General features: G+C 42.6%; 2 protein-coding genes and 3 non-coding genes across 5 annotated transcripts; 3 read left to right on the top strand and 2 right to left on the bottom strand.

Annotated features, from left to right (window-relative positions):
• Window positions 1-21,763: 21,763 nt before the first annotated feature.
• Window positions 21,764-22,543, bottom strand: LOC147938091 (uncharacterized). The gene has a single exon (XM_087465465.1). It carries the CDS (start codon window positions 22,541-22,543, stop codon window positions 21,764-21,766), a length of 780 nt encoding a protein of 259 aa, XP_087321591.1.
• Window positions 22,544-22,561: 18 nt separating this feature from the next.
• Window positions 22,562-26,719, bottom strand: LOC147938092 (uncharacterized). The gene is made up of 12 exons (XM_087465466.1): window positions 26,537-26,719; window positions 26,260-26,453; window positions 26,042-26,168; window positions 25,790-25,906; window positions 25,533-25,679; window positions 25,220-25,317; window positions 25,040-25,136; window positions 24,773-24,940; window positions 23,974-24,676; window positions 23,472-23,887; window positions 23,258-23,366; window positions 22,562-22,950 (listed from the first exon to the last, which is right to left on the bottom strand). Exons 1-12 carry the CDS (start codon window positions 26,717-26,719, stop codon window positions 22,562-22,564), a joined length of 2,748 nt encoding a protein of 915 aa, XP_087321592.1.
• A 396-nt stretch (window positions 26,720-27,115) lies between these two features.
• On the top strand, window positions 27,116-27,222 carry LOC147938093 (small nucleolar RNA R71). The gene has a single exon (XR_015567476.1). It is a non-coding gene; the product is annotated as a small nucleolar RNA R71 (small nucleolar RNA).
• Window positions 27,223-38,190: 10,968 nt separating this feature from the next.
• Window positions 38,191-38,297, top strand: LOC147938094 (small nucleolar RNA R71). Its single transcript, XR_015567528.1, has one exon. It is a non-coding gene; the product is annotated as a small nucleolar RNA R71 (small nucleolar RNA).
• A 6,027-nt stretch (window positions 38,298-44,324) lies between these two features.
• On the top strand, window positions 44,325-44,431 carry LOC147938095 (small nucleolar RNA R71). The gene has a single exon (XR_015567504.1). It is a non-coding gene; the product is annotated as a small nucleolar RNA R71 (small nucleolar RNA).
• The last annotated feature ends 27,658 nt before the right edge of the window (window positions 44,432-72,089 follow it).

Raw genomic sequence — 72,089 nt, forward strand, 5'->3', positions numbered from 1 at the left:
TTGCAAAAAGAGTGTGAGGGAGAACTTTGTGAGCATATGTCACTGTAGGATACATGATGCTTGTGTTCTTCACTTGACCAGCTGTTTAATTTCCCACACCAATACCTTGAAAAAAAGAATCATACTTCTTTGGGTTAGTGTTGTATTCTAGGCTTGTTCCTGATTGAAAACCATAGATAGCTCCAAAATATCCTAAGGTCATCTTGTAGTGCTTCCCTTGAACTTTAAACTCAAAATGCCCAAGATCATTAGTCTCCTCCACACCCTCATCTTCATAATAAGTCACTGTCAAGGATGCAAGGAACTCTCTTGTTAGGTGGGAAAAGCCATATTAGAGAACTGTCCTAACCCCAAAGTTGTGAAGATAGTTTGCATGTCTTCAAGTTGGCCAGCATTCTGAAGGAATTCATGATCTGGGTATCTAGTTGGAGCAAACTTGATCTTCTTAAAGCGCTGCATCAGTTGGGAGTAGGTAGGCTTCTTCTTGAGTGGCTTAATCTGCTTTTCCTTAGCAGCTGGAGGTGGTGGAGATTCAGACTCACTCTCACTCATATCCCTTTCCTCTGAGTCATTATCCTCAATCACAAGCTCCTTAATTTTCTTCTTGCTTGCTGGAGCTTTTTGTTTACCAAGTGAAGACTTAGACTGAGTTGCCTTCTTCTTCTTCTTCTTCTTCTCAACAACCCTTTCTACGACCTCTTTTGCCTTAGTTTTTTTTTCTCCAGGTCTCAAGTTGGTTCTAGCCATTGTTCCTATCAAAAATACAAAAACACTTGAAAAATATTAGTAATGCTCACTAGGAAACACAACTTGAATCCACAAATAGCAAGTGCTAAGTACCTAAGAGATAAATCAACAAAATTAAACCAAGGAACAATGTGAATCAACTTGAGTACAAACTTCACAATCAAAGTCAAAATTACTTCTTCTTAAAAATTTAAGAACTCAATAAACCACCAATCATGATCAATTGGTCTCCAAATCTGCTGGTCTCTTCCAGATTTTTTCATTGAACAATAGACAAGGTAAAGAAATAATAAAACTTAAATTTCCCCAAAATTTCGAAATTGAACAACAAGCCCAGCAATTCTAACAAAATTGGAACCAGCTAGCATCAATATCAAGCTAAACAACCTAAAATCAATGTATAAATAACTGGCAAGTCGAATCTAGCACATAATGGGTTCAAACCTATACATGAGAGAAAAAATAGTGAAGTTTCTTACCTTGTTTGCGACGAGGAGTAATGCAGAACTAATGGGGTTATAAGTAATTAAAAGAGCTTGCAAAACCCAAACCAACACACCAAAAATCTTTGAAAACGATTGAGAGATGAAGGAGATACAAAGATTTTAGTGTTCTTAGGCTTTAGAAATCGACAAAGAGAGAAAAGAGATGAGAGATTTTGGGTTTTAGGGTGTTGAGAGAAAGAGTAAACCAGCCAAAATTAATTTGAAAAGTTGAAAAATTAATCTGGTTTACTAAGATTGAACCGAATAAAACCATATGGGATTAGAGGAACTTACCTGGATGGACCCAATCGGTTGGGAACTGGCCGATGGTCGTAGCCGAAGCGTCCACAGGGCCAAGGTTAGGCCTATGCTCCTACCCAATGATACTCCCTGACCATAAACCATGATAGTACTTGGGAACCTTCAATCGGTCCTTGTTTGGCCGATGGATCAAACTGTTTACCTCAATCGGGCGGCTACAGACCGATTCACTTGAACGCGTGTTGTCCCTGATCAAAATTTGTTGTTCCTCAATCGGCGTCCATTAGGCCGATTCACGTGCACGATGACCATAGACGGGCAAGGTTTGGCAGTAGTCTCGTCCCGCTTATCGTCTCTGATCAAAAACTCATTGACACTCGTAAGTCTTCAATCGGCCCTCCTTTGGACAATTGGTCAGGCCGATAATCTCACTCGGCTCTCACTTGGCCGATGGTCGAGACCGCGCATATCTACTGATAAAAAACGCATTGCCTCACATGGACACGGTTTGGCCGAATGCTTGAACCGATGGCATCACGTGGGCACCACCCAACCGATTCACTTGACTGCTTACTCCATCTGTGTAACTACATCTTTTGTGTGGTGTGATGACGATGAATGAAGATAGTGATGATGAATGAACAGGTGGATGCAAGGTGTTTCAATTACCCTTATTTTGTTGTAGCATAAAGGATGTCAAACCATAATGAGTGTGATGCAAGAAATCAGGATGTGAACACTTATCTAAGTCAAGCCAAATATGATGATTATTTAATACTAGCAACCTAATGACAATATTGATATGCAGAATGTAAAACTATCTAGATGAAAGACAAAACGCAAAGTGAACAATGTAAACAAAGCAGTAATGATACTAACAAGAACAAGAACTACACTAATGCAAGGCAATAAAAGCAACATGATCAAACAGAAATGAAATGAATGCAACAGGAATGAAACAAGAATGAAACAAGAAATGAAATAGAAAGTTGCAGGACATAAACAAGAATACTGGATGGTGCTCAAGCAAGCACTCGATCAGATGCTCGATCGAGTACTAGGTCGAGTGGGTTGAATATGCAGAACAGAGCTAGAAACAACAATCAAACATAGCAAAACACAAGTAAATCAAACAAGCGATTAACAATATTCAAACAGAGAAATCAATAGACAAAGAAGGTCCTAAGGATGGATTCATGGGTTGGACTCAAGCTATGGTTATCTAAACGGATCAACAAACCTCAATCAACAATGAGCTATCTCTAAACAATGCTCTTCTAATACTTGCTAATACATTCTCATGACAATAGCAATCAAGTTTAGATACTCTTAAACCTAGTTCTCACTAGCTAAGACATACCAAAACAGGCATTAAACAGCCAGATCATTACATGTCAAAAATCACTTTAAACAACCAATCTCTTGGGCTAAGCATGATAATCTCTAGCATTAGCTTTATCTAACAACTTAAACATTGGTATGATGTTAAGAAGCTTAAGATCTATCCTTACCTTCTCAGTATAAGAACAGCATAGAGCACATCTAATCTAGAAGAAATATATAAACAAGCAAGCTTGACCAATCTAAACAACCATAAACCCTTATCCAGTCTAATCCATCCTTAAGATCCTAACACACTACTCAAATTGACTAAACATGATGAACAAAATCATAAAACCAGAAATCAATGAAACTTGCATGATTAGATAGATGAGATGAAGATCTACAATATTGAAGAAGATATCAAACTGAAATTCTTAATACTTAGAAAGTTATGGAACCAACAAGTATCAAAGATTTATGAGAAAATATAAAAGGTGGCTAATGATCTAAGCAAAAAGTAAACATTTCCCAAAAGGGTAAAATCTAGGTTTCTTAGATATTTTTCTCTCAAAAGTGTCTTATTTGCGGCTATAGAGTACAAGGGATTTATATAAGAGAGAGGGGAAGCCCTAAAATGGCTAGAAGACAAAATAGGAAGGCAGCTCGGTCAACTCGACCATGTGCTCGGTCGAGTGCTTGGTCGAGTGACCTCTTCTTCTGCTTCTTCCAGCCGGTCGAGTCCCTCTCCGCACACGGTCGAGTGTCTGGTCAAGTGGACTTCCGGACTTGGTTCTTCCTGCTCTAGCTCCTTTGTCTTCTTCACTTGATGGCTCCAATCCTCCTTAGCATCCTTCCATGCTCTTTAGGATCCAAAATCACATGCTTATGCTAAAAACTACCCAAATGCAATGCAATCCTACTCTAATGCATAAACAGTCCTAAAGCTACTCAATAATGGCCAAACATGCTAGAAAATCATGCAAAAGATGTGAATATACTAAGGTAAAACAAGGTGAAATATATGAACATCAACACCCCTAAACTTAGTCTTTGCTTGCCCTCAAGCAAATAAACAAGACATAAGTTGGTAGGTGAGGTTTGAAAGTGGGATCTCAGCTCCTAAAGCTTGACAATAAACTAGCTAGAATCAATGTCCAAGTTACTAGTACTATGATGCAAGTTGAATTAGCTGTACTTAAAGATTTTAGACAAGCCTATCACAACCTTAACTGATTCAAGCCTTAGACATCCACATGCATTCAGATCAACCATTTCCTTTAACATTCATTAATCAAGAACATGAATCAACTTATGCAATGCTTAAACTCATTTGGCTTGGTAATAAAATGTTTAGAGACAATGATGGTCTCTCTTTAGAGTGGGGCTTATCAATATCAAGGTTCCTTCATAAAATATGGATTGAGCTTTAGAAGAAGGCTAAAGTTAAGAACACTTACACAGATACAAGAACAAAACCTTGTCTACCCAAAGGTACCCAAAGTGTTTGATCCTAACATTCTAATCCCAAACTGTCCTAGTTCTACCCTTATCTTCATCTCTTCTCAAATACCCTTTTCTCTTTTATTTAAGCCTTAGGAGAGGTTTCTTATTTGAATTCTCTAGAGGAATGGGGTTTCTTTCTTATTTGCTATGGTTCCCTTTTCTTCTTATTCTTTAAGACATAAAAGTATTTTGCTAGACTCTTCTTTTTTTTTCTTTTTTTTTCTTTGATTAGAACCATCTTCAACAATTTCACATTTCCCATTCTTTCACTAGACCTTAAATTTACTTAAACACATTCTCCTCCTAAAGACTCTAACCTTTTCTTTCTCTTTTTCTTCTTTTTTTTTTTTTTCTTTTTTCAAAACAACCAAGTCCCAAACCCAACAATTAAACCACCTAGTCCTATCTAGTTTGAAAATTACAAACTAGAACTACACAAGGCTTTACTCTTGTCAGCTCAAACCTAACACTTTCTACCAAGCTCAATCCCAAAAAGGCCTTGCACACACAAGAATAATATGGCTTGAAAGAAGGGTTGGTTATGGGTAGGGGAAACTGATCTTAATGATTAAATCAGCTACTTGGATCAACAAGAGTGGTAAAAAGGAGAAAGTTGATCCAATATGATATTCATGAGTTTAAAGCAATGCACAAATTGATAATTAAAAATCAATATTAGGTTCTTATAAGTAGGAAATGACATCAAATCACAACATGCTTCAACTTAGACCAGAATGCAATATAGGAATTCAAGACTTGGTTCAATCTTATGTTTCTAGCTACTCAACTAGCATCAAAGTACTATTAACTTGGGCATTGATCCTAGTTTAGTGAATTTAAACAAGCTAACAAGGCAAAATTCATCATAGATCCCTAATGCAAAAATATGAACAGTCCTACATGAAACATGCTAATATGCAATACAAACTACATGAACACTCTTTTTTTATAAAGATTTTTGCACAAATTTTCAATTTTTTTTTGTTTTTTCTATGCCTTAGATGAAATGCAAATATAAACATGATCATGCTAAAATTTGAGATAAGAAAACAAAAAACAATATCAAATACTATCTCAAACCCTCCCCCAAACTTAAATTACACAGTCCACTGTGTAAGAGAAATTTGAAAGAGGATTCAAGACTTAAAAAAAAATAAAACAAGATATGCAATGGTATTTACAATGGAAAGGTGATGTTGGTACCTTATGGGTTGTAGAAGAACTTGTCTACAATATCACTCATGCTGTCATAGGTGTAGTTGGGGTCTTGATGCTGGCTTGGAGATGGAGAAACAGGGAGCTCGACTATGGCTATCGACTGGCACTCGGTCGAGTGCTTGGTCGAGTGGGTCGATCGAGTGGGCTTCTGATCCTTATTTTCCTTCTCCTAATCAAATCCTCCACTTTCCTGACTTATGAAAACACCAAAGCAAAAATCAAAATACCAAAACTATAATAATATAGACAAAGATACCTTAGGGACTTCCTCCCTAGTGAGCTTGTTTAAAGTCTCTAAGCTTGACTCTCCTTATCTTTTCAAGCTTGAGGGGCAGCCTTGAGAAACATTGTAAACTTCTCTTGTTTCTCCTTTTCTCCCCAGTACTTCTTAACTCTCTGGCCATTAACTGTGAAGTCACTACCATCCTTGTTGAGAAGTGTGACAGCTCCTAATGGTAAAACCTCTTTTATTTCAAAAGGACCTCCCCATCTACTTTTCAACTTCCCAGGAAATAGCTTGAGCTTTGAATTGAAAAGCAAAGCTTGATCTCCAACCTTTAGGTCCTTAATGAGAATCTTCTTATCATGGAAGACTTTTGTCCATTCCTTATAGATTTTGGAGCTCTCATAAGCTTCCAATCTGATCTCCTCAAGCTCATGCAAATCAAGGCTTCTCTTAGCTTGTGCTGTCTCTAGATCCAAGTTCAAAAGTTTGATTGCCCGTAAAGCTTTATACTCAACCTCAACTGGGAGATGTCAAGACTTTCCATAGACAAGTTGCAATGGGGATCTTCCTATTGATGCCTTGAAAGCTGTTCTATAAGCCCAAAGTGTTTCATCAAGTTTACTAGACCAATCTTTTCTTGTTGCTCCTACTATTCTTGATAAAATGGCCTTGATTTGCTTATTTGACACTTCAACTTGCCCACTTGTTTGAGGATGATAAGCTGTAGACATGTTGTGTTTAAATCCATACTTCCTTAGCATTCCTTCAAAGATCTTGTTGATGAAGTGTGTCCCTCCATCACTAATCACAACTCTTGGAATTCCATACTCTTGGGAAGATTATGGTCTTGAAAACCTTTAGAACCACCTTATGATCATTAATAGGGCTGGCAATGGCCTCTACCCACTTGGAGACATAGTCTACTGCTACCAATATGTATACATTCCCATTTTAAGGAGGATTAAAAAGGTCCCATGAAATCAATTCCCCAAACATCAAAAACCTCAACCTCTAGAATTGGATTTTGGGGCATTTCATTCCTTCTTGTGATATTTTCCATTCTTTGGGAGGCATCACACTTAGTAATGAACTTGTGAGTATCTTTGAACAATGTAGGCCACCATAAACCAGCTTGTAGAACATTTTGGGCAGTTTTGAAGGTTGCAAAATGACCTCCATCAGCAGAACCATGACAATGTCCCAACACTCATTGAACTTCATTCTCTGATATACACCTCCTAAACAGTCCATCTGATCCCTTTTTGTATAAGTAAAGTTCATCCCAATAGTAACCATTGATGTCCTTGAGCAGTTTCTTCTTCTTGTAAGGATCCATGTCTGCTGGGATTTCTTCACATACTTTGTAATTGACTATATCAGCATACCATGACAGATCTTCACTGTCAAGTGCCTTCCACTCCTTCATTTGATCTTGCTCGACCGAGTGGCCAAACACACTCAGTCGAGTGCTTGTCCGAGCAGTAGATCGAGTTGCTTCAATTTGCATCAGTTTCTCCTCAGGCATTGAATCATCGATTGGAATTTCCTCCTCTATCCTCATCCTGGACAAATGATCAACCACTCCATTCTCTATACCCTTCTTATCAACTATTTCCATGTCAAACTCTTGGAGAAGCAAAATCCATCTTAACAACCTTGGTTTAATATCCTTCTTTGAGTAGATGTGCCTCAAAGCAGCATGATCAGTATATACAATTACCTTGGATCCTACTAAGTAGCTCCTGAATTTTTTAAAGGCAAATACCACTGCAAGAAGCTCCTTCTCTGTTGTTGAATATCTCCCTTGAGTCTCATCTAAGGTTCTACTAGCATAGTGAATAACATGCAGCTTCTTATATTTTTTCTGACCCATAACTGCTCCTACTGCAAAGTCTGATGCATCACACATAATCTCAAATGGGAGATCCCAGTTTGGGGCTTGGACTATTGGAGCTAATATCAAGGCAGCTTTGTTCTCCTTGAAAGCCTTCAAGCAATCTTCATCAAATTTGAATTCAGTCTCCTTACAAAGCAACCTTGTCAATGGCCTAGCTATCTTTGAAAAGTCTTTGATGAATCTTCTGTAGAACCCAGCATGACCAAGAAAGCTTCTTATGTCCTTGACTGTCTTTGGTGGTTGAAGCTGGACCATGACTTCAATCTTTGCTTTATCAACCTCAATACCCTTCTCTGAAATCTTGTGGCCAAGAACTATTCCTTCTTCAACCATGACGTGACACTTCTCCCAGTTCAAAACCAGATTTGTCTCTTCACATCTCTTTAAAACCCTGCATAGATTAGCAAGACAAGAAGAAAAAGAATCTCCATAGAAAGAGAAGTCATCCATAAAAACTTCAACAACATCCTCAATAAGATCAGAGAAGATAGAGATCATGCATCTTTGAAATTTGTTGAAGCATTACATAATCCAAATGGCATCCTCCTATAGGCAAAGGTACCATATGGACATGTGAATGTTGTCTTCTCTTGATCATTAGGATGAATAGGAATTTGGAAAAATCCAGAGTATCCATCCAAGAAACAGTAATGGGTATGATTGGCTAGTCTTTCCAACATTTGATCAATAAATGGAAGAGGAAAATGGTCTTTTCTATTGCAGAATTAATCTTCCTATAATCAATGCACATTTTATGTCCTGTTATAGTTCTAGTAGGAATTAACTCATCATGATCATTCTTTATTACAGTAATTCCTTCTTTCTTAGGGACACAATGTATTGGTGAGACCCAAATACTATTAGAGATAGGATAGATCAAACCAGCACCAAGCAACTTAAGAATCTCCTTTTTCACTACTTCTTTTAGGTTAGGGTTAAGCCTTCTTTTAGGTTCAATGCTTGAGTAGGATTCATTTTCAAGGTGGATTCTATAAATGCATAGGCTAGGTGAAATTCCTTTAATATCATCCAAAGAATAATCAATAGCCTTCCTATACTTCCTTAACTCAACAACTAGCAAATCAAGTTCTTCTCTACTCAATTTAGCATTCACTATTACAGGATAAGTAGAGTTCATACCTAGAAAAACGTACCTTAGCCCAGATGGGAGAGGTTTTAGTTCTACCTTTGGTGCTTTTAGCTCATATCAGTCATCTTTGAGAGTTTCGGCAGGGCGCTCGGTCGAGTGGTGTTGGTGCTCGGTCGAGTGCATGCTCGAGTAGGTGGTCGAGCTCTCTGTATCTACTATCTGAACTGACCAGACTTCCTCTCTTAATGCTGGTAGCCCCTCAAAAGTTTCTGGATTGTCAGATTTTCTACGGGAGTCCAATATCTCTTCATAAGCTTTGGTTTCTTTGTAGATGAACCCTTCTTCTCCACTTTTGGTCAAAACAGTCTTAAGGTGCTCTTGATCTGCTAGCTCTTCCATCAATTCTCCTGCTAATTTTTCCAATTCTTCAACCCAAAAGACTTGTCCTCCAATTGTTGGTTTCTTCATAGCCTCTACAATGTCAAATGTCATTCTGAGGTCCTCTCCCAAGTTGAGATCAATCTTCCCCTTTCTCACATCAATTATTGCTCCTGCTGTGGCTAGGAAATGTCTTCCCAAGATCAAAGGATCTTTTGGTTCTTCATCCATTTCCGAGACTACAAAGTCTGTTGGGACTTCCACTGTTCCAACTCTAACTGGCAAATTTGGATCTTGTTTGCATTAACTGACTCGATCACTAACTCGCGGTCAAGCACTGGCTCGAGTTGAAGACTGAACCGACTGAGACGAGAAGACTTGACTGAATTTGGGTTGGTGGCTCGATCAGGTACTCGATCGTGCAGACGGTCGAGTACTGGGTCGAGTTGGTACCTGAGACTCAAAACAACCAAGCAGATGAAGATTATTAATCAGTAGTGATCAAAGGAACAATAGAACTTAATCTTAGACTTGATTAAATCCTAAATGTCACAAACAAACACTCAAATGGCAATGTCGCCAAATTGAAACTAGGTCTTTTGTGTGGTGTGATGATGATGAATGAACATGTGGATGCAAAGTGTTTCAATTACCCTTATGTTGTTGTAGCATAAAGGATGTCTAACCATAATGAGTGTGATGCAAGCAATCAGGATGTGAACACTTATCTAAGTCAAGGCAAATATGATGATGATTTTATACTAGCAACCTAATGACAATAATGAAATGCAGAATGTAAAACTATCTAGATGAAAGACAAAATGCAAAGTGAACAATGTAAACAAAGCAGTAATGATACTAACAAGAACAAGAACTACACTAATGCAAGGCAATGAAAGCAACATGATCAGACAAAAATAAAATGAATGCAACAGGCATAAAACAAGAATGAAACAAGAAATGAAACAAAAAGTTGCAGGACATAAACCAAAACACTGGATGGTGCTCGAGCAAGCACTCGATCGAGTACTAGGTCGAGTGAGTTGAATACGCAGAACCGAGCCAGAAACAACAATCAAACAGAGCAAAACACAAGTAAATCAAACAAGCGATTAACTATATTCAAACAGAGAAATCAATAGACAAAGAAGGTCCTAAGGATGGATTCATGGGTTGGACTCAAGCTATGGTTATCTAAACGGACCAACAAACCTCAATCAACAATGAGCTATCTCTAAACAATGATATTCTAATACTTGCTAATACATTCTCATGACAATAGCAATCAAGTTTAGATACTCTTAGACCTAGTTCTCACTAGCTAAGACATACAAAAACAGGCATTAAACAGCCAGATCATTACATGTCAAAAATCACTTTAAACAACCAATCTCCTGGGCTAAGCATGATAATCTCTAGCATTAGCTTTATCTAACAACCTAAACATTGGTATGATGTTAAGAAGCTTAAGATCTATCCTTACCTTCTCAGTATAGGAACAGCATAGACCACATCTAATCTAGAAGAGATATATAAACAAGCAAGCTAGACCAATCTAAACAACCATAACCCTTATCCAGCCTAATCCATCCTTAAGATCCTAACACACTCCTCAAATTGACTAAACATGATGAACAAAATCATAAACTCAGAAATCAATGAAACTTGCATGATTAGATAGATGACATGAAGATCTACAATATTGAAGAAGAAATCAAACTCAAATTCTTAATACTTAGAAAGTTATTGAACCAACAAGTATCAAAGATTTATGAGAAAATACAAAAGGTGGCTAATGATCTAAGAAAAAAGTAAACATTTCCCAAAAGGGTAAAATCTAGGTTTCTTAGATATTTTTTCTCTCAAAAGTGGCTTATTTGCGGCCATAGAGTACAAGGGGTTTATATAGGAGAGAGGGGAAGCCCTAAAATGGCTCGAAGATAAAATAGGAAGGCGGCTCGGTCAACTCGACCATGTGCTCGGTCGAGTGCTTGGTCGAGTGACCTCTTCTTCTGCTTCTTCCAGCCGGTCGAGTCCCTCTCCGCACACATTCGAGTGTCTGGTCGAGTGTGGTGGTCGAGTGGACTTCCGGACTTGGGTTCTTTCTGCTCTAGCTCCTTTGTCTTCTTCACTTGATGGCTGCAATCCTCCTCAGCATTCTTCCATGCTCCTTAGGATCCAAAATCACCTCCTTATGCTAAAAACTATGCAAATGCAATGCAATTCTAATCTAATTCATAAACAGTCCTAAAGCTACTCAATAATGGCCAAACATGCTAGAAAATCATGCAAAAGATGTGAATATACTAAGGTAAAACAAGGTGAAATAGATGAACATCAGTCTCCAAACTTTCCAATGCTCAATACTCAAAAACAAAAAACTTCAAACAAGCATACTAAAAGAAATGTAGAAGATATTTACATAAGAAACCATTGGAATGCCTCCCAAGTGTACTTGTTTTACGTCTCTAAGCTTGATGTTACCGCGCCGCTTAGGCGTCTTGAGGTTCTGAGAGAGAAACAATTGTTCCCTCCTCAATGAAATCATTGGCCAAGTAGTGTTTCAACCTCTGACCATTAACCACAAACTCTTTTCCATCCTTGTTCAGCAACACCAAGGCTCCATAAGTGTTGGTACCACGATCGGTCACCTCGGATTATGGGCCAGGGCCCAGAATGAACAAGTAATATGGGCCGAGGCCGCAACCGGGACTGGTCCATTAAGCCCAGCCAAGAGAAGCGAAGTGGAGGGAAACAGCAAAGCAAACCACTTCGGAGCTCGGGAAAGCGGTCAAAGATCCCTTAATTTAATTGTATTGAATAAGATTGCGAGAATTACAGAGTAAATTGATATGACATTAACTGTAATCTAGCAGTATAAGTATGAGAAGGGGGGAGATTGTAATGGGGATCTAAAAACTTTCTATCTGACAATAATAATCATTTTTACCTCACAAAAGTTACTGTTTTTCATGATTCAGTTCGGAACTAGAACGGTGGTAAACACCCCCACTCAGAAAACACTCCTAGAAGAGAGAATCATTCTCAGTTCTCACATTTGGCGCTAGAAGGAGGGGGTTATAATCTATACTCCCACTAGTTTCGACGCTTCACTCAGATCTACGCCGTACGACTTCACTATGGCCAACAAACCTTCCAATCAGGTAACTTTGGAGTCAATCCAAAAACTTTTGAAGGATTTGGCGGAGAAATCTGACCGTCAGCAAGCAGCTACCACCGCCCTGTCCGAACGCTTTGACAGTTTGGAAGGACAAGTATCTGCTCGCCTAGAGACTGTCACCAGCTTGGTCGCCGATGTTTCTGCTTCTCACCGCGCTTATGCTGATCGGGTTGATCTCTTTTCTTCTAAGCAAAACTCGCGATGACATGGTCTAGACTTCATTGGTGTCATTCCACCGTTCATTCCGCAGCAGGTAATGGCAGCAACGACTCCAGGGAATACCTTCCCATCTTAGACAACTTCCCAGGTGGCACCACCGCCAGCCAGGGACAACCGCACTCTGGTACATATCAAATCTGCCGGTTCTTCAGCAGTTCCAGTTCGGATCCCTTCCCCTGTGGGAGAAAATATCCTTCAAGAAAGCCTTGCTCCGAGTTATGCTTCTAATCTTGAGTTCCACCGGATGCAGGATGAGATCCGAGATATGCGATCTAGGGTGCACAGTGCAACAACTTTGGCACCAGACATCTCTCGAGTGATCGAAGAGTCGAAGCGAACTCCTTTCTCCGCTCAAATAGCTAGAGTCTATGTTAAGGACACCGGGAAAGTAAAATTTACGAGCTACGAAGGAAAAGGAGATCTGACTACACACCTCAAAACCTTTCTGCTCACAGCAAGTCGAGTGGACCTCGAGCCTCACAAAGCTGACGCCGGTTATTGTAAGCTATTTACAGAAACCTTCTGCCGACCCGCACTGCTTTGGTTCGCATCCTTAGCGACTGGATCCGTTAACAATTTTACGGAACTATCAACTTCTTTTATCAAGCAATACTCATGGAGGAAGAGAAAGCGGGTGCAGCCCAAAAGCATAAAGCCGCAATAGACTTAGTTCAAGGTACCTGCTAAGAAGACACCCCCACCAACTCCAAAGTCCAGACTAGGCAACTTCGCAGTAGATAAGTCTCCACAGAAAGGCTCCCCTAGGAATTCACCGTCTAAACCACCATTCTCACCACGCTCTAAGAGCGGAGTACTCCCAAGTAACAAGTGGATTTGAGATGAGAACGCATACTACAAGCTGCACAAAACTAACGGGCACTCAACCGGGACTGTAAGAAGTTGATGCACCTTCTCACGGAGAAGTTTGTGTCCGACGAGATGCCAATTTGTGACTATCAGCGAGCTCGATCAAAAAGCAGCATCTGAGGCTGATGAGGATGCCCCACCATTAAAGAAACCAAAGCAAGCAGACGGTGGTGCAGGTCCCAAGAACATCACCAACAGAAGCTCACAAATCCATAGCCCAAGCGAATTAAAATTACTACGAGTGACCTACCCGAAGTCACCTTTATGGAGAAAAAAACCAAGGATATGAATTCTCTGCATGACGACGCACTAGTCACATCACTCGACGACGCGAACCATAGAGTATGCCGGATTCTGATAGATACTGGGAGTTCGGTGGAACTAATTTTCTTGGAGACACTCACTAGAATGGGCATCGGAAGAGAACATATTGCGGGTCCCCCTTCACCTCTGGTTTCGTTCACGAGCGAAACATCAATGTCATTGGGGACAATAACTCTTTCTGTCTCCACTCAAGGCGTGGTCAAAATGGCGAGAAGCTGCTATCTCGCTAGTCATAAGATGTTGAGCCAATAGCAACCATAGCTCGAGGTCGCAAAGAACCCAGTTCGGAAGCAGCACAAAGGCGACCTCACTGAATCCATTTTCATTAACACGAAGTTTCCAGACCAGGAAATCAAGATCGGAGCGGGATTTGAGAGCGAGCGCCGAGCCAATTGATCTCCTTCCTCAAGGAAAACAGAGCAACCTTCACATGGTCAGTAGACGAGATGCCCGAAGTTTGTCCTGAAATCATTTCACACGGATTGAATATAGATCCAACATTAAGGCCAGTAAAATAAAAGCGAAGGAAGCTCGTCCATGAGTGAGCCGAGATCGTTAATAAAAAGGTGGATCATCTACTCAGTGCCGGTCAGATCCGAGAAATGAAGTATCAAGAATGGCTTGCGAACAACGTGGTTGTAAAAAAGAAAAACGGGAAGTCACGAGTCTGTGTCGAGTTCACCGACCTGAATAAGGCTTGCCCTAAGGACAATTTTCCACTTCCACACATCGACAGACTAGTCGAATCAACCTCGGGGCACAAACTGATGTCTTTTATGGACGCTTTCTCCGGGTACCACCAAATCCTCATGAGTCCGGAGGATCAGGAAAAGACTGCATTCATCACGGACCGCAGAACTTACTGTTACAAGGTGATGCCATTCGGACTAAAAAATGCTGGAGCAAATTACAAACGCTTGGTAAACTGGATGTTCGAGCAGCAGCTCGGAAAGACCATGGAAGTCTATATTGATGACATGCTGGTGAAGTCCATGGAAGCGACATCCTGAACCAGTTTGGAATGAAGCTGAACCCCACGAAGTGTACTTTTGCAGTTCCATCAGGGGAATTTTTAGGCTACATCGAAACAGAGCAGGGGATCGAAGCGAACCGGAAGCAAATTAACGCCTTCTTTTCCATGAGTTCCCCGAGGGAATTAAAAGAAGTACAACGTCTCAACAAACGGATCGCAGCTCACAATCTTTTCATTTCCCGATCAACGGATAAATGTCTCCCATTCTACCAGCTACTGAAGAAGGGAGGAAAACACTTCACGTGGGATGCGAAGTGCAAAGAAACATTTGCTCAGCTCAAGGCATACTTATCCGAACCACCGGTCTTGGCAAAACCTGAGTTAGGAGAATCACTCTTTCTCTATGTAGCTGTCTCGGGGAGTGTAGTAAGTGGAGTCTTAGTTCGCGAAGAAAGGGGGAGCAGAGGCCGATCTTTTACGTCAGTAAGTTGTTCACGGGAGTAGAATCTGGGTTCCTGATGATGGAGAGATTGGCTTTGGCAGTAGTTACCTCGGCAAGGAAGCTACGGCCCTACTTTCAGTCTCACTCAATTGTCATCCTAACAACACAACCACTTCGAGCAGTGCTACACTGTCCGAGCCAGTCTGGCAGGCTGGCAAAGTGGTCAGTTGAGCTTAGTGAGTATGACATCGAGTTCCGAACTCGAACTTGTGCTAAAGCGCATGTACTAGCAGATTTCCTTATAGAGCTCCCACTCGCCAGTTCAGTTGAAGATAATATTGAGGTCCCATGGACTCTACACGTGGATGGTGCATCTTCTAAGATGGGCACAAGAATTGGGGTTCGCCTCGCCTCTCCTACCGGTGAAGTGATCGAGTAGTCGTTTCGCCTAGCCTATAATGCGTCAAACAATGATGATGAATATGAATCCTTTTTGGTCGGACTCTGTCTCGCCGTGGGAATTGGTGTGCGAAAGCTCCAAGCTTTTTTTGATTCACAGTTGGTCACAAACCATTTTCTAGGAGAATATGAGACCAAGGACGGGCACATGGAAGCCTACCTAGCAGCAGCCCGAGAATTAGGAGCTAGGTTTGATGATTTCGAAATCACTAAGATCCCGCAGGGTGAGAACTCCGCTGCAGATGCCTTAGCATCGTTAGCTTCAACCTCAGACCCCACAACTACAAGAATTATCCCAGTTGAGGTCATTGAGTATCCGATCATATGTTTAGAAAGCTCGCATGTGGTAACTCGGGCGAAGAAGAAAAAAGATAGCTTCTGAAGAAGTAGTTCGCACAGCGACTTCCGACCTCCCACCTGAGGTAGCTTCATCACCCAACGCGGCAACGCTGGAAGTTACTCACCTACCTGCGGCCAAATAAGAACCCATCCGAGCACTGGAGATACCTGGTTCACCAAATCTAGACCGAACTGTTCTCCCGCACAAACCTCCGAGCAATACGAACACCGACAATTGGGGGGCAGGAGACTGGCGGAGATCGATCTGGGCTTACCTGGATAAGGGCGACCTCCCAGCTGACAAATGGGCAGCCAGGAAAATAAAAATCGTCAGTGCACGATATTGTATATATAACAGAGTACTCCTGCACCGAGGTGTAGCTGGTCCTTATTTAACATGTGTTGTTCGAGAAGAGCTCGCGGCATTAATGCGAGCTGTTCAGAACGGCCCCAATGGCAATCACTCTGGAGGTCGGACTCTTGCTTTCAAGATTAAAAGACAAGAGTACTTCTGGCCTACTATGCTCGCTGACTGCGAGGAATACTCCCGAACCTGCAAAAAATGTAAAAAACATGCCCCGTCGATCCACCAGCCTACCGAGCTCTTGTCCTCTGTGTCTGCACCTTACCCGTTCATGAGATTGTCTATGGACATCATTGGACCCTTACATCGGGGACCGGGTGGAGTTCAGTACTTAATAGTCCTTACCGATTATTTCTCAAAATGGGTGGAAGCAACAGCTTATGCAGTCGTGACAAGTGAGCAAGTGAGCAGTTCGTGTTAAAAAGCATAATCTACCGGTATGGCATTCTGTACGAGATCGTTACAGACAACGGTCCGCAATTCATCTTCTCGCAGTTCGAAGGTTTTTGTGCGAAATGGAAAATACGGCTTAGCAAGTCGACTCCTCATTATCCACAAGGAAATGGGCAGGCTGAAGTAATGAACAAGGTTATACTGGCGATGGGCAGGCTAAAACGCCTCGATTCTGGCAAAGGACGTTGACCAGACGAGCTGCAAGGTGTACTCTGTGCAATCCGAACCATGCCTCGCCGAGCTACCAACGAAACACCTTTTTCTTGGTTTATGGAGTCGATGTTGTAGTCCCAGCTAGTCCCAGCTAACATATAAGTACCCGGAGTCCGCACAACATTGAATCCACTTCGAGCCTCAGAGAATGAGGAATTTCTGCGAGACACCTTTGACGTCATAAATGAACGCTGGGACCAAGCTTTGGTTCAGATGCAGAATTATCAGAACGCTATAGCCCGCTATTATAACTCCAAGATCCAAGGTAGGCCTTTATCAGTCGGCGACCTAGTCCTTCGAAAGGTCCATGAAAACACCAAAGAGGATAATGCGGGAAAGTTGGGAATCAATTGGGAAGGACCGTACAAAATCACTTGCAAAGTGCAAAATGGCGTCTACCGGCTAGAAGATTCAGACAGGAAACCAGTTTCAAGATCTTGGAACTACGATTTGCTTGATCCCAAAAAGGGTACGTAGGCAGCCCACTTTGGGTCCAGCTATCCATGTTTAATAAAATCAAAGTTTTCTTAAACTTTTTATGGCCAATCACCATTCCAACCCTTCCCATATTGTGGAACCGTAGTGTTACTTCGCACAAATACCAAACCGAAGTCTTACTTCGTAAAATTCATTAAAACCGAAGTCCTACTTCGTAATTCATTTAAACCAAAGTCTTATTTCGTAAAATTCATTAAACCGAAGCTTTACTTTGTAAATTTGTCAAACTGAAGTTCGAGCCAAGTTTTACTTAAACGGAAGTCGTACTTCTTAAATCTGTTCGAGTCAAAGTTTTACTTCGCACTATTTAAGTCTTGCTTTAAGAACTCGTCTATTGATATCTTACCTCGATTAAAATCCGTCTTTGCCAAATCTGTGAGGTTGGAATCTTAGTTTTTGAATCTTAGTTGGAATCTGTGAGGTTGGAATCTTACCACACGACCCTCTAATCTCCGTCACGTCACTCTTAGAAAGAATAGACGGCGGGTGAGGACCGAAAGCGTCGGGGATGAGAAGTTTTGTGATTCTATTCGGGGTAGATTTCAGAGGAGACATGACTTTCAAACGGAAGTAGAGAAAAATCAATCTAGGAGAGTCGGTAGATTTTTCCGGCGATCGACGAAGAACAAGGGATACGAGAGTAAAAAAAAAAAAACAAGCAAAGAACTGATTATGGAAATATAGAGGAAGAAGGGGAGGCTACCTTTATATGCCGGGTTGAGGAGAAGCAATGATTGCCTTGAAAAACGAAAAGTCCCGGTTCACTTCTCTCTCTCTTATAGCGTTTTAAGTCTCGTGGTGGGCCCATGTGCTTGTTCGGCAAGATAAATCCCATCATTACCACGATAAAATCATGAGATATGGGGTATATTCTGTTTTCCGAAAGAATCAACTGAAGATCAAAAGTCCCCCGAACTAATCAGCTCGAAGGACTTGGGGAGCAACTGTTGGTACCACGATCAGTCACCTCGGATTATGGGTCAGGGCCCAGAATGAACAAGTAATATGGGCCGAGGCCGCAACCGGGACCGGTCCATTAAGCTCGACCAGGAGAAGCGAAGTGGAGGGAAATGGTAAAGCAAACCACTTTGGTGCTCGGGGAAGGGGTCAAAGATTCCTTTCATTAATTGTATTGAATAAGAGTGCGAGAATTATGGAGTAAATTGATATGGCATTAATTGTAATCTAGCAGTATAAGTATGAGAAGGGGGAGATTGTAATGGTGATCGAAAAACTTTATATCTGACAATAATACTCATTTTTACCTCCCATAAGTTACTGCTTTTCCTGATTCAGTTCGGAACTAGAACGGTGATAAACACCCCCGCTCAGAAAACACTCCGAGAAGAGAGAATCATTCTCAGTTCTCACAATAAGGTCGAGCTTCCTTGATCTTAAAAGGTCCTGACCAGCGGGACTTGAGCTTTCCCGGGAATAGCTTCAAGCGGGAATTAAATGAACATTCTATAGAACCCAGCATGGCCCAAAAAGCTTATTATTCCCTTGACTGAATTTGGTGGTGCTAAATTGGTCATCACATCAATCTTAGCTCTATCAACTTCAATGCCTTTCTCTGAAATCTTATGCCCCAACACAATTCCTTCTTTCACCATGAAGTGATACTTCTCCCAATTTAAGACCAAATTTGTTTCCTCACACCTCTTTAAAACCCTTCACAAATTAGAAAGACAACCAGAAAAAGAATCTCCATAGACGGAGAAGTCATCCATGAAAACCTCCACAACATCTTCAATTAGATCAGAGAAAATTGACATCATGCAACTTTGGAAAGTAGCTGGAGCATTACATAATCCAAATGGCATCCTTCTATAAGCAAAAGTACCATAGGGACATGTGAAAGTAGTATTTTCCTGATCATTGGGATGTATGGGGATTTGAAAGAAACCAGAATAACCATCAAGAAAGCAATAATGCGTGTGCCTAGCAAGCCTCTCTAACACATCTGATCAATAAATGGTAAAGAAAAGTGATCGTTTCTAGATGCAGCATTAAGTCTCCTATAATCAATACACATGCGATGTCCAGTTATAGTTCTAGTAGGAATTAACTCATCTTTATCATTCTTGACAACAGTAACTCCTCCTTTCTTTGGCACCATATGTACAGGTGAAACCCATGTACTATCCGATATAGGATATATGATACCAGCATCAGGGAGTTTAAGAATCTCTTTCCTCACCACATCTATTAGGTTAGGGTTTAACCTTCCGTGTGGTTCAATGGAAGTCATTGATTCATCATCTAATAATTCTATGCATGCAAAGAATTTCAGAAATTCCTTTAATATCATCAAGTGAATAACCAATAGCTCTCTTATACTGTTTTTGTTCACCTATAAGAGTAACAGTTTCTTATTCACTAAGTTCTTCATTTATAATGACAGGATAAGTTGAGTTTGTACCAAGAAAAGCATACCTTAGCCCCTTAGGGAGTGGTTTAAGTTCAATCTTGGGTGCTTTAAGCTCACTCAAATCTTCATTTGAGTTTACTGCAACTGAACACACCACTTGCTCATTTAACTCAAGGAAGCCTCTATGTTCATTAATTGGCTTTTGAGAGTCAAGAATCTTTTCATACCCTTCACTATCTTCCTTTAGTAAACCAAACTCTCCTTGTTTAACTGTCAAAGTGCTTTGGAGCTCATCTTCTATGGCCAATTCCTCCAAAAGCTCATCAGCTAAAACTTACATCTTCTCAATGTAGAAAACTTGACCATCAATTGTAGGCTTCCTCAGCACTTGGTTGATGTCAAAAGTCAAAGCTTCCTTTCCCAAATTCAATTGAATCTTCCCACTCTTCACATCAATCATTGTTCCTGCAGTTCTTAAAAATGGGCGCCCCAAAATGAGTGGATCCTTTGGTTCTTCATCCATTTCAAGCACAACAAAGTCGGTTGGGATTTCAAAATGGCCAATCATCACTAGTAAGTCTTCAAGCACTTCTACTGGTGTTCTAGCTAACCTATCTACAAGAACAAGGGTGATCATACACTTCTTGTAGTGGGTGAAACCTAGTCTTTTGGCAACTGAGAGAGGCATCAAGCTCACACTAGACCCAAGATCACATAAACAATGGCTAAAAGATAGAGGTCCCAATGTGCAAGGGAGAGTAAAGCTACCAGGATCTTCAAGCTTCTTTGCTACTACCTTGTTTTGAATAATAGCACTACACTCATGAGTTAAGATGACCATTCCTTGTAGAGCTTTCTTCCTCTCCATAACTGCATCCTTGAGGAACTTGTTGTATGATGGGTTCAGCAAGAATGCATCAATGATAGACATTGTAATAACAACATCCTTCATTTTTGCATCAAACATAGCTCTATACTTGTCCACTTGTTGCTTCTTAAACCTACCAGAAAATGGCAATCTTGGTTCATAGGGTGGATGCACAAATAGTGTTTCTTTAGTAACACCTTTACTTTTCTTGAAAACTTCATCAAGGGTCTTATCTTGCTTTGGTTCCTCAACCACTTTATTCTTCCCTTTGTCAACCCCAACTTCTTCAGCTTCTTTGTCTTTAACCAAATCTTTCACTATCAACTCATCCTCATCCTCAATCTCAACCACTACCTCCCTTCATTTAGGCTCAATGTCCCTATTGAGCTCATTAGTAGGTAGTTTCTTACCACTTCTCAGCATTATGGCATTGATGAACTCCTTTGGGTTTTGTTCAGGTTTCCCTCGTCAAGAACCCATTTTTCTTGCTGAAGAGGAAGAAGCTTGTCCCTGGACCTGTGTTTGCAACCTCTCAATCTTAGCTTTTAACTCACCATAGACATTCTCAACCTTGTTCTGCATCTTTCATTTGTGTGGCAAGTTCAATGGCACCTCTTCCTTGTCCCTCTAGGAGTTGTCTAAGTAGAGCATTTGTGTCATCTACTTGACCTTGAGAGTGTGGTGCATTCATTTATTTCTGAGGTTGGGAACAGGTTTGAGGTTTGTCTTGGTAGTTCTCTTGAGGTTTAGGCTGATAGTTGGGTTGGGAAGGAAAACAAAGAGGTTTTTGTGGTGGATAAGTCTAATCTTGTGGGTTCTCCACATTGGTGCTGCGGTAAGAGAGGTTAGGGTGGTTGCGGTAATTAGGATTGAACTTGTTATACCCTTGGCTACCTACATAGTTGACTTCCTCCTGACCCTCAACACAAGCTTCCATACCTTCTTTTTTTTTTAATCTAATGTTAAATAATATTCAAAAGAAAAATAAAACTTTTTTGCAACTTGTGCAACTTTGTTTGAGAATACAAATTATTGAAAAGCGATTAAACCTTCACCCTTCACCCTTAACAACGAGATTGTAACCAAGTCGGGAACACCTCATCATACCGCCGATCGCCTAACTGTCCAATAGCTAGAAGTTGATCTTTAACTTGCCGATCAAGCCACTCTATCAATGCTGATACAGGCTTTGGCGCTTCACCATGGCGACGCCCATTCCTTTCCCTCCAAATTGTGTATGTGGCAGCTTGAAAATCATACCGAATAAGGAACCCCTCCACCAGTGGAATGTAAAGATTTGATATATATTCAATTAGAATAGACCAGTCGGTAGTGTATTGTGTCTTTAGCAGACCTTTAGCAAGACCTGACCAGACTACAGAGGCATAGTGACACTCAAAAAACAAGTGATCCCTTGTTTCGATGGCTTGTTGACAGAAGGTATAAGAACCAGCAGACACCCCATTCCATGTGACCATACGCGCCCCTGTCGAGAGACGATCATGAGCAGCCAACCATACACAGAAAGAGAATTTTGGAGTTGCATGACCAAACCAGACCCCCCGATGCCACGCTACCGCATTAGTCGTCATACGTATGTGGTTCCATGTATCCCAAGTGATAAATTTGGGCCGGAAAACATCATTTCTCCTGCGCCAGAGTACTCTGTCGTCTCCCTGCTGCCTGTTGTGACTAGACTGAAGTAATGCAGCTTCAATCTCTTGTAGGTGATCTGCACGGTGACGTCTGCGGTGATGAGCCCATGCCTCTGCTAGAGAACTCTGCCACGGTATCCCAAACTCCACAACTCCTCTGTCTCCCACAACCTCCGAGAGCATCCCCATACCAGACCAATTATCAAATCAAAAAGAAATACGTTCGCCATTACCAACATTGACCTTACAAAATGTTTTAGCCACGTCGCTGTATTTCAGGAGTTTTGTCCAAATCCAAGAACCAATAGATGAATTACTCTTCACTGACCAAAAAGAAGCACCCTTTAACAAATTCGCATGCGACCAATTTACCCATAAAGAGTCTCCATGAGATACTAGTCTCCATATCAGTTTCAGACAGCAAACCTTGTTTGCCTCATAAAGAGATCTTAGTCCAAGCCCACCTTCCCTTCGAGGTTTACAGACCACCTCCCAAGCCACCTTTGCCTTACGTGTGTTCATCTCCGCTCCATACCACAGAAAAGCTGAACACATAGAGTTAATCTCCGCAATACACGCACTCGGCAAACGATATGCTGCCATCCAGAAGTTGTAGACACTCTAAAGAACTGAAGAAATCAAATTAAACCGACCCGCAAAAGAGAGATAGGATGCTGTCCATGAACCAATTCGTTTCCTAAGCTGCTCCACCAACGGTAAGCAGTCAGCAGAGGTGAGCGGTTTGGTGACTAGGGGGAGTCCCAAATAGCAAACTGGGAGAGCACAAACCTGAAATGGGAAACGCTCCGAATCAAGGGGTTCTGCACTACCAGCCATATAGAGTGTTGATTTCTCCAAACTGAGTAAAAACAGTGACAATGCCCTCTATTGACCGTACTTTACCATCATATAGCACCATGAGGTCATCTGCACAGCTTAAATGAGTGAGACCAAGGTTCTTACACCGTGGGTGGAAACCAAACACACGTTCACCAGCAGCCTTGTCAAGGAGCTTAGATAAGACATCCATACATATTACAAATAAATACGGTGAGAGAGAGCAGCCTTGACGAAGACCCCTAGAGCTTCGAAAAAAACCAGCTAACTCACCATTTACTTGCACTGAGAACAAAGCTGTTGTTACACACAACATTATCCAGTGAATGAACAAAGGAGGAAACTGTATCGCAGTTAGAACCTTGGACAAAAAAGACCATTGCACAGAATCAAAGGCTTTGGAAATATCAATCTTTATAGCACAGCGACCAGATAGAGTCTCCTTATGATAATTGTTGATTAGCTCAATAGCAAGAAGGACGTTCTCAATCAACAGACGATCCTTGACAAAAGCAGACTGATTCGCAGACACAAACTTAGGTAACACCCTCTTGAGTCTGTTAGCGATGAACTTCGAAATAACTTTATATAGCACGTTGCAGCATGAGATGGGTCGATAATCTCGCATTTCCACAGCAGAGACCTTCTTGGGAATCAGGGCTAGTATTGTGGAGTTTGTACCTTTAGGCAAGAAACCTTTGGCAAAGAAAGATTGCACAGCTAAGACGAATTCAGTTCCCAACACATCCCAGGTTTTTTTTTTTTAAATTCTGAAGTGAAGCCATCTGGCCCCGACGACTTGTCATTCGGCATTGAGAAGAGAACCTTCTTCACTTCCTCACCAGTTACTTCTCGTGTTAGGATTTGTTGATCAACGCTAGAGCAGCGAAAAGGCAACAGAAGTTCAAGATCCTCAACCGTGGATCCCTCAAAATCACTAGGTATGAAATGCAGGAACTCTGTAAAGTGTCGCTCTGCATCATCCTTGATTTCATCAGCATTTATAACCACTCTACCATCAGAACAATGGATCTCTTTAATAGAATTCTGTGCAACCCGAGTTGCAGCTGCTCTATGAAAGGCTTTGTTGATCTTGTCGCCTACCTTTAACCAGTGCAACTTTGATCTTTGCTTAAGGAACTTCTCCTCCAGCCCTGATAAATGATCCCAATGAAGATAGGCTGCATTCTCCTCCTCCATCGTTAGAAGTGATGGGTTAGTCGAATTGGCTTGCTGTTTTTGACACAAATTTTCATACGCTTCCCTCGTCTTCAAGACCATATTACCTAGACGGCGTTTGGCTAGAGAACATAGAGCTGGTTTGAGAGCCTTTAGTTTCTTGGAAAATCGAAACAAAGTTGACGTGGACAGGAACAAAGGGGATGTGCCCCGCCAATGATCGCTAACAAGTGGTATAAACTCCTCCATCTCAGTCATGACATTAACAAACTTGAAGGGTTTGCGCCTACGACCCTGATTTTCTCTCTACATCATGATCCTGCACCTTAAATGATCAGAGCAACCCCCTGCTGCAAAAACGTTATAAGACTGCGGATACATCCTAACCTAAGTGGCATTCACCATCACACGATCCAGCTTCTTTAGTATTAAACCATCTTCCCGCTTGTTACACCATGTAAAAAGCGGACCCTGCCAAGCCATATCAGAGAGAGAACAATGGTTAACAACTGACTGGAAATCCCTCATTCTTCCAGTGACAATCGGACTGTCATCAACTCTAGAGTGTTTCTGCATATCCAATATTTCATTAAAGTCCCCGAATAAGATCTAAGGCTTATTGTGAAAGATAGGTGAATCATGATGAGCTTGTATCTCCCGCCATAACACTTTACGAGCCTCCACTGTATTCAAACCATATATGAAAGAACAGAAAAATTCCTCTGCTTGCTCATCCAGTTTCACTGAGCACGTTATCATCTGCTCACTTTTATAAAAAGGATCTATCCTCACATCATCCTTCCATAACATCAATCCTCAAATCATCATTCATAGTTAGTTAAAACAGACCATCCAGGAAATAAACAACTCCCCAACCGCTGAGCCTTCATCTCCCAAACCCGAGTTTCCAGCAAACACCCAAACTTGAAATTATTACCCTCCACCCACTGCTTTATAACAGAATGCTTAGAGGTTTTATTCAAACCACGCACATTCCAGCAGAATCCTGACATTAATGTTTGGTTGGAGGCTTCTTACTCTGATCTCTAGGAGGATCCCTAGCAGAATGAGTAGGAAGATTTGAAGTCTGTTTATTTACTGATTTTGTTCCTCGATGTAAATAAGTCCTCAAGGTCACATCCAATTGTTGACCGCGCTTTACCGCAACTGCTGCAGCCCCGGTTTGGCGTATTGTGACATTAGAGTCATCAGAATAACTTGCAGTAGCTACCTCACCTGCAGTCGTAGCTTTATCCGGTTCAATGTTCTCTAACAGCTCTGTTTCATCCCCCAAAACAGAGTAAGAATTCTTCAAAATGGAAACAACATCAGGTTAGCAGCCGCTGGCTGTTTTCCCGGACTGAGACGACTTGTTTTCGGCGTGATCCATTCCTCCACCGAAGGACACTCTCTTGGGACCTCCGGCAAAGAAGCAGTTGGAATCTTTGGAATCTTAACTACAGCAAGTGAGGGGCGAACCTCATCACTTACAGTCTGGACTTGCTTGTCAGGAACAGAAACCTCAACTCCGACATCCTTTAAGGGAGACTATGTCGAAACTTGCGTATCATGCACCAAAGCCTCAGGGGATAAACAAGTTGCAACAAGATGACCCCATTTCCTACATCGAGTACACCTTGGCGGGAGCGTAGGATAGCTATAATGTATCACTGAGTCCAATTCCCCTTCCTCTTGGCCCGTGAAAACATACTCCCGAGGGAGCTCTTTAGTCAAGTCTGCGTGCACCATAATTTGAGCCTCATCAAAGGAAACACACGCCTCTGTTTTTGGATGCAACCTAATAAGACACAACAATAGGGAGATCCATAATGTTCCACATTCCACGATTCAGCACCCGGTGCCTTATGCCCTCATGTCTGATATGAAACTTAATCGTAGATTCATTGACTGCAAAAACGTCAATCAATGATGTCCGATCCCCAAGCCGCAATATCTTATTCACTATCATGTGAATCTTTCCACATGTGGGGCTTTTGAGTTGAGAAACTTGCCAATCACAAAATCCTCCCATAAGGGTTTTGCACCCGAAAACACTTCCTTTGGTACCACCACCGTCTCTTTCCTATCAACTTCCAATACTTCAAACTTTTGTTTAGTGAAAACTCTCTTCTAAGCCACCTGTAGGAACGAACGTTTACCATTTACCGCAGGTGGAACCTTCGACGAGACCACCCGTGAACCCTCCTGAGCATGACTATTCCCTGAGGAATTCTCCCCCAGATCCTCCACAACCACTGTATCTCCTCCACCCTCAATCCCCCTCACCTCCGAACCCTTCTCCTGCGGTAGATCTGCCGTAAGCCGTCCCGGAGATGCCTCCGACGGCATCAAACTTGATGAGAACGCAAAAACCCTAGTCGCACTTTTTTCGCCCTTGCCACGTCAGCACTTTTTTTTGCTCCTCAACTTTTCCATACCTTCTTGATAAAGCTCACATTCATTGACAAAGTGAACTTGCTTTTGATTTGCCATAATCATCTAATCCATCTTGTCATTCAAAGCTTTATCTGCTTGCGGTGCTGCTCATTCATATCAGTATAGTCCCTTGGAGTTCTATCATAATCCTCTTCATAGTTCCCATCACTTTGAGCAAGATTCTCAACCAACAAAATTTCTTGTTCTGCATTTTGACCCAAGAAGTTTCCATTGCTTGTTGTATCAAAAAGCATTATATACTTAAGCAAGACTCTTCTATAGAGTGTACTTAATTGTGATTCCTTGGAGAAACCATGATGTGGACATTGAGAGATATACCCCTTGAATCTTTCCCATGCTTCACAAAAACTCTCATTCCCCTTTTGAGCAAAACTTGATATTTCATTCCTTAGTCTTCTTGTTCTTGTAGTAGAGAAGAATTTGGATAACAAAGCCGTCTTACATTGATCCCAGGAGGTAATGGTGTTGTGAGACAGATTTTTTTCCCAAATGTGAGCCTTGTCACCAAGAGAGAACCGGAAGAGGCGTAGCTTGAAGGCATCTTTAGAGATACCATTGATCTTAACAGTCCCACAAAACTTATCAAATTGATCAAGTTGATCAAGTGGGTCTTCCATTGCCAAACCATGAAATTTTGATCCTTGCACCATGTTGATAAGACTGGCTTTGATCTCAAAGTGATTGTTCTCAACTGGTGGAGCTCTAATACCAGTGCGGTGTCCATTGACATTTGGTGCATCATAAGCTCCAATGAGAGGGGCTTGTCTTGGTACATGGTTTGGAAATCTATCATCATTGGGCTGGTAATTTCATTTCTGACCAGCAACAGGAGGAGGGTTGTTGTCCATAGCTTGTCTTGCTAACCGGCGATTCTCTCGCTCAAAACGGTAGATGTCGTCAACACGCTCAATCAAGTCTGCTTGGCCTTGACTTCTCAAATTAATACACCTTGCAAAAGAGAATTCAAAAAACCAAAGCAAACAAACTACGTAACAATTTAAAGTAAATGAATAGGCTCAAGCAAAGTTGAAATCCTAATGGTTAAATTTGAGAAGTCTGTTTGGCCTTGACTTCTCAAATTCATACACCTTGCAAAAGAGAATTCAAAACACCAAAGCAAACAAACTACGTAACAATTTAAAGTAAATGAATAGGCTCAAGCAAAGTTGAAATCCTAATGGTCAAATTGAATGCAAACGGGCAACAACGCCAAATTGATTAGTACGTTTACTTCAATCAAATTATCAATCCATAATTTGCATTAATCAACTCACTAAGAATGCACAAAGATGCTTAATCTACACTTAAACAGGAATATGTTCTTTTGTAACAATCTTAACTAACAAAATGATTCAAAGAAAGAAAACTAGACAACTCAAAGCAATGTAAACTCAAAGAAACAAGACACAACTAAAAACAGATTTTAAATCAAGATTAAACAAGTGAACCTTGGTCAAGGTAATTGACTTGGGAGATAGCTAACCAATTCTAGATGTCTAAGCAACAATCAAGAACAATCCTATGGCTAAGAACACTTATGCAAATCAATCTATTTCCATGATAGAGATCCTACGCTAATCAAGTGATAATCAACAATTTCCAAAGGTAATCACAAGGTAAGCATGCATTATAAACAAGTCTAAATACCACTAAACACCCTAATCATCAATATCCATTTGCTAGGAATGCAAAGCTCTTGAATAGTTTGGTTCAAGAATTTCATCAAACACCTTTTGGGCATGGAAATCCTAATGTCTAGATTCAAGCTTGATCAAGGCTATCTAGCATTATTAACACTAAACAAGATAGGAAACACATAAATAAAGCCTTATACATCAAAGATCAATCATCTATCTCCCTAGTCTACCTAGCCCAAAGTTATATTGATCTACTCACTCATCATCATGATCACATAAATGAAAGAGTTTGATCTTTGTGAAATCATAATAAGAGACTATAGATTAAGGGATTTGAAGAAAAAATTGCTATTAAAAACTTAAAAGTACTCAATCATTCAACAAACCAAGAGTAAACAAGTTTAAGAACCCTAAAAAGCTGCTAAACAAAAGATAAGTCTCCCCTTAATAGGGTTAGAGTATTTATAGGAAAGTAGAAGGGAACCCGGGTCAACCCAACTGGGTCAAACCCGAATCTAAAGTAAAACAAGTGTGGACTTAGGCGGCTACGGGGACGGCTTGACCGATTGACATGTCCGATGGTGTCAATCGGTCACCTTCTGGCCGATGGGGGTGGCTGATGATGGCTCCTAATACGTCATCCGATCGAGTGAACCAGGCAGCTCTTGGCCGATTGGGAGTGATCGATTGGGACAGCCAGGCAGCTCTTGGCCGATTGGGGTGGCCGATGATGGCTCATGATCGTGTGCGTCTCCAGTTCCATCGGTTGTCACTTGGTGGATGGGGTGGCCGATTGAAATCACACGGCCATGGTTTGGCTGATTGGTCTGGCCGCTCATATCTCCTGATTCTTTGTCACTTCTTCAACTTCACTCTTCTTTGCTTCTTTGCTACAAAACAAATCCAGATGCTCCAAATGTGATGAAATTATTCCAAGAACCTAAGAGATAACACACTAGATGCATATGCTCCTACAACAATCTAGAAAGACAAGATTATGCAACAAAACTATGCAAAAACAAGGCTTAAAACCCAACAAAAACACAAGATATCAGCAACGTTGCGTTGGTCGTTGCAAGGTACTCCTTTGTGGGACAACCTAAGTCAAAATGCTCATTTTGGTTGCGTATAGGGTTTGGAAGCCCTAGGGATTGATATAAAAGGCTTATTGTCAACGCTCTTGACTTGTTATAGCCGTTTTCCCCTTTTGCAAAAGAGAGAAAACTTCCAGAGAATACATGGAGATGTTCTATGCATAATCTGGAGAGATTTGTTTCTGTGGTTGGAGATCTGAGGCCGTGAACGTGTTAAGAGGGTGTTGTGGTGCTTTCTCTGGTCGTGTGTGGTCTATTTCTCTATGTTTTGCAAAGGTGAGTGCGGGACCATGGCTTATCTAAGTGATTAGATGTGTGTTTTGTGTGATTTTTTGGGTGTTTAATTTCTTGTGTGCTTGTTTGTGAGTGTTTTTCCTGGTGTTTGTGGCCTGTGAAGGGTAGATTTAGAATCACGGACATTGTGGCGACAGTTGGAGCTGAGAGCAGTCGGAAGAGATTGTGTTCGATGATGCTTTGGCGATTGCATCGATCGACACAAGGAGTGCATCGGTCAACATAGATAGAGATTTGATGGAGACGCGAGGTTGCATCGGTCAATGTAAGGAGTTCATCGGTCGACAAAAAGGCGTTGCATCGGTCGATGCAAAGGCGTTGCATCGGTTGATGCAAGGAGTGCATCGGTTTATGAAAGGAGTGCATCGGTTGATGCAAGGAGTGCATCGATCGTAATTGATGCAAGGAATGTGTTGGTCGACACAAGGGCGCAGTGTCGATGCATGTGTTCAGAGATGTCTGATTTGTTTGCTTTTGTGTATTATTTATGTTTGTCTTTTCGCTTGTGTGTATAGCCCAGTATATGGGAGGATCTCTGATATATTGTGTTTTTGTTGAATTTTAAAACTTGTTTTTGCATAGTTTTGTTGCATAATCATGTCATTCTAGGTTGTTGTAGGAGCATTTGCATCTAGTTGGTTATTTTTCAGGATTTTGGTGTGACTTCATCACATCTGGAGCATTGGGACTTGATTTGGGGGAAAAGAAACAAAGAAGAGTGAAGTGGAAAAGTGGCAAAGGACCAGGAGCCATGATCGGCCATGTCCTTGAAACACATTATGTTGGTGGTATGGATTGATGGATGTATGCAATGGTGAGATATGAAATGAATGAATGGCAGGGTGTTTCAATTTCCCTTATGCAATTGTAGTACAAGAGGTGTCAATCCAATCTGAGGGTTGTGAACAATCAGGATGTGTATATGAGCCTAAGTTAAGCCAAATATGCAAAGGATGTTTGTCACTAACAATCCTATTAATGAAATGTAATGAGCAGAAAGTAAAACTACTAGGACTAGATGATGAATGTAAATGGAACAGAATGATTATCACTACAATGAAGCTAGAACAGAAATAGAAACTATGCTAATGAGCTAATGCAAGACAATAATGAACAGAAAAATAAGCAAATGCAACAGGAATGCAAATAGAATGAGACTAGAGATAAGACAGGACAACTACTAATCATAAACAAGAGTTCTGGGGATGAACTCGAGCAGGCACTCGATCGAGTGCAGGGTCGAGCTGGATAAATCCGTGAAACAGAGCAATGCAAGAAAAACAGAGCAACACAAGAACGAATCGAACAACAATCAAACAGCAGGATTAAGACTTAAAAATCAATAAACAAGGAAGGCCTTGAGGAGGGATTCATGGGCTGGACTAATGATTGAGGTTATCTAACTTGGTCAACAAATCTCAAGCAAAGCTTTGAGCTAATCTCTAGACATATAAATCTAAGACAAGTTTAATCCACTCTCATGGCAAGAAACAATCAAACTCATGCATCTCTAGACTTGTTCTCACAAAGAAAAGAATCTACACAAGCAGGCATTAAGCAATATGTCTCATACCAAACAAGACCTCTAATCTCTTAGCAAGCCTAATGGTAAGCTCTAGATCTAGCCTTATCTATGCTCCTTAAACATTGGTGTGATGCTAAGATGCTTGAAATCAAACCCTAACTTCTCAGTTCAGGATTAGCATTAAGAACATCTACCCTAGAAGAGATTCTACCAAAATCAATCTTGACCAAAACAAACAAACCTCAAACACAACCCAGCCTAACCCATCCTCAAGATCCTAAGCACTACTTACAAGAACACATGATGAACATCAAAATCATAAACCCAGAAAAATTCGAAACTTGCATCAAATGAAAGATAAGACAAAGATCTACAATAATGAAAAAGGAATCAAACTCAAATTCTCAATATATTGAAAGTTATGGAACCAACAATTTTGAGAGATTCTTTGTTCTTCCTCTAAAACAAGTACAAGATCTAAGAAAAATAAAAGTGCAAAACGAATAATTCCCAAAAGGGTAAAAAACTAGGTTTCTGACTATTCTAAAAAGCTGCCCTCCTTGGTGGCTGCAGGTACAAGGCTTTATATAGGAGAGGAGGTGGAAGCCCTAAAAATACTAAAAGACAAAATAGTCAACGGCTCGGTCAACTCGACCATGTGCTCGGTCGAGTGGCTGGTCGAATTGACTTTTCTTCTGCTTCCTCCACTCGGTCGAGTCCTCCTCTGCACACGGTCAAGTGTCTGGTCGAGTGTGGGGTCGAGTTGGACTCTGGACCTTGGTTCTTCAGCCTTAACTTTCTTGCTTTTCCTTCATGATTGCCTCACTTTTCCTCAGCATTGCTTCCATGCTCCTTAAGCTCCATAATCATCTGATTATGCATGAAAAGATGCAAATGCAATGCAACTAAACTCTAATGCATGATTAGTCCTTAAGCTATGCAATAATGGTAAAAATGGATAGCAAAAGATGCAAAAGATGTGAATAAACTAAGGGAAAACATGGTAAAATATATGAACATCAACACCCCCAAACTTAGTCTTTGCTTGCCCTCAAGCAAATAAATAAGACATAAGAAGGTAGGTGAGGTTTGAAAGTGGGATCTCAGCTCCTAAAGCTTGCAAATAGACCATCTAGAATCAATGTCCAAGTTACTAGTACTATGATGCAAGTTGAATGAGCTGTACCTAAAGATTTTAGACAAGCATATCACAACCTTTACTGATTTGAGCCTTAGATATCCACATGCATTCAAATCAACCATTTCCTTTAACATTCATTAATCAAGAACATGAATCAATTATATGCAATGCTTAAACTCATTTGGCTTGGAGATAAAGGTTTAGAGACAATGATGGTCTCTTTTTAGAGTGCGGCTTATCAATATCAAGGTTCTCTCATAAAAAATGGATTGAGCTTTAGAAGAATGCTAAAGGTAAGAACACTTAGACACATACAAGAACAAAACCTTGTCTACCCAAAGGCACCCAAAGTGTTTATCCTATCAATCTAAACCCAAATGATCCTAGTGCTACCCTTCAACTTCTTCTTTTCTCTTTCACCCTTTTCTCTTTTGGTTTTCAAGTCTTAAGAGAGGTTTCTTATTTGATCTTTCTAGTGGGATGGGGGATTCTTACTTATTTGCTATGGTTCTTTTCTCTTCTTATTCTTAAAACATACAAGCTTTTTGCTAGACTTTTTTTTTCTTTCTTTTCTTTTCTTTAACTAGAACCATCTTAATAAAATTTTTCTTCCCATCCTTTCACTAGACCTTGCTTAAACACATTCTCCTCTTAAAGACTCTACCCTTTTTCTTTCTCTTTTTCCTCTTTTCTTTTCAAAACAGCCAAGTCCCAAACCCAACAAGTGAACCACCTAGTCCTATCTAGTTTGAAAAATGTAAACTAGAACTACACAAGGTTTTACTCTTGTCAGTTCAAACCTAACACTTTCTACCAAGCTCAATCCCAAAATAGGCCTCACACACACAAGAATAAACATGGCTTGAAAGAAGGGTTGGTTAAGGGGTAGGGGAACTGATTCTTAATGAGGAAATCAGCTACTTGGATCAACAAGAGTGGTAAAAAGGAGAAAGATGATCCAAATATGTATATGGTATCCATAAGTTTAAAGCAATGCACACATTGATAATTGAAATTCAATATTAGGTTCTTATAAATAGGAATGGTGTCAAATCACAACATGCTTCAATTTAGACCAAATGCAATGCAGGAATTCAAGGCTTGGTTCAATCTTATGCTTCTAACTACTCAACTAGCATCAAAGTACTATTAACTTGGACATTGATCCTAGTCTAGTGAATAAGCAAGCTAACAAGGAAATACTCATCATAGATCCCTAATGCAAATATTATACAATCCTACATGAAACATGCTATACAAGATCCTAATATGCAATGCAAACTACATGAACACTCTTTTTTTTATAAAGATTTTTGCTAAAATTTTTCAAATTTTTAGGGTTTTTCTATGCCTTAGATGCTTATGCAAATACTAATATGAAGATGCTAAAATTTTGAAATATGAACACAAAACACAACATCAAATGCTATCTCAAACCCTCCCCCAAACTTAAATCACACAGTCTCTGTGTGAAAGAAATTTGTAAGAGGATTCAAGATTAAAAACAAAACACAACTATGAAATGCAATGATATTTACAAGTGAAGGTGATGGTGGTACCTTAGGGATTGTGGAAAAAGTTGTCCACATCCATCTACATGCTGTCATAGGAGTAGTTGGGGTCTTGTTGGTGACTTGGAGATGGACTTTGGGGCAGCTCGACGATGGCGATTGACCGCGACTCGGTCGAGTGCGTGTCCGAGTGGGGGGGTCGAGCTGGACCGCGTATGTCAAAATGTTGACCTTTCTGCTGGCAAAACTGCTGGTAGAGAGCTGGATCCATGTAGTATTGAGGTGGGATGGGAGGGTAACTTGGATAACCTGGATAAGCAGCTGGAGGTGGGAAGCCATAGGGTTATCTGGGAAGGTGCTCGGTCGAGTATGTCGGGGGTGCTTGGTCGAGTGGGCGCTCGAGTGATCCGGTCGAGTGCCTTGAAAACTGTTGTTCGCGGGTACTTGAACTCCTCTTCCTCTGATTTGGCTCATACAATGAAGCCCTAGCTGGTTCTTGAAAGTGCTCTAGTTGAGCTACTTCTTCTCAAAGGGCTTGAATGGCTTGGAGATGAGTTTCCACTCTTTAGCTCAGCAATTTCATTCTTTAAGCCCTTGATGGACTTAGCCATGTTGCCCACCTTCTTCTTAAGTTTATCAAACCTCTTCCCATTCCACTTGCTACATCTTTGCAAAAGTGTCAACCTCTTGCTATTCTCCCTCACTCCTCTACTATCTCTTGGGTTGGGCTCATAATCTTCAAAGTAGAATTGCTCCTCCCCATCAGCCATTTGTGCATTCCTAGCTTCTTCAACTCTAGGTTGAACTATCCCATCAAACAAATGCTCCTCAGCTGGCCAAAAGTCAATGTTGGCTCCTTCTTGAATGGTGGTGAGCTCCTTGTTAGGCAAGATGAGTTGCTTCTTCCCAAGTGTTGGAAGCTCAAAATTGAAGATGTGATTTCCTTGATGCATCTCCTTGGCTAAGATGAGAGTAGAGGTGAGGTAGCTTGAGTCAATCCATCTTGGTGAGACCCTTTCTCCTCTAAGTGGGACCTTGGCAGCTTGTAAGATTGGAGTAATGATGCCTCCAATGGTTAGTGCTCCTCTTGTGAAAGTACCTTAGGACTGGGCTCCTTATTCTTGAGCTCTTGGAATTTGAAGATGAGTAGAATTTATTGTCCCCAATGGTTTCCCACACAGCAAAGAGTTCTTCTCTTGGGATCATCAAATTTCTATTGCTCCCAACTTCAAAACCAAACACATTGGCTATCTTTTTCATTGAAAGCTCATGCCTCTTCCCCTTGATTGTGAAGGAAATGTGACCAGCTCCAACCTCAGGATCTTTCCTTGCATATGTATGCAGCTTGACAGTGGCTAGAAACTCACAACTTTCTTCTTTGTAGCCTTCCATGCAAAGCCCCATGAACTTGGTAAGGTTGCTCTTCTCAAAGAGATACTCCACATCTCCATCAATTGCTAGCTTCTCCATGGTTTCCTTGTGTGGATATCTAGTCCCCAGGAACTCCATTCTCATGAAAGCATCATAGAGCTGCCTCTTTGACCACCCACAAGATTCTGCTTCACCATCATCCTCTAACTCTTCTTCTTCACATGCTTCCTCACTCTCATTTTCACTCTCCTCTTGTTCAACCTCAACAGCTGGCCTCTTCCCTTTGGCCTTGTGTCTCCTCATAAACTCATTGAGAGTTGGCTCCCTTTCCTCCTCACTTTCATTCCTCTCAGGATCTTCCTCAACTGACTCTCTCCTTGGACACGGCATCTGGCTCGACCGCCTGCTCGAACCACCACTCGGTCGAGTGCATGATCGAGTGGGGCATCGAGTTGTCCTTCTAGCTTCTCCTCTTGATTCAAGGTCAGCATCACAACGTTCCATGGAGCTTGCAGCAGTTTGTTGAGACTTCCTGGTGATCTTAGAAGACATTTTCAAAAGGAACTGAAAGGAATAGACTCAAAGCTCAAAGTTAATAGGTTAGTGACCCAAAAACTTGAAAGAACAAAGCTTGAGCAAAAGATGAACTTTGAGAGAGATTTTAAAACTTGAATTTAGTTGATTTGAGCAAATGAGAGAGTGTGAGAGATATAGGATCGTGCAAGGTCTATATAAAGAAGCTAAGGGGACAAGGAGACAAGGGTGGAGCGTCCTTACCATTCAAATTTGAATTGGGAATCTTTGACCTGCTTTTTGCTGCCACTCGACCCCACACTCGACCAGCACGTGCTCGAGCTCCCTTGACCAAAGTTTGAAAATTCGAAATTTTCTTCTTGTTCTTCCCTCCACTCGATCGTCCTAGCGATTTGAAGATCAAATGGGCCTTAGTTCTTTTCCAACTCGGTCGAGTACCTCTCGTGGCCTGGTCGAGTGGGCTTGCGTTTCCCCTTCTCCAAGTCCAAATCTCTCCTTACCCATCTACATTTTCACTAAAAGGCCTGTCCAACACAAACATAAAAGAAAACACATCAAAACTATTAAGAAAATAAAGCATATTTACAAAGGATACCTTAGGGACTTCCTCCATAGTGAGCTTGTTTAGAGTCACTAAGCTTGACTTTGGTTTCCTTTTTAAACCTGGTCTAGATACCAAGGAGGTGATGAAATCCTCCCTAGAACCTCTTGGTCACTATGAAGTTGATCCTTGATAACCTCACCCTTAGCACACAAACCATACTTCTTCTTGATTTTGAGCCTTGGTCTTGCTTTCCTCAAAGACCTCTTGTTCAGCTTAACTTGGAGATCCTCAACCATACTAGTCAGCTCTTGAACTGACCTCTTAAGCTTTTCCACAGAATCCTCTTGAAGTGTTAGCTCAGCCTTTGGAGTTGCCTTATCACTTAGACCTTCTTGACCACCTTTGTCCTTGATATTAAAAGGTTGATCGTCAATGGTAGGAAGGTTGGTTGGGTTATAGATGTTGAACTTCATAACTACACCCTCAGAAATGTTCAAGGTCACAAGACCTTCCTTGACATCAATGACTGCTCCAACAGTGGCTAAGAATGGCCTCCCAAGGATGATAGGATCTTCAGGTTCTTTGTCCATCTCCAATACCACAAAATCTGTATGAACTCTTGCCTTCCCTATCTTGATCCTTTGTGCTTTGAAACGTCCTGGGAATGGTAGAGGTGGTTTGTAAACAGGAGGGATGTACTTAGCAGGTTTAACAGCTCCTGATCCTTCGGCTCGATCGACCACTCGATCAGGCACTCGGTCGAGTGCTGGCTCGAGTACCTGGTCGAGTGCAATGGTGGATTCAGATTTCTCTGCACAAACTTCACTCAAAGCTTCAATAACTGACCAATCCTCCCCATCTTGAACATCACTATCCTCAGTGACTTCCTCATCAGAGATATGGATGGCTTTTGCAGTGAACTCCCTTGGATTTTGAACGGCTTTTCCAGGGAGTTGGTTGGGTTTAGGAGCAGAAGTAGAAGTAATGTTGCTCTCCATATACTTCAGTCTAGAGTTGAGACCTTCAAACTTCATGTTAAGATCATTATACTGGGATGTGAGCCTTTGATTCACCTCAGCAAACTGTTTGGCTTCCTCAATCTTTCCTTGTGTTTGCCCAATCAACAACTGCTGCATCATGGCTCTTAAGTCTTGCTCTTCGCCTTGCTTAGTCTGAAACCCTGGTGGGGGACACAACTGAGGCTGGAACACTTGATGTTGTTGTTTGGGGACATAGTTTTGTTGCTGTTGAAGCTGTTAGGTGGGTAGACTTGGTCTTGAGGGTTGACCACATTGGTACTCCTATAAGAGAGATTGTTGTTCTTGAAACCTCCTTGGTTGTAGCCTTTGAATCCTCCCTGGTTTTGCATGTAGCACAACTCAGCAAACTCAGTCTCCCCCTCTTGAACTGGAACCTCTTCTTCACCAATGAAGTGAATAGACTTTTGTTGGCTAAGAAGGATCTTGTCAAGCTTCTCATTGACCATCTTCAAGTCCTTCTTGTACTTGTCCTCTTGATCAATTGATGATGACCTTATGGTTCTGTCATAGTCCTCATTATAGTTGTCATCTGACTGAGCAAGATTCTCAACTAACTCCCAGCCTTCTTCCACATTCTTGTTGAGGAAGTTGCCATTAGAAGCTGTGTCAAGAAGCATCCTGATCTTGGGAAGCACTCCTCTATAGAAGGTACTCAAGAGTGACTTATTGCTGAAGCCATGATGAGGACATTGAGTCTGAAATCCTTTGAACCTCTCCCAAGCTTCACAAAAGCTCTCATTGTTCCTTTGAGCAAACCCAGAAATTTCATTTTTCAACCTAGCAGTCTTTGCATTTGAGAAGAATTTTGCCAAGAAAGCCTTCTTGCAAGCATCCCATGTGGTTATTGCTCCAGTAGGAAGAGTCTTCTCCCAAAGGTGTGCCTTATCTCCAAGTGAGAATGGGAAGAGCCTCAACTTGAGTCCATCTTCACTCACTCCATTGATCTTTGTAAGACCACAGATTCTGTCAAACTCATCAAGGTGCTTCAATTTAGACCAAATGCAATGCAAGAATTTAAGGCTTGATTCAATCTTATGCTTCTAACTACTCAACTAGCATCAAAGTACTATTAACTTGGGCATTGATCCTAGTCTAGTGAATAAGCAAGCTAACAAGGAAATACTCATCATAGATCCCTAATGCAAATATTATACAATCCTAAATGAAACATGCTAAACAAGATCCTAATATGCAATGCAAACTACATGAACACTCTTTTTTTTATAAAGATTTTTGCAAAAAAATTTCAAATTTTTAGGGTTTTTCTATGCCTTGGATGCTATGGAAATACTAATATGAGGATGCTAAAAATTTGAAATAAGAACACAAAACACAATGTCAAATGCTATCTCAAACCCTCCCCCAAACTTAAATCACCCAGTGAAAGAAATTTGTAAGAGGATTCAAGACTAAAAACAAAACACAATTTCAAATGCAATGATATTTACAAGTGAAGGTGATAGTGGTACCTCAAGGGTTATGGAAGAAGTTGTCCACATCCTCTTGCATTCTGTCAAAGGAGTAGTTAGGGTCTTCTTGGTGACTTGGAGATGGAGATTGGGGCAGCTCGACGACGGCGATCGACCGGCACTCGGTCGAGTGCGTGCTCGAGTGGGGGGTCGAGCTGGACTGCGTGTCTCCATTAACTGTCCCTTCCTCTTCTATTTAGACTCCCTTGCTTCCCTGATCATGAAAACACCAAAACAAAAGTCAAAATACCAAAATCCTAAGCAATATATACAGGGATACCTTAGGGACTTCCTCCCTAGTGAGCTTGTTTAGAGTCACTAAGCTTGACTTCTATAGGTCTTCAAGCTTGAGGGGCATCCTTGAGAAGCATTGTGCACTTCTCATGTGTCTCTTTTTCTCCCAAATACTTCTTAACTCTCTGACCATTGGCTGTAAACTCACTACCATCTTTGTTGAGAAGTGTGACAGCTCCATAAGGTAAAATCTCTTTTATTTCAAAGGACCTCCCCATCTACTTTTCAACTTCCCAGGGAATAACTTGAGTTTTGAATTGTAAAGCAAGGCTTGGTCTCCAGGCTTAATGTCCTTTATGAGAATCTTCTTATCATGGAAGGCCTTAGTCCTCTCCTTGTAGATTTTGGAGTTTTCATAAGCTTCCAATCTGATCTCCTCAAGTTCAATCAAATCAAGGCTTCTCTTAGCTTGTGTTGTTTCAAGATCTAAGTTCAGAAGTTTGATTACCAATAGAGCCTTGTACTCAACTTCAACTGGAAGGTGACAAGACTTTCCATACACAAGCTGGAATGGGGTTCTTCCTATAGGTGTTTTGAAAGTTGTTCTATAAGCCCAAAGTGTTTCATCAAGTTTACTAGACCAGTCCTTTCTTGTTTATCCTACTATTCTTGATAGAATGGCCTTGATCTGTTTGTTTGACACCTCAACTTGCCCACTTGTTTGAGGGTGATAGGCTGTAGACACCTTGTGCTTAACTCCATACTTCCTTAGCATCCCTTCAAAAATCTTGTTGATGAAGTGTGTCCCTCCATCACTTATTACAACTCTTGGGATTCCATACCTTGGAAATATTATGATCTTGAAAAGTTTAAGAACCACTTTGTGATCATTAGTGGGGCTAGCAATGGCTTCCACCCATTTGGAGACATAGGCCACTGCTACTAAGATGTAGACATTCCCATTTGAAGGGGGATTAAAAGGTCCCATGAAATCAATTCCCCACACATCAAATATCTCAACTTCAAGAATTGGATTTTGAGGCATCTCATACCTTCTTGTGATATTCCCCATTCTTTGGCAAGCATCACACTTTGTGATGAACTTATGAGTGTCCTTGAATAATGTAGGCCACCATAGGCCAGCTTGTAAGACTTTCTGGGCTGTCTTGAAGGTTGCAAAATGTCCTGCATAAGCAGAGCCATGGCAATGTCCTAACACTCCTTCAACTTCATTATCTGCTATGCACCTTCTAAACAATCCATCTGATCCCTTCTTTTATAAGTAAGGTTCATCCCAATAGTATCCATTGATGTCTTTGAGGAGGTTCTCCTTCCTATAGGGGTCCATGTCTGTTGGGATTTCCCCACACACCTTGTAATTGACAATATCAGCATACCAAGGTAGATCCTCACTCTCAAGTGCCATCCACTCTTCCATCTCGTCCTGCTCGATCGGGCACCCAAACACACTCGGCCGAGTGCTTGTTCGAGTGGTAGGTCGAGTTGTGAGCCGTGTTGTCCCAATCAGCATCAGTTTCTCCTCAGGTATTGAATCATCAATTGGAATCTCCTCTTCTATCCTCATCCTGGACAAGTGGTCAGCTACTCCATTCTCTATCCCCTTTTTATCAACTATTTCCATGTCAAACTCTTGAAGAAGCAAAATCCATCTCAACAACCTTGGTTTTGTATCCTTCTTTGAGTAGATGTGCCTCAAATCAGCATGATCAGTGTACAAAATTACTTTGGACCCTACTAAGTAGCTTCTGAATTTTTCAAAGGCAAACACCACTGCTAGGAGCTCTTTCTCCGTTGTTGAATATCTTCTTTGAGTTTCATCCAAAAATCTACTTGCATAATGAATCACATGCAGCCTCTTGTCTTTTTCTGTCCTAGGACTGCTCCTACTGCAAAGTCTGAAGCATCACACATAATCTTAAATGGAAGATCCCAGTTAGGAGCTTGAATTATTGGAGCTGAAATCAAAGCAGCCTTGATCTCCTTGAAAGCCTTCAAGCAATCTTCATCAAAGTTGAACTCAGTTTCCTTGCAAAGTAACCTTGTTAATGGTCTAGCTATCTTTGAAAAGTCGTTGATGAATCTTCTATAAAACCCAGCATGACCAAGAAAGCTTCTTATGTCCTTGACTATTTTTGGTGGTTGAAGTTGAACCATGACTTCAATCTTTGCCTTATCAACCTCAATCCCTTTCTCTGAAATCTTATGACCAAGAACTATCCCTTCTTCAACCATGAAGTGACACTTTTCCCAATTCAAGACTAGGTTTGTCTCTTCACATCTTTTTAAAACCCTGCACAACTTATTAAGACAAGAAGAAAAGGAGTCTCCATAGACAGAGAAGTCATCCATAAACTCTTCAACAACATCCTCAATGAGATCCGAGAAGATAGACATCATGCATCTTTGAAAAGTTAATGGAGCATTACATAATCCAAATGGCATTCTTCTATAGGCAAAAGTACCATATGGACATGTGAATGTTGTCTTCTATTGATCATTAGGATGAATGGGAATTTGGAAAAATCCAGAATATCCATCCAAGAAACAGTAGTGAGTGTGATTAGCTAATCGTTCCAACATTTGATCAATGAAAGGAAGAGGAAAATGATCTTTCCTAGTAGCTAAATTAAGCTTTCTATAATCAATGCACATTCTATGCCCTGTAATGGTTCTAGTGGGAATTAATTCATCATGATCATTCTTCACTACAATGATCCCTCTCTTTTTTGGGACACAATGAACTGGTGAAACCCAAGTACTATCAGAGATAGGATAGATTACACCAGCATCAAGCAACTTAAGGATATCTTTCTTAACTACTTCTTTTAAGTTGGGGTTTAATCTTCTTTGGGGTTCAATGCTGGAGTAAGATTCATTTTCAAGATGGATTCTATGCATGCAAAGACTAGGTGAGAGTCCTTGAATGTCATCCAAGGTATAACCAATAGATTTTCTATACTTTCTTAGCTCAACAACTAGCAAATCAAGCTCTTTTTTACTCAACTTATCATTTACTATCACAGGATAAGTAGAGTTCTCACCTAGAAAAACGTACCTTAGCCCAGTTGGGAGAGGTTTGAGCTCTACTTTTGGTGCTTTTAGTTCAGACCAATCATCTGTGGAGGACTCGGCAGTGCACTCGGTCGAGTGGCTCTGGTGCTCGGTCGAGTGCGTGGTCGAGTGCTTGGTCGAGCTATCCAGATTTGCTATTTGAACTGACCAGACTTCTTCTCTTAATGCAGGTAACCCCTCAAAAACCTCTGGATGGTCTGATTCCCTACAGGAGTCCAATATCTCCTCATAGGCCTTGGTTTCTTTATGAATGAATCCTTCCTCCCCACTTTTGGTTAAAGTAGTTCTAAGGTGATCTTGTTCTGCTAGTTCTTCCATCAATTCTCCTGAAAATTGTTCCATCTCTTCAGTCCAAAAGACTTGTCCTCAAATGGTTGGTTTCTTCATAGCCTCTACAATGTCAAATGTCATTTTGAGGTCCTCTCCCAAGTTAAGATCAATCTTCCCTTGTCTCACATCAATTATTCCTCCTGCTGTAGCTAGAAAAGGTCTCCCTAATATCAAAGGGTCTTTTGGTTCTTCATCCATTTCCAAGACCACAAAGTCTGTTGGGACTTCTACTGCTCCAACTCTAACTGGTAGATCCTCCAAAACACCATGTGGTAATCTTATTGATCTATCAGCCAAGATCAAGGATATATTGCATGGCTTATACCTTGTAAACCCTAGGCACTTAGCAACTGATAGAGGCATTAGGCTTACTGAGGCTCCCAAATCACATAGGCATCTGTTGAAGGTTAAAGAGCCTATAGAGCAAGGTAGAGTAAAGGAACCAGGATCTCTTAGCTTTTGAGGATTCACTTGCTTTGTGATGATAGCACTGCACTCTTGGCTAAGGATCACCATCCCCTGAACTTCTTTGATCCTTTCCATCACAGCATCTTTCAAGAATTTCTGGTAAGGGGGTATCATCACAAAGGCATCTATTAGAGGCATTCTAAGCTCAATCTCTCTAACTTGTTTGTCAAACAATGTCTTGTATTTCTCAACCATCTGCTTCTTAAATCTTCCTGGGAAAGGTAGTGGAGGCTTGTGAGGAGGAATGAACCGGACTTCTTTTTCTTTGGAAGTGGCTGGCTTAGTTTTCTCCTGGGAGGCTGCTCGATCAGGTGCTCGATCACACACTCGGTCGAGTGAGTGGTCGAGTGGTGGGTCGAGTTCGATGGCGTTTTCATTCTGAGTTTCTTCTTGTTGAAAACCCTCCCCTTCTTGATCACCACTGTCCTCAGTGTCTGGTAATGCTCCTCTCTTGTTGGTAAAACCCTTCCACTGCGTAGATTGATAGCATGAGCAGATTCTATAGAGTTCATGCCTTTGTTGTTTGGGGCATTGGCTAGTTGGTTTTCCATAGTCACAATCCTGGAAGTCAGTGTGTCAAATCTGTTTACTGCCTCAATCTTTCCTTGTGTTTGCCCAATTAACAACTGCTGCATCATAGCTCTTAAGTCTTGTTCTTGGTCTTGGTTAGTCTGAAACCCTAGTGGGGGACACACCTGAGGCTGGAACACTTGATGTTGTTGTTTGGGGACATAGTTTTGTTGTTGTTGAGGCTGTTGAGGTGGATACACTTAGTCTTGTGGATTGGACACATTGGTGCTTCTATAGGAGAGGTTGTTGTTCTTGAACCCTCCTTGGTTGTAGCCTTTGAATCCACCTTGGTTTTGCACATAACAGAGCTCAGCATACTTATTCTCCCCTTCTTGAACTTGAACCTCTTCTTCACCAATGAAGTGAATGGACTTTTGTTGGCTAAGGAGGATCTTATCAAGCTTCTCATTGACCATCTTCAAATCCTTCTTGTATTTGTCCTCTTGGTCAGTGGAGTTGGACCTTATGGTTCTGTCATAGTCCTCATTATAGTTGCCATCTGACTGAGCAAGGTTCTCAACTAATTCCCATCCTTCTTCCACATTCTTGTTGAGGAAGTTGCCATTAGAGACTGTGTCAAGAAGCATCCTGATCTTGGGAAGCACTCCTCTATACAAGGTGCTTAGGAGTGACTCATTGTGGAAGCCATGGTGAGGACACTGAGTCTGAAATCCTTTGAACCTCTCCCAAGCTTCACAAAAGCTTTCATTGTTTTTTTGAGCAAAGCCAGAAATTTCATTCCTCAATCTAGCAGTCCTTGCATTTGAGAAGAATTTTGCCAAGAAAGCCTTCTTGCAAGCATCCCATGTGGTTATTGCTCCAGTAGGAAGAGTCTTCTCCCAAAGGTGAGCTTTATCTCCAAGTGAAAATGGGAAGAGCCTCAACTTGAATCCATCCTCACTCACTCCATTAATCTTGGTAAGACCACATATTCTATCAAACTCATCAAGGTGGTCTAGAGGATCCTCCATTGGCAATCCATGGAACTTGTTGGCTTGAATCAAAGTTGTTGTTTGGCACTGTGGGAGGCACAATGCCAGCTCTCTGGTTGTGGGTATTGGGTGCATCTCCAGCACCAATGTTCCTTGGTCTTGGAACAGGATCTTGTTGCTCCATTATGATTGGAACTGCTTGCTGTTGTGGAACTACTCTTCTTCTCTGATTTCCCAAACCCTTTGGCAGCCTGTGGATGTTGTCAAGAGGCCTTTGAAAATTATCTTTCCCTTTGGACCTTGTGTGCATCAACAGACTGAGATACTGACTCGAACAGGTGCACGGTCGAGCGCAGGCTCGAGTGAGTGGTTGAGTCGACTGGGAACTGGTGTCTATTTAGATACGCTGTCTGACTCGATCAGGTGCTTGATCACTGCTCGGTCGAGTGGTGCTCGAGTGGGTGGTCGAGTAGGTGGTCGAGTGGGACCTGAAATTCAACACAGCCAAGCAAAAGAAGATTCAAGTTCAGCAACTTCACAAGTGTATAAACGAACTTAATCTTAGACTAATAATGATCATAAATGTCACAAAAACACTCTCAAATGGGCAACGGCGCCAAATTGAAACACATTATGTTGGTGGTATGGATTGATGGATGTATGCAATGGTGAGATATGAAATGAATGAATGGCAGGGTGTTTCAATTCCCCTTATGCAATTGTAGTACAAGAGGTGTCAATCCAATCTGAGGGTTGTGAACAATCAGGATGTGTATATGAGCCTAAGTTAAGCCAAATATGCAAAGGATGTTTGTCACTAACAATCCTATTAATGAAATGTAATGAGCAGAAAGTAAAACTACTAGGACTAGATGATGAATGTAAATGGAACAGAATGATTATCACTACAATGAAGCTAGAACAGAAATAGAAACTATGCTAATGAGCTAATGCAAGACAATAATGAACAGAAAAATAAGCAAATGCAACAGGAATGCAAATAGAATGAGACTAGAGATAAGACAGGACAACTACTAATCATAAACAAGAGTTCTGGGGATGAACTCGAGCAGGCACTCGATCGAGTGCAGGGTCGAGCTGGATAAATCCGTGAAACAGAGCAATGCAAGAAAAACAGAGCAACACAAGAACGAATCGAACAACAATCAAACAGCAGGATTAAGACTTAAAAATCAATAAACAAGGAAGGCCTTGAGGAGGGATTCATGGGCTGGACTAATGATTGAGGTTATCTAACTTGGTCAACAAATCTCAAGCAAAGCTTTGAGCTAATCTCTAGACATATAAATCTAAGACAAGTTTAAACCACTCTCATGGCAAGAAACAATCAAACTCATGCATCTCTAGACTTGTTCTCACAAAGAAAAGAATCTACACAAGCAGGCATTAAGCAATATGTCTCATACCAAACAAGACCTCTAATCTCTTAGCAAGCCTAATGGTAAGCTCTAGATCTAGCCTTATCTATGCTCCTTAAACATTGGTGTGATGCTAAGATGCTTGAAATCAAACCCTAACTTCTCAGTTCAGGATTAGCATTAAGAACATCTACCCTAGAAGAGATTCTACCAAAATCAATCTTGACCAAAACAAACAAACCTCAAACACAACCCAGCCTAACCCATCCTCAAGATCCTAAGCACTACTTACAAGAACACATGATGAACATCAAAATCATAAACCCAGAAAAATTCGAAACTTGCATCAAATGAAAGATAAGACAAAGATCTACAATAATGAAAAAGGAATCAAACTCAAATTCTCAATATATTGAAAGTTATGGAACCAACAATTTTGAGAGATTCTTTGTTCTTCCTCTAAAACAAGTACAAGATCTAAGAAAAATAAAAGTGCAAAACGAATAATTCCCAAAAGGGTAAAAAACTAGGTTTCTGACTATTCTAAAAAGCTGCCCTCCTTGGTGGCTGCAGGTACAAGGCTTTATATAGGAGAGGAGGTGGAAGCCCTAAAAATACTAAGAGACAAAATAGTCAACGGCTCGGTCAACTCGACCATGTGCTCGGTCGAGTGGCTGGTCGAGTTGACTTTTCTTCTGCTTCCTCCACTCGGTCGAGTCCTCCTCTGCACACGGTCGAGTGTCTGGTCGAGTGTGGGGTCGAGTTGGACTCTGGACCTTGGTTCTTCAGCCTTAACTCTCTTGCTTTTCCTTCATGATTGCCTCACTTTTCCTCAGCATTGCTTCCATGCTCCTTAAGCTCCATAATCACCTGATTATGCATGAAAAGATGCAAATGCAATGCAACTAAACTCTAATGCATGATTAGTCCTTAAGCTATGCAATAATGGTAAAAATGGATAGCAAAAGATGCAAAAGATGTGAATAAACTAAGGGAAAACATGGTAAAATATATGAACATCAACACCCCCAAACTTAGTCTTTGCTTGCCCTCAAGCAAATAAATAAGACATAAGAAGGTAGGTGAGGTTTGAAAGTGGGATCTCAGCTCCTAAAGCTTGCAAATAGACCATCTAGAATCAATGTCCAAGTTACTAGTACTATGATGCAAGTTGAATGAGCTGTACTTAAAGATTTTAGACAAGCATATCACAACCTTTATTGATTTGAGCCTTAGATATCCACATGCATTCAAATCAACCATTTCCTTTAACATTCATTAATCAAGAACATGAATCAATTATATGCAATGCTTAAACTCATTTGGCTTGGAGATAAAGGTTTAGAGACAATGATGGTCTCTTTTTAGAGTGCGGCTTATCAATATCAAGGTTCTCTCATAAAAAATGGATTGAGCTTTAGAAGAATGCTAAAGGTAAGAACACTTAGACACATACAAGAACAAAACCTTGTCTACCCAAAGGCACCCAAAGTGTTTATCCTATCAATCTAAACCCAAATGATCCTAGTGCTACCCTTCAACTTCTTCTTTTCTCTTTCACCCTTTTCTCTTTTGGTTTTCAAGTCTTAAGAGAGGTTTCTTATTGATCTTTCTAGTGGGATGGGGGATTCTTACTTATTTGCTATGGTTCTTTTCTCTTCTTATTCTTAAAACATACAAGCTTTTTGCTAGACGTTTTTTTTTCTTTCTTTTCTTTTCTTTAACTAGAACCATCTTAATAAAATTTTTCTTCCCATCCTTTCACTAGACCTTGCTTAAACACATTCTCCTCTTAAAGACTCTACCCTTTTTCTTTCTCTTTTTCCTCTTTTCTTTTCAAAACAGCCAAGTCCCAAACCCAACAAGTGAACCACCTAGTCCTATCTAGTTTGAAAAATGTAAACTAGAACTACACAAGGTTTTACTCTTGTCAGTTCAAACCTAACACTTTATACCAAGCTCAATCCCAAAATAGGCCTCACACACACAAGAATAAACATGGCTTGAAAGAAGGGTTGGTTAAGGGGTAGGGGAACTGATTCTTAATGAGGAAATCAGCTACTTGGATCAACAAGAGTGGTAAAAAGGAGAAAGATGATCCAAATATGTATATGGTATCCATAAGTTTAAAGCAATGCACACATTGATAATTGAAATTCAATATTAGGTTCTTATAAATAGGAATGGTGTCAAATCACAACATGCTTCAATTTAGACCAAATGCAATGCAGGAATTCAAGGCTTGGTTCAATCTTATGCTTCTAACTACTCAACTAGCATCAAAGTACTATTAACTTGGACATTGATCCTAGTCTAGTGAATAAGCAAGCTAACAAGGAAATACTCATCATAGATCCCTAATGCAAATATTATACAATCCTACATGAAACATGCTAAACAAGATCCTAATATGCAATGCAAACTACATGAACACTCTTTTTTTTTATAAAGATTTTTGCTAAAATTTTTCAAATTTTTAGGGTTTTTCTATGCCTTAGATGCTTATGCAAATACTAATATGAAGATGCTAAAATTTTGAAATATGAACACAAAACAAAACATCAAATGCTATCTCAAACCCTCCCCCAAACTTAAATCACACAGTCTCTGTGTGAAAGAAATTTGTAAGAGGATTCAAGATTAAAAACAAAACACAACTATGAAATGCAATGATATTTACAAGTGAAGGTGATGGTGGTACCTTAGGGATTGTGGAAAAAGTTGTCCACATCCATCTACATGCTGTCATAGGAGTAGTTGGGGTCTTGTTGGTGACTTGGAGATGGACTTTGGGGCAGCTCGACGATGGCGATTGACCGCGACTCGGTTGAGTGCGTGTCCGAGTGGGGGGGTCGAGCTGGACCGCGTATGTCAAAATGTTGACCTTTCTGCTGGCAAAACTGCTGGTAGAGAGCTGGATCCATGTAGTATTGAGGTGGGATGGGAGGGTAACTTGGATAACCTGGATAAGCAGCTGGAGGTGGGAAGCCATAGGGTTATCTGGGAAGGTGCTCGGTCGAGTACGTCGGGGGTGCTCGGTCGAGTGGGCGCTCGAGTGATCCGGTCGAGTGCCTTGAAAACTGTTGTTCGCGGGTACTTGAACTCCTCTTCCTCTGATTTGGCTCATACAATGAAGCCCTAGCTGGTTCTTGAAAGTGCTCTAGTTGAGCTACTTCTTCTCAAAGGGCTTGAATGGCTTGGAGATGAGTTTCCACTCTTTAGCTCAGCAATTTCATTCTTTAAGCCCTTGATGGACTTAGCCATGTTGCCCACCTTCTTCTTAAGTTTATCAAACCTCTTCCCATTCCACTTGCTACATCTTTACAAAAGTGTCAACCTCTTGCTATTCTCCCTCACTCCTCTACTATCTCTTGGGTTGGGCTCATAATCTTCAAAGTAGAATTGCTCCTCCCCATCAGCCATTTGTGCATTCCTAGCTTCTTCAACTCTAGGTTGAACTATCCCATCAAACAAATGCTCCTCAGCTGGCCAAAAGTCAATGTTGGCTCCTTCTTGAATGGTGGTGAGCTCTTGGTTAGGCAAGATGAGTTGCTTCTTCCCAAGTGTTGGAAGCTCAAAATTGAAGATGTGATTTCCTTGATGCATCTCCTTGGCTAAGATGAGAGTAGAGGTGAGGTAGCTTGAGTCAATCCATCTTGGTGAGACCCTTTCTCCTCTAAGTGGGACCTTGGCAGCTTGTAAGATTGGAGTAATGATGCCTCCAATGGTTAGTGCTCCTCTTGTGAAAGTACCTTAGGACTGGGCTCCTTATTCTTGAGCTCTTGGAATTTGAAGATGAGTAGAATTTATTGTCCCCAATGGTTTCCCACACAGCAAAGAGTTCTTCTCTTGGGATCATCAAATTTCTATTGCTCCCAACTTCAAAACCAAACACATTGGCTATCTTTTTCATTGAAAGCTCATGCCTCTTCCCCTTGATTGTGAAGGAAATGTGACCAGCTCCAACCTCAGGATCTTTCCTTGCATATGTATGCAGCTTGACAGTGGCTAGAAACTCACAACTTTCTTCTTTGTAGCCTTCCATGCAAAGCCCCATGAACTTGGTAAGGTTGCTCTTCTCAAAGAGATACTCCACATCTCCATCAATTGCTAGCTTCTCCATGGTTTCCTTGTGTGGATATCTAGTCTACAGGAACTCCATTCTCATGAAAGCATCATAGAGCTGCCTCTTTGACCACCCACAAGATTATGCTTCACCATCATCCTCTAACTCTTCTTCTTCACATGCTTCCTCACTCTCATTTTCACTCTCCTCTTGTTCAACCTCAACAGCTGGCCTCTTCCCTTTGGCCTTGTGTCTCCTCATAAACTCATTGAGAGTTGGCTCCCTTTCCTCCTCACTTTCATTCCTCTCAGGATCTTCCTCAACTGACTCTCTCCTTGGACACGACATCTGGCTCGACCGACTGCTCGAACCACCACTCGGTCGAGTGCATGATCGAGTGGGGCATCGAGTTGTCCTTCTAGCTTCTCCTCTTGATTCAAGGTCAGCATCACAACGTTCCATGGAGCTTGCAGCAGTTTGTTGAGACTTCCTGGTGATCTTAGAAGACATTTTCAAAAGGAACTGAAAGGAATAGACTCAAAGCTCAAAGTTAATAGGTTAGTGACCCAAAAACTTGAAAGAACAAAGCTTGAGCAAAAGATGAACTTTGAGAGAGATTTTAAAACTTGAATTTAGTTGATTTGAGCAAATGAGAGAGTGTGAGAGATATAGGATCGTGCAAGGTCTATATAAAGAAGCTAAGGGGACAAGGAGACAAGGGTGGAGCGTCCTTACCATTCAAATTTGAATTGGGAATCTTTGACCTGCTTTTTGCTGCCACTCGACCCCACACTCGACCAGCACGTGCTCGAGCTCCCTTGACCAAAGTTTGAAAATTCGAAATTTTCTTCTTGTTCTTCCCTCCACTCGATCATCCTAGCGATTTGAAGATAAAATGGGCCTTAGTTCTTTTCCAACTCGGTCGAGTACCTCTCGTGGCCTGGTCGAGTGGGCTTGCGTTTCCCCTTCTCCAAGTCCAAATCTCTCCTTACCCATCTACATTTTCACTAAAAGGCCTGTCCAACACAAACATAAAAGAAAACACATCAAAACTATTAAGAAAATAAAGCATATTTACAAAGGATACCTTAGGGACTTCCTCCATAGTGAGCTTGTTTAGAGTCACTAAGCTTGACTTTGGTTTCCTTTTTAAACCTGGTCTAGATACCAAGGAGGTGATGAAATCCTCCCTAGAACCTCTTGGTCACTATGAAGTTGATCCTTGATAACCTCACCCTTAGCACACAAACCATACTTCTTCTTGATTTTGAGCCTTGGCACAATCAAGCTTGACCAAACACAGCCCAGCCTAATCAAGCTTGACCAAAGCAATCAAGCCTAATCAAGCTTGACCAAAGCAATCAAGCTTGAATCTACCCTAGAAGAGATTCTACCACAATCAAGCTTGACCAAAGCAAACAAACCTCAAACACAGCCCAGCCTAACCCATCCTCAAGATCCTAAGCACTACTCACAAGAACACATGATGAACATCAAAATCATAAATCCAGAAAAACACGAAACTTGCATCAAATGAAAGATAAGACAGAGATCTACAATAATGAAAAAGGAATCAAACTCAAATTCTCTATATATTGAAAGTTATGGAACCAACAATTTTGAGAGATTCTTTGTTCTTCCTCTAAAACAATTACAAGATCTAAGAAAAATAAAAGTTCAAAAGGAATAATTCCTAAAAGGGTAAAAAACTAGGTTTCTGACTATTTTAAAAAGCTGCCCTCCTTGGTGGCTGCAGGTACAAGGTTTATTATAGGAGAGGAGGTGGAAGCCCTAAAAATACTAAAAGACAAAAAAGTCAACGGCTCGGTCAACTCGACCATGTGCTCGGTCGAGTGGCTGGTCGAGTTGGCTTTTCTTCTGCTTCCTCCACTCGGTCAAGTCCTCCTCTGCACACGGTCGAGTGTCTGGTCGAGGGTGGGGTCGAGTTGGACTCTGGACCTTGGTTCTTCAGCCTTAACTCTCTTGCTTTCCCTTCATAATTGCCTCACTTCTCCTCAGCATTGCTTCCATGCTCCTTAAGCTCCATAATCACCTGATTATGCATGAAAAGATGCAAATACAATGCAACTAAACTCTAATGCATGATTAGTCCTAAAGCTATGCAATAATGGTAAAAATGGATAGCAAAAGATGCAAAAGATGTGAATAAACTAAGGGAAAACATGGTAAAATATATGAACATCAGTCCTACGGCCAAACTACGACCAGTTGAAGCCATCAGCGTCCTCCTTTGGCAAACGGTGGCCAAAGCCATTCTTCGATGTCAAGATCAGGAACCATGATCGGCCATGACCTCCCCAATTGACACCATCGGTCACCTCAATCGGCCAAAGCTTGCCCAATTGACCTTCTTGGATGGAAGATCAGGAACTATAAGCGGTCAACTCCCTCGGCCAGAACACGACCGATTGACACCATTGGTTACCTCCTTCGGCTAAGTCCTGCCCGATTCGCTTAAGTCCAGACTTATTTCAGCTTGACCCGAATTTGACCAAGTTTGTTTCAGGTTGATCGGGCTCCCTTCTATTTTCCTATAAATACATTAAGCCTATTGAAGGGAGACTCATCTTATCTTATATTATCTTTTGTTTAGCAGCTTTTTAGGGTTTTTAAACTTGCTTACTCTTGGTTTGTTTAATGATTGAGTACTTCTAAGTATTTAATATCTCTTCTTCATTTCTCCTAATCTACAATCTCTTATTATGATTTCACAAAGATCAAGCTTTTACCTTTGTGTAATCATGATGATGAGTGAGTAGTCTCTTAGACTCTTTGAGTTTTGGTAGATTAGGATGATTTAGGAGTTGGGTTATGGAGTTTCTGGTTATATTGATTTAGATCCTTACTTATTGGTTGCTAATAAAGCTAGATCACCCTTGATCATGTTGATTCTAGACTTTAGGAATTTCATGCCCACAAGGTGTTTGATGAAATTCCAGAACCAAAATTTTTAAGTGCTTTGCATTTTTTACCTTTGGAAATTGTTGACTAGGGTGCTTAGTGGTTAGATAGACTTGATTGTAATTCTTATTGATCATTTAATTTCCTTTGGAAGAAGTTGATGATTGATTGATTAGTAAAGGGATTAATTGCATGGAAATGTGTTAGTCTTGCTATTCTTCCATTGCCTAGGGATCTTGCTTCGTTTAAGTTGTTTGCTGCTCCATGATCCATCTGTTATTTCACTCCTAATCAATTGCCTTAGCTATGAGATTCTCCTTTAGTTATTGTTGAGTAGATTTTTTGTTTCTTTCTTGCTTTATTTGTTGTGCCTTTTACAATTTGTTTGTTTTGCTTAGGTTAAGACTGTTACAAAAACATATCTTGTTTAAGATTAGATTAAGCAGCTTTGTGCATTCCTAGTGTGTTGATTATTGCAAATTGTGGATTGATAATTTAATTGAAGTAAAATAACTACATCAATCGCCTCACTGAGTAGTTGTGATCATACTCCCGCATCTCAATTGTTGTTTGTGGTGCAAGTAAAGACAAAGAGTGATCGTGGAATCAAGACAATAAAGAGGAGGATGTTCTAGAGGCTCGGTTGTTTGTTTTATGCTACTGTTAGGCTTCTACAATGGAACAATATGGTCTAGAACAATTGTTGAAGGTGATGGTTCATTGTTCTATGACTTTTTTTATGATATTGGCTTTGCTGGATAGATGTGTTGGATATATGCTATTTTTTATTCGATTATGCGTTATTGGTTACTGGATTAATGGTATTGCTTTATGTTATCCGTTGTTGTTTGACTGGGGCTAGATTGCTAGTGAGTATGGAATCACTAGATATTAGGGTTAAAAAATGGGTTGCTTGTTTCAGTTTGTTATCAGAGCTCTTACGATTCTAAGTACGGGTTCGCTATGTGCTTTATGTGTCAATGTTTGGATTGCATACTTGGTTGATTATGTCAATTGTGTGTGGCATGGGGTCCTACAACATTCTCTTTGACCCTACAATGTGATTCCACCGTAAGTTGTGTTTCCTTGTGTAGTCTAGATCGTTTTGTTTGTTTAGCCTTCAGGTCTTGGTGGTACAGATGGTTAGAGGTGTTGGAGTTGCTGGTCGTGGTTGTGGTCGTGGATGTGGTCGTAGTCGTGGTTGGAGACAGATTCCCAAGACCAGTGTGAGTGTAGCCTAGAGCATGGCCAGTGAGGAGGTGACTGAGTAGCATGCTCGTCCCAAAGGGCTTGGGGGCTTGGCTGGTGGTGGTATTGATGGGGCTGGTGAGTTCGGCGTTGGTGGTGGTGTTTCTCTGAGTGCGGGGGTTGCAGCGGGTGGTGCCCCAGGTCAGGACGATTTTCTGGCAGATTTGCTGCCTCAGGTGTTGGTGCAACTTACAGCAGTGGTGCCACCAGCGGCTGGTGGGCAGGCTCCTATGGTGCCGCAAGCGGTTTGTGGGCAGGTTCATTTATTGTCGCCAGTGGTTGTATGGGCAGGCTCCAGGGGTGCAACATGTGGTTGGTTTGACGGCAGGTGTTCAGCTGGAGGCCAAGGTAATGGATGCACATTATGTTCAGTTAGTGGTGCAGCTACAACATGTGGGTGCGGGATACTTTTATGGGAGGTACGGATCCAAGTGTAGCGGGTGAGTGGACGAAGCAGATGGAGGACATTATCTAGTAGCTTCGGTGTCCCACCAATATCGGGTGGACTTCGCAGCGCACAAACTATCGAGAGATAAGCGTGTGTGGTAGAGGTCGGTGATGGTCCGGAGAGTGTTGCGGGAAATGACTTGGATGGACTTTGTGGGCGAGTTCAACGCCAAGTACTTCCCACAAGAAGCGCTTGATCGCATGGACGTGCGATACTTGGGGTTAACCTAGACGAATCGTACCGTTCGAGATCTTTTGAGCCGAATTTCTATCGACTTGTGGTGTATGCAGTCCGGGCTTTGGAGCCAGAGTCGGCTCAAGTATGGATATTCTTGTTTGCTCTCCGTGATGGCCTGAGAACTTGGTGTAGGTTGAGGAGTTATGCTACAAGAGCGAAGCTAGTGGAGACTGCAGCTGGGATAGAGGATGACTTGAGAGTATAGGTGGTGCTGGTCTGTCCTTCATTGCAGCCAAAGCGGACTTAGCAGCATTCTGTTCCTAGCAAGGACGGCAAGCCGATGCAGACGTAGAACTAGAAATTCGACAGCATGCAGAGGATGGGTTCTAGCGGTGCGGGGAAGGAGCAACCAGCCAGCGCTGCCGATGATTCGGGTGTGTTACCATTGCAGAGAGGCGGGACATCTCAGATCATCGTGTCCCAAGCTGCATCCGATGACTGGCAGTGATGCAGTTAGGAGTGCAGCAGGTTTGTCAGACGATGTTGTCATTACCTGCGACACCGCGTGTGTACTCGATAATTGCAACGAGAGGAACCATTGCCAACACGATCACGGGGACCTTATTGGTGGAAGGACTTTCGTCCCACATGTTGTTTGATTCAGGAGAAACTCATTGCTTCATTACCTTGGAGTGTGCCAAGAGTGGCAACATTCTGGAGATCCCAAAGAGCGATTCAGGGCCATTAAGGTTGCTGGAGGCGGGTTGATCCATGTCCATGGATAGGCGAGAGGTGCTGATATTCAGGAGGCTGCGGAGTCGATGCCGACATATTTGGTTATCAGTCTAGTGGAGTTGTATGATGTTATACTGGGCATGGCTTGGTTGCATCGGTATAGAGTACATCTGGATTTTCATCGGGATATAGTTGCGTTTGAGCGGCCTGGAGAGAAGCAGTTGGTTTATCTAGGAGTGAGGCTGGGAGTCTGGTTATCTCAGCTTTACAAGCAGAGAAGTTGATCAGGAAGGGTCAGGAGGCGTACCTGGCTACTATTTCTATGTTGGAGTCTGTAGGGAAGGTTGATGTTGGTGAGATTCTTGTGGTTCAGGATTTTGAGGACATATTTTGGTCGTTGCAGGGGTTACCACCATCTCGGTCTAATATCTTCACGATTGAGTTGGAACCAGGGACAACACCATTGTCTAAGGCACCCTACAGGATGGCCCTAGAAGAGATGGCAAAGCTAAAGAAGCAGTTGGAGGATTTGTTAGGCAAGGGATTCATTCGTCCTATCACTTTACCATGGGAAGTGTAAGTGTTGTTTGTTAAGAAGGACAGAAGTTTCCGCTTGTGCATAGTATCCTTTTCCACGGATTGATGAATTGTTGGATCAGTTGAGGAGTGCTACTTGGTTCTCCAAGATTGACTTGGCGTCGGATTACCATCATATTCCGATAGACGAGTTAGGCGTCAGGAAGATGGCTTTCGGTTTGACTAATGCACTAGTTGCGTTTATGAGGTTGATGAACATCGTGTTCCAGGAGTTTCTGGATGAGTTTGTCATCATCTTCATCGACAACATCTTGTTGTATTCCAAGAGTCCTGAGGAGCATGCGATTTATTTGAGGGCAGTTCTAAAGAAAATCCAGGAGCAGAAACTATTCACTAAGCTGGGCAATTGCAATTTCTTGCAGAGGGAGATGGGTCTAATGGGCCATCTTGTTTCTGCAGAGGGAGTGTCTGTCGATCCAGAGAAGATAGAGGGTATCAGAGATTGGCCTACACTGATTAATGCCACTGAGATGAGGAGCTTTCTTGGATTAGAAGTATACTACAAGAAGTTCGTGAAGAGTTTTGCAAGTATGGCTCAGCCGATGACTAAGCTGGCGTAAAAGGACGTTCCTTTTGTGTGGTCACCGGAGTGTGAGGCGGCTTTCGCAAACCTGAAGCAAATGTTGATGAGTACACTAGTATTGGTATTGCCAGAGCAGGATAAGTCAAACATGGTGTATACAAATGCTTCTAGAGTTGGTTTGGAGTGTATGCTGATCTAAGAGGGAAAGGTTATTGGCTATGCTTTGTGGTAGTTGCGGTAGCATTAGGGCAACTATCCTACTCATGACTAGGAGATGGCAGCAATATTTTTCACTTTAAAAATTTGGAGTTATCTATATGGCTGAAAGATACAAGTGTACACAGATTATAAGAGCATTAAGTATGTCTTCACTCAGCCTGAGCTGAATTTGAGGTAGAGGCACTGGATGGAGTTAGTTACGGATTATGATATGGATATAGCTTACCACCCCGGTAAAGCTAACTTGGTGGCAGATGCTGTAAGCAGGAAGCGGACGGTATCTGCTCAGGAGCATGTTATGAAGTCCTTTGTAAGTAGAGTTTGGTTGGCTCAGGAGAGTAATGTTGGGATGGTGTAGTCCTGGGCAGATTAAGCAAACCGAAACCAAACCAAAATTTTGGTTCCGGTTCGGTTAACCGAACCAATATCCATTAGGCTAACCGAATATACCCGAATAAAAAAATTCATTAAAAATCTTATTTTCGGGGACTCGAACCGGAGATCTCTCAGCATTAAAGGAATGTTGCAACCACTACACCACGGAGATAATTTAACAACTCAATGCATTTTGGATTAATAAGGGAATAATGTTTAAACTAAAAAATTGAAACCAGAACTGAACCGATATCATATAGATTTAGACGAAAATATCAAAATATTTCAAATAACCAAATTATCCAGAAAATTTTAGATATATTTGACAAAACTTCATCACATTTTTATTCAAATTTAACAAGTTTAGAAAAAGTTATATTATTGTGGATACCCGGAACCGAACCAAAAATAACCGATATCGAGTCGAACCCGTACCGAAATAGTAAATTAACCGAATGGATCCTAAACTCCTATATCCGAAATACCCGGAACCGAATGGATATATCCAGAACCGAACCATATACCCAAACGCCCAGGACTAGGCTGGTAAATGCCTTAAAGGATGTAGGTTTTGAGTTTCATGTCTCTGCTAATGACACTATCCTTGTGCATGGTCGTGTTTGTGTGCCCCTTGATGACGGTCTGAGGCAGGAGTATTTGGGTGATTGTGGACGTCTAACCAAATCTGCACATTTTCTGGCCAATAAGAAGACAGATGGAGCAACAGTTCTGGCTAAGAAATATGTGAGGGAGATAGTCCGGTTACATGGTGTATCTTTCAGCATAGTGTCAGATAGAGTTTGGAAGGTGTTAAGGGCAGAGTTGGGCAGTACGGTGCATCTGAGTACAGCTTACCATCCTCAGACCAATGGGCAGTCAGATAGGACGATTCAGACTTTGGAGGATTTGCTGAGGATGTGTGTGCTGGACTAGGTTGGTCATTGTGTTGATCACTTGTACCTGGTAATTTTTGAAACGACCTGACCCGTTTTTTTAAATAATAATTAACTACAACTAGTGGTCTCATACCTACTAGCCACCTAACCACAATCACAATCAACAGCGGAAATAACCAATATCATTAACCAATAAATAACCAATAATAATCCAATAATCATAACATAAGCAATTAGCAAACTTCAACCAACATGAATCATAGAACCAGCAACCTAGCAATGTTTCTAATGACCCAACTCTAGCAACCTAGCAATGCCAGACAACAACCAATCGAGTCCCTAGAACATCTTCCTCTTCATGGCCTTGATTCCACGATCACACTTTCCCTTTACCTGCACCACAAAAACAAATTTCAATGCATGAGTATTTTATAAACACTCAGTAAGGCAATCCTCCCATCTAGTGGGCTATACACACAAGCAATAGAGATATCTCTCACCATCAATCAACAATCAACAATAACAAACCAGTACATTGCATCGACCGACACAAAGCATGCATCGACCGACACCAGTTGGGGTTGCGTCAACCAACGCATGATATGCATCGACCGATGCTCCCATTGCGTCGACCAACGCATGCTCGACATAGCACGAAAACCCTAGGTTTTATGCGCCGTCCTCGCTCTTGCTTCGATAGATGCAATGCCGAGCATCGTGTTTTCCCCGAAGCTTCTCGCCGGATCTTCGTTCCTATAACCACAAAACTTGATCCCAAGCCACAAGAAAGCTTCCTAACATCCAAATAACAATCAAGCAAGCCTAACAACACATAACAAGAAAATCAGAGAGATCTCTAGCTTAGATAAGCCATGGTCATGCACTTACCTTTGCCAAGACGATTCTGAACATCAAACAAGCAAGAACAACGCTCCTAGCAAGCTCCTACAACGTTCTCAGCCACAGATCTCACCAGAAAACGCCACAAACCTCCAACAATCTCCCAAAACGCTTAAGAACTCTTAAGAACCTTTTCTATCTTTTCTTTTCTCTCAAAAAAGCCAATCTCGTCGAATGAGACAAAAACACGAGTTAAGGGTTTTCCCTAACCCTAAACGCAGCGTTTAACTTAATTCGTCCGCAGAATAACCAACCATGCATCGACCGATGCAATTCCTAAACCGAGATTTCGGTTCGCGGATGTTACAATTCTCCCCCACCAATCTAGATTCGTCCTCGAATCTCAAATAACTATTAGCCAAGGACTCCCGTGCTACCGTCTCCACGGCCCGCACTCCTCTGACCGATCTACAGAAGGTCACCTCTAGGCGATAGACTCACGCTCCAGGCATTATTTGCTCTCGACTTTTGGACTTTCCTTTACTCATAGGCCTAAACCTTGAGTTTTTATTGGCTCCTCATCAGGCCTAAGCCTGCATGCCATAATATATAAGGAAAATCTAATACTCGTCTCTCGGGTTGCCACCCTACAGCGCGTCTCTGGATCGTCATCTGAAGTCGATATACCAACCATACTCCCAAGCAACAACGTCTCAGAATACGGCAGTACTAAGAGAACCAAAGTCCCCCAAGAGTCGCGAGCAAACAATTCTGAACACGTCTGAGTCCTATCCCTATCCAGGTTTCCTTCCCGTGGCTCGCGTAAAACATCACAATGTCCTACATACTACATATCCCCTCTCTGGAATACCTCATGACCACACAAGGATCATATACATGCCACAAGGTCAAACAAATGTCCTAAACAGGACCGCCACAAAGGCCAAACAAATTGTCCTAAACAGGACCACCACCAAGGCCAAACAAATGTGCTAAACAGGACCGCCACCAAGGCCACTCGTCCCGAAGGACCGTCACAAAGACCACTTGTCCCGAACGACCGTCACAAAGATCATCTGTCCCGAAGGACCGTCACAAAGACCATCTATCCCGAAGGACTGTCACAAAGACCATCTATCCCGAAGGACCGCCTAAACAAGCACTCTGGCTAAACAGCCGACCACAAAGGCCACACAATTGGCTAAACAGCCCGCCACAAAGGTCACACAATGGCTAAACAGCCCGCCACAAAGGCCACACACGGCTAAACAGCCCGCCACAAAGGCCACACAACTGGCTAAACAGCCCGCCACAAAGGCCACACATTGTCTCTAAACACTACCACACACGGGCACAAAGACTCAAAAGTCCGCCACTAAGGCCACACAAGCCCCTCTAAGGCTCTCCACCACTAAAATAGACAAATTTTAACTCCCATAAAACTTTCCATTTCTAGCATTTTCCACTTTTGGAAACTTCGATTTCAGGAAACTTTCCTTCCAAACACCCCGCCTCACAGAAACTTTGTATCCCAAGCACCACCTCATCTTGTTACTTAGTCGCATAACCAACCACCCCAAACGACCAATTAAACAAGAGAGATGGGCTGGAATACTCCATTCCCGCTCTAGCCACGGATTATAGATGGGATCAGGCTAGACAAGCTCAAGTTGTGGCTTGCTTCTCATACCACTTCTTAACCCTTGCCTTCATCCTCGCCTTTGGCTCCCAAGTCTGCTCCTCTACACCATTACAGTCCCAAAAGACTCTCATCAAAGGAATCTTCTTCTTCCGAATTTCCATGATCCTCCTCTCGAGAACCCTCACTGGTCTCGCCTCCAAAGTCATGTTAGGCTGAAGACCTTCAGGAATCTTAACCAACAACTGATCATCCTCACGGAGACACTTCCGCAACATAGAAATATGGAAAACCTTGTTCAATGCACGCATAACCCCAGGCAACTGCAGCCTATATGCTACCAGTCCCACCCGCTCAATCACTCTGAATGGACCCATAAACGTTGGACTCAACTTAGTCTCTATCAATGACATGTTCGGACCCCGCAACATGGCCATCTTGAGGTACACTCTGTCTTTTACCTGAAACTCAAGATCTATCCTCTTCCTATCAGCATAACTCCTCTGCCTATCCTCAGCCTCCTTCATGTTCAGCTTGAGAACCCGAATCTTCTCTGAGGTCTCATGAACAAAACTAGCACCAAACATGCTCCTCTCCCCCACCTGAGTCCAGCATTACGGTGTACGACATGGCCTCCCATACAAAGCCTCATAAGGAGTCATCTTAATACTCGCCTGATAGCTGTTGTTGTAAGCAAACTCCACCAGGTTCAGGTGATCTGCCCAATGGCCACCTCAAAAAATCCTCTAGCGTCTGGATCATCCTCTCTGACTGTCCATCTGTCTGGGGATGATAAGTTGTACTCATTTGCACCTTAGTGCCCATCTCTGCCTTAAATGCCTTCCAGAACACTGAAGTAAACTTAGAATCCCTATCAGAAACGATACTCGCTGGCACTCCATGCAATCTGACTATCTCTCTCACATACTTCTTAGCCAAGACCGCTGCTCCATCAGTCTTCTTAATGGCCAGAAAATGTGCTGACTTAGTCAACCGGTCCACAATGACCCAAATAGCATCAAAAGTCCAAGACACTGGCAATCCTACCACGAAATCCACCGTGATCATATCCCACTTCCACTCAGGAATGGATAGACTCTTCATTAACCTGATGCTCAGCCTTCACTAGCTGACACACATCGCACCTCGCGACCCAACTAGCTACATCCTTCTTCATCCCGACCCAGTGATAGTACCTCTTGAGATCACGGTACATCTTAGTCGCTCATGGATGAATAGAAAACATGCTCGTATGAGACTCTCTCAGGATCTCCTACCTCAACTCCTCATCCTTGGGCACAAAAACCCGACCGTGCACCAAGATAGTTCCATTATCTGAAACCTGATACTCTAAATCAACATCCTTTGAGGCATTCACCAGCCACAAATCCTTCTCCTGAGCCAACCGCACCCTACTCAGAAGATCTGCTCTATCAACTGCTTCCAAACCCAACGGTTCCTTTGAAACAGTACACAACCTCAAAACACTGATCTCTCCTACCTGAGACTCCATCTCCTGCTCCTGAGCCAAAGCTACCCTCTTCCGACTCAGAGCATATGTAACCGTGTTAGCCTTACCAGGGTGATAGGCTATCTCCAAATCATAATCTGTCACGAGCTCCATCCACCGCTTCTGTCTCAAATTCAGCTCAGACTGAGTGAATATATACTTTCGGCTCTTATGATCTGTAAACACATGTACCTTTGCACCATAAAGATAAGATCTCCAAATCTTCAGGGCAAAAACTACAGCAACCATCTCCAAATCATGAGTAGGATAGTTGCCCTCATGCTTCCGCAACTGCCGCGAAGCATAGGCAATCACCTTCCCATGTTGCACCAGCACACACCCCAAACCAACTCTAGATGCATCAGTATAAACCACATAGGGTTCTCCCTGCTCAGGCAAAGCCAACACTAGCGTAGTAGTCAACATCTCCTTAAGGCTTTCAAAGCCCTCCTCACACTCATGTGACCAAACAAAAAGAACATCCTTCCCTGTCAACTTAGTCATCGGACGTGCCTTGCTTGCAAAGCCCTGCACAAAACTCCTGTAATAACCTGCCAAACCAAGGAAACTCTTGATCTCTGTGGCATTCTGCGGTCTAGGCCAATCCTTGATAGCCTAAATCTTCTCCGGATCTACATAAACTCCCTATGCAGAAACAATGTGACCCATAATACCCATCTCACACTACCAAAAACTGCACTTGCTCAACTTAGCAAACAACTTCTGCTCCCGCAGCTTTCCATAACTGCCTTCAAATGCACTACATGCTCCTCTGGACACTTAGAATATATCAGGATGTCGTCGATGAAGATGATGACAGACACGTCCAGAAACTCCTGAAATACGTTGTTCATCAACCTCATAAACGCTGCTGGCGCGTTAGTCAACCCAAAAAGGCATCACCACGATCTCGTAAACCCACACCTCATCTTTCTACTTGACAAACCACACCGACGCACCCACAGTGAATTGATAAGACGAATGAATCCCTTGCTCAGTAGATCCTCTAGCTGCGTCTTCAGCTCTACTAAACAATTAATCAAGTATGCCGACAACAACTCACCACCACCTGAATATCAACCTTCTTGTTCGTCCAAGAATCTCTTGTAACTTGCCTCTTAGGGAAACTTCAACAAGATAGCTTATTCCAGAAATGGCTTTTCCACTAGGCAATCCTCCACAGAAAATCATCAATACGAGTGTAATAAAACAAACAAGGACCATACGTTCGCATATTTTGATTATCCGCGTCAAATGCTTTGCAAGCCGCCAACTCAATCCACTTGACTTGTTTTTCCCCAGCAAGCTTACCAAAACCTTGAATCTCGCAACCCTGTCCATCTCCAATGAACACCATCCACCATCATCGCAACGATTAGTTTATCCTGCCATGAAGGCTTCTCGTGAATCTTATGTACCTGGCAACCATGCCCTTGCCGGCTCATACCTACTGCAGCTCCCCTTCCCGGGACTCCAGCACCACCGGCACACGATCCTTGAGCATCAGCCACACATTCATGACCGCACCAGATGCGAGCACTGGACGCTTCGCGGTACGGACAGAATCAAACACTCTTGGGCCGTTCGAGCTAGGGATGACTTTCCTTGGTCAAGGCATGGTGAAACGTCTCTAGGGAGGAAAACAACGACGGAAATGGAAGATTGAGGCAAACCAACAAACGGGTTGAGAGTTCGAGCTTTGACCTTGTTGTGGTCGAGCGGCTAAGGGAGGCTACAGGAGGCTACAAGCGGCTACGATGCCGAACAACGGTGGTTGCAAGCGGCTACAATGATGATGCGATGATGGTTGCGAGAGGTTACGATGCGGAACAATGATGGTTGCGAGAGGTTACGATGCGGATCGACGATGGTTGCGAGAGGTTACGATGCGGAAAGATGATGGTTGCGAGAGATTACGATGCGGATCAACGATGGTTTGCGAGAGGTTACGATGCGGAACGATGATGGTTGCGAGAGGATACGATGCAAAGCGAAGGTGGGACAAACGACGACACGTGAAGGATGGCTCACCACACGATACGGTCAGACTAGCGAACGACAAACCCGATTTGAGGTCGGCTAGGGTTCTCTCGGTAGATCAATCCCGGATTGAGTCTAAGGAAAGGAGTGAGACAAGAGTCAAAGAATCTCTCTTTGGAAATTTTTTTATTTTATTCAAGTCTGAGGTTACAAGAAGTAAGAGGGGGTTGAAATAGAGCAAGGGTTAGGAGAGGCTTAAGGACACGCGGACTCGTAATGGTCCGCATACAACATATGTAAGGTAAAGACACGTCTTCAGCCTTGGCGCGGGAAACTTCTTGGCTTCCAAAGTTTTGCATTAAAGCTCCTCGCTTCGTTAAAACCTCCTCCAGTAAACCTCGTGGGACAAACCCGGAGTGAGGAAAAAGAGTACGATTCCTCGCTCTAACTACTTGGTTGCCTTCATCCTCGATGAAGGATGAAGGCCGTGCGAACGGTCTCTTCACGGACATCTTCGATTGGGTCGCGGTCTTGAACGAAAGCTTGGACAAAAAGGTGGCTCCTGGGAGGATTTCTGGTACTTTGGCCGTGCGCAATGCAAGCGTCTCGGTCGCGTTCGGTGCATCTTGGTCAGGCGTCTCGGTCGCGTCTGGTGTGATGACTCTTAATGGTCCATCGCCGCATGGGCTAAGCTTGTCCTTTCTCTTCTGCTAGAACCGCTATGGCCTTAGGTGCAACCAAACCCAATCTCCTAGCTTGAATAACATAGGCTTGCGTCCGCGGTTCAAGAAGCGGCATACTGTTCGGTCTCCTTTTGATGTTTGCACGAACCTCCTCGTGAAGCTTCTTGACTAACTCGGCTCTTGCAGCTCCATCTTGATTCTCGGTCTCGTCCGGTGGCAAAGGTAGGAGATCCATCAGTGTGAGAGGCTTGAAACCGTAGGCGACCTCGAATGGTGACTTCTTGGTGGACGAATGAACGGCCTCGTTATACACAAACTCAATGAGGGGAATGCACTCGAGCCATGATCCTTTGTTGCTCGCGATCGCTGTCTGAAATAAGGCTCCAATAGATCGATTCACGACCTCGGTCTGGCCATCGGTTTGCGGATGAGCAGCGGTGGAGTATAACAGCTTGGTGCCGAGCTTCTTCCACAATGTTCGCCAGAAATGGCCAAGAAACTTTGGGTCTCGATCTAAAATGATAGTACGCGGTAAGCCGTGAAGTCGGATCACTTGGTTGAAGAAGAGGTTCGCCAGTTGCACAGCGTCGTGGTTCTTGTTGCATGGTATAAAGTGCGCAATCTTCGAAAACCTATCCACCACGACCATCAAGTTGTCCTTCTGGTGTAAGAGAGGTAAGCCGAGAACGAAATCCATCGATAGGTCGATCCATGGTGCTGTTGACACAGGTAGAGGCATATATAGGCCGTGAGGGTGAGTCGTTGACTTTGAAGCTCGACACACCACACAGCATCCATAGTGTTTCTCGACCATGCTACGCATATTCGGCCAATAGAAATGTTCCTGGAGCACGGCTAGAGTTTTGGTGATACCAAAATGCCCGGACAAACCTCCACTGTGAGCTTCTCGGACTAACAACTCGCGAATGGATCCGGTAGGAATGCAAAGACGCTGGCCTTGGAACAAGAACCCATCGTGCAAGTAGAACTCGGTGTAGATTCCTTTGCCGTGATTCTTGAAGCAGTCACCGAACTTGACATTGTTGGCGTATGCGTCCTTAATGCTCTCGAACCCCAAAGCCTTGGCGTCCATGGTGGTGATCAATGCGTGCCTCCGTTAGAAGGCGTCAGCGACAATGTTTCTTTGCCCTTCTTATACTTGATCACGTACGGAAAGGACTCAATGAACTCCAGCCACTTCGCGTGTCTCCTCTTGAGGTTAGTCTGGCCGTGCAAGTTCTTCAAAGTCTCGTGATCGGTGTGAATCACACAAACTAGGGCGTAGAGTTCCTTATCATAAGTGGGATAGTTAAGGGTGGCGCCACTGAGCTTCTCGCTGAAGTAAGCCACCGGTTTGCCCCCTTGAGTGAGAACCGCACCAATGCCTACGCCAGACGCAAACGCACTCCATTTCGAACGTCTTGTTGAAGTCAGGTAAGGTAAGTAGAGGTGCTTGAGTGAGATGTTGTTTGAGTTCTTTAAACGCTCGCTCTTGCTCCTCTCCCCATTTGAACTCCTGGTTCTTCTTGGTCTTTGCGGTGAGAGATACCGCAACCGTGCTAAAATCCTTCACGAACCGACAATAGAAGCTAGCGAGGCCGTGGAACGATCGGATGTGCGAGACACTGATAGGCGTGGGCTACTCCTTGATGGCTCGAATCTTCTCTCCATCTACCTTGAGACCCTGTTCACTTACAACAAAACCTAAAAATACTAGCTCATTAGCAGCAAAGACGCACTTTATCAAGTTAGCGTACAATTGCTCTTCGCGGAGAGTGTTTAAAACATATTCAAGGTACACAACACGATCCGATAAACATGAACTATACACCAGAATGTCATCAAAGTAAACCACAACAAATTTGTTTATGTAAGCTCTCAAGACATGGTTCATCAATCGCATGAATGTAGAAGGACCATTAGATAAACCGAATGGCATTATCAATCATTCATACAAACCTTGCTTGGTTTTGATAGCGGTTTTCCACTCGTCCCCTTCCTTTATTCGGACCTGGTGATAGCCACTCTTGAGGTCGATCTTCGAGAAAATGCTTGAGCCGCTTAACTCGTCGAGCATGTCGTCCAGCCTCGGTATAGGATGTTGATACTTGATAGCGATGTTGTTCACGGCCCGACAGTCAACGCACATACGCCACGAGCCGTCTTTCTTGGGCACAAGCAGTATAGGGACGGCACACGGGCTCAAACTCTCTCGAACGTAGCCCTGGGACATGAGCTCTGACACTTGGCGCTCCAATTCCTTTGCTTCCTCCGGGTTGACTCAATATGCGGGTCGGTTCGGTAGTTGGGCTCCGGGGCATGAGATCAATCTGGTGTTTGATTCCTCGAATCGGTGGTAAATCTTCGGGCAACTTGTCCGGAAACATGTCCTTGAAGCGTTGTAAAACATCGCGGATCGCCTCCGGTAGAGCCTCCATTGAACCTTCGTGCCCTTCAACCATTAAATCTCGAAAAACCATCAATAAACCTTGGTTGGAGTCCTTAAGGGACTTTCTAACATCACTAAATTGAATTAGAAAGTTCGTTTTAGAGTCTGAATCCTTAGACAGTTTCGATTCCATTTCATGAACTTGTGTGGAGCTCAATGGTTTCAAACAAATACGCTTATTGTCATGAACAAAATAATATTGGTTGGTGTGGCCACAGTGAGTGGTTCTCTTATCAAACTGCCAAGGACGCCCCAAAAGGAGGTGGCTAGCTTGCATTGGAACCACATCATATAAGACTTGGTTTTTGTAAGGACCCACACTAAACGGAACCGTGACTTGTTCATTCATATGAATCACGGTTTTGTCATTCAACCATTTGAGTCTATAGGGACGAGGGTGGTCTGTGGTGTTGAGAGATAATTTCTTGACCAGACTAGAACTTGCTACATTAGTGCAAGATCCACTGTCGATGATCAATCCACAAACTTTCCCACTTACAGTGCAACGGGTGTGAAATATGTTAGCGCGCTGGCTTGCGTCGTTTGCGGTCGCCACACTGGTGTTGAGGACGCGTCGGATCATCAGGAGCTCTCCTACTTCCGGTTCGGCTATGGCCTCTTCCAGCTCTGCTTCAACTCGATCGTTCTCTTTGACCGCTTCTCCGTCAGACTCGAGCTCTCCGGACTCTGGTAATGATCATAGTGCGCGCATTCGGACATTCACGAGCGTAGTGGCCTCTTCCTTCACATTTAAAGCACACAATGTCGTGGCTCCGGATGTCATTGGTGTTATGTCGTATATCTTGACGCTCGTTGGTGGCCGGCTCTCTTGCTTTGAACCGTGTGTCGACGTTGGCCGCTCTCGGCTTCTCTTGTGGCCGGTTCGAGATTGACGCATTTGGGAACCAGCTTGGAACTTCTTGAGTTCTGGTGCGACTTGAGGCGGCGTTCTTCTTTTTGATCTGTCCCTCAATTTGCACCGATAGGTGCAACAACTCCTAGAAGCCTTGGTAAGGCTGGCATTCGACCCTTGCGCCGTAATCCGGTCTTCTAATCCGTCAAGTAACTGCGCCATGAGAGATTCTTCAGTGTCTTGCTACTTAGAGCCGATTGCGTAAGGGTTCGAACTCCTCAAATTATTCTTCACCGGACCACGTGCCTTGAGTGAGCCTCCGGAACTTCTTTTGGAGCTCTCGGTGATAGAATAGTGGAACATATCGCCTCCTCATTTCGGCTTTCAAGACCTCCCAAACGGTGATCGGTCGGTCGTGACTGCGGTGCTGCTCAGCCACTAGTCGATCCCTCCAAGTGAGGGCGTAGTCGGTGAACTGGGCCACAGCGTAGTTGACCTTTCGTAGCTACGGATAGTTGTGACACGAATAGAGGTGATCCATTCGGCTCTCCTATTCAAGATAGGCCTCCGGATCAGACTTGCCGGCGAATGTTGGTGCCGTCATCTTGTGAACAGGTTCGTGAGGCCTCGGAGCATTGTCATAATTGTTGTCACATCGGTGGCGTCGCTTGGGCTGCGGCTCATAATCCTTGTCGGACTGGTCGCTTTGTTCCGGCTCATGATGTTGACGCCGCATGGGCAAGGGATCTTCTCTTAGAGGGTTTAAAAGTTCAAGGCGCGTCATATGCTCCGCCAATCGTTCAATACCATTGCATAGGGCTCCGAGTGTAACTCCAATCTCAGGTTGAGGTAGAGGGTTCTCCAGTGGTTGTTGTTCAGCCATAGAGATCGTATGGTCATACTTTGGTGACGTGGCTCATAGCAAAACGCGGTTTGGCTGAATTTAAACCTCGTCAAAAAAAAAACAAAAACGGATATGCGTGAGTATCTTTACATTCAAAGGACCACAAGGAGATATTTTCTCTCGTCTCACAATGATTGATGACAGCACACAAAAGCAAACATATGACTAAACAAAAGTAAAAGCAAAAGCGGGTAACGACAAAAAGTGCTTTTGGACCACAACAAGAACGCTAAAACATAACACGACCTTTATCGATCTAGCAACGTTTATGCAAGAACAAGGATGAACAAAATTATGAACAGGATGAACACGAGATAACCTAAACGATCGATTAACAAAACTACACATGCACCAATTTAAACCAAATGACTAAACGAAACATGCGGAACAAGATAAAGCAAACAAGACTACTAGATATGCTCAATATCCAAACTTTAATCAAAGAAGATGAGTTTTTGGGTTAGAAAGACACAACCTTTGGGTTAGGAACGTTGAGCTCTGATACCAGCTGATGCGAGCACCAGACACCTTGCGGTACGGATGGAATCAAACGCTCTTGGGCCGGTCGAGCTAGGGATGACTTTCCTCGGTCAAGGCATGGTGAAACGTCTCTAGGGAGGAAGATTGAGGCAAACCAACTAACGGATTGAGAGTTCGAGCTTTAACCTCGTTGTGGTAGAGCGGATATGGGAGGCTACGAGCGGCTACAGGAGGCTGCGAGTGGATACGATGCGGAACAACGGTGGTTGCGAGCAGCTACGATGATGATGCGATGATGGTTACTAGAGGTTACGATGCGGATCGACGATGGTTGCGAGAGGTTATGATGTAGAACGATGATGGTTGCGAGAGGTTACGATGCGGATCAACGATGGTTGCGAGAGGTTACGATGCAGAACGACAATGGTTGCGAGAGGTTACGATGCAAAGCAAAGGTGGGACGAATGACGACACGTGAGGGATGGATCGCCACACGATACGGTCAGACTAGCGAACGTCAAACCCGGTTCGAGGTCGGCTAAGGTTCTCTCGGTAGATCAATCCCGGATTGAGTCTAAGGAAAGGATTGAGACAAGAGTCAAAGAATCTCTGTTTGGAAATGTTTTTGTTTCATTCAAGTCTGAGGTTATAAGAAGATAAGAGGGGGTTTAAATAGAGCTAGGTTTAGTAGAGGCCTAAGGACACGCGGACTCGTAATGGTCCGCACACGACGTCCTTTGACGTGTTCTCTTTGGAATAGAACACGTCGCTCTCCTAAGTGATTTAAACACAACCACAAACACTCTATTTAACATTATAAAAGAGAAGGATCTAGAGTTCAATCAAAACGCATAGCATAAGTAAGGTAAAGACACGTCTTCGGCCTTGGCGTGGGAAACGTCTTGGCTTTAAACGTTTTGCATTAAAGCTCCTCGCCTCGTTAAAACCTCTTCCGGTAAACCTCGTGGGACAAACCCGGAGTGAGGAAAATGAGTATGATTCCTTGCTCTAACGACTTGGTTGCCTTCATCCTTGGGTAAGGATGAAGGCCGTGCGAACGGTCTCTTCACGGACTTCTTCGATTGGGTCGCGGTCTTGAACGAAAGCTTGGACAAAGAGGTTGATCCTTTGCTTGGTGGACTTGGAGGAGCTCCTAGACCTTGTTGTGGTTCCCGGGAGGATTTCTGGTACTTTGGCCGTGCGCAATGCAAGCGTCTCGGTCGCATCCGGTGCATCTCGGTCGCGTCCGGTGCGTCTCGGTCAGGCGTCTTGGTCGCGTCCGGTGCGTCTCGGTCAGGCGTCTTGGTCGCGTCCGGTGCGTCTCGGTCAGGTTCCGGTCCTGTGCTCACATCAGCACTGGTCATAAAATCCTGGCCCACCGGCCAACACAACTAAAATCCAAGATTATACCACTATCAATTATCGAGGTCTACATCTCTTCATTATGTTTATACTCACATCCTAGGCATTTCTTGCTCCAAACTCCTCCATCCTTAGGTCGCAACCTTCGGGCCATACCGATCTCACTCTCAGAACATCGTCTTCGAGTTATACTGTCTCACTCTTGGACCACAATCCTCAAGATCTCTATATCAGAGGAACTACTCATCCCCTCAGGGAAACATAATCCCCTCTGCCACTCTCGGAGCCCCTAGCCCCTCGAGCTATCGGTATTCAGGGATACCACCATCCTCTCAGGAGCAACAATCCTTGCAGACTATAAACATCTTCCGACCAAAAGTACTTCCTGTGGTCCGAGTATAACTTTGCAATGTTACACCTTCCCACTCAACTTCTAATATACAACTGGATTAACCACCAAATAGAAAAATATTTGCTCCAACTGCATATGTCCACCTATCCACCTCTCTAGGCTCGATACCACTCGAGAAAGAATCTCGCATCTACAACTGCTCCATCATCCTATCATAAGAAGGAAAGTCCTCAACATCCGCAGCCCTCGGCCGCACCCCGCCACATGCGGTACAACTGGAGCCTGCACTGGTACCCCTCTCGGTAACTGCTCCAACAGCACGCCAACAGATCCGCAAAGCAATCATCTCGACCCTGGGCTACACCCGCTGCAACCCCACATCTGGGTTCCTAGCACCCCCGACACACTCACCGGCTAACCCCCCCCCCTCTGGTCCGTCCTGATATGCTTACGACCCTCTGACGTACCTCCTTGTGGAACTCTGGACCACACACTCGCTGGTCTCGGGACCCGCCCGGCCATGACCATGACCACGTCCCCGTCCACGACCAACAACTCAAACCCCTTTAACCAATGCACTTCCGAGAACAGAGGCTAACAAGCAAACTCTTTCATAACACAAATACACAGAAAAAATACCAACTCACCGTGGATTCACACTGTAGGCTCGAAGAGGATGTTCTAGGACTCCATGCCACACACACTTGACTAACTCACATAATCAATCAAAGCATGAAAATCCCAAACATCTACAGTACAAAGCCTAGTGAACCCAAACCTAGAACCGTAAGGGCTTTGATACCAAACTGAAACGACCTGACCCGTTTTTAAAAAAAAA

This window comes from Camelina sativa, chromosome 9, assembly GCF_030686135.1.
Source record: "Camelina sativa cultivar CO46 ecotype springtype chromosome 9, ASM3068613v1".
Taxonomy (NCBI): Eukaryota; Viridiplantae; Streptophyta; class Magnoliopsida; order Brassicales; family Brassicaceae; genus Camelina; species Camelina sativa.

Excerpts from the sequence above, each read along its gene's own strand:
- LOC147938091 (XM_087465465.1), bottom strand. The coding sequence starts at position 22,543 with ATGGGGATGCTCTCGGAGGTTGTGGGAGACAGAGGAGTTGTGGAGTTT.
- LOC147938092 (XM_087465466.1), bottom strand. The coding sequence starts at position 26,719 with ATGCCGTCGGAGGCATCTCCGGGACGGCTTACGGCAGATCTACCGCAG. Across the intron at positions 24,677-24,772 it reads AGAAGCTGGATCGTGTGATG|AGAGAAAATCAGGGTCGTAG; the intron begins GTGAATGCCACT and ends ATCATGATGTAG. Across the intron at positions 23,888-23,973 it reads CAAGTCGTCGGGGCCAGATG|GTTTCTTGCCTAAAGGTACA; the intron begins GCTTCACTTCAG and ends TCTTTGCCAAAG.